This window comes from Puntigrus tetrazona, chromosome 18 (assembly GCF_018831695.1).
Source record: "Puntigrus tetrazona isolate hp1 chromosome 18, ASM1883169v1, whole genome shotgun sequence".
NCBI classification, from domain to species: Eukaryota; Metazoa; Chordata; class Actinopteri; order Cypriniformes; family Cyprinidae; genus Puntigrus; species Puntigrus tetrazona.
The window spans coordinates 7627950-7680449 of NC_056716.1; the positions used below are offsets into that span (position 1 = coordinate 7627950).

Here is a 52500-nt window from a genome sequence, read left to right on the forward strand (position 1 = left end):
TTAGTATCCCTAAATGTCAAAACAACAAATCGCAATTATAGACAAATCAAGTAAATTACATTTCAAAATAAATCAAATAAAACTAGAGCAAACCAGATAATCCATATGCCTGAATCCATTATGCGGAAAGCTCACAGCTCTTTCTCAGCAACAGACAGCCGACTTCTAATTTCACTTGAAGTTCTTCTTCTTTCAACAATTCCCAGTACAGGCTAGATGCATAAGTGGCACATTGCTGCCTCTAATCAGTTCACACAGTAGACTCTGCCTAATGAAATAAGGCCTATCGTTTTGAAATTGAATGAAATAAGTTGAAAAAAGAAGACTGCTCGTTTTTTCGATTAACTTAGAAACGAAAAATAACATTTTGGCGTCAATTTCTCATGTTTCGTTTGGGGTTTACAAATAGGGTGGCCTGATTCTGGAAGTTATAAAGACATTACATTTCTTGACATCTAAATTATAAAAAAATAAACAAATACTATGCATGCTTACACAGGTGGACATAATTGCTACAAATCCATTAAGTTATTTGAGAGTAATTACACATACTACCCAGACAGCACACAGAACAAGTTGTGGTTTGCAGAAGATCTGACAGCAGTTGATAAAGAAATCAGGGAGTCAAGCGTTGGCCAGGTGTTGAGCTTCTACGAAAAGAAGAATGGAGGGAATAAATTTTGGAACTGGAGTGTTTGTGGATGGGAAAGGAGATTTTTTTGTAGAAGTAGAGCAACGACTTTTGTTTTGACGTTTTGTTTTACAATTACCTACAGCATGGTAGGAGTAAAGAGATTAGTATCTGAAGTTCTGTGAGAATAGGTTATAAATTATAACATTCTCTCATATGTGTGAGAGGTAGGAGAGGGTGAACAAAAGAAAAGCAATCTTTTTACTATATGAAAATATTTTTGCTGATTTTTATTTCAACCAAGGAGACACATGCATCTGGATCAGACTTTTAGTTTTATAGAAAAAATCCAGTGGGGCAACGATATGTGGATGTGATATGGTAGTAATCATTCTGCAAGTGTAGCAATTTTAAAGAGTAAATTTAGAGGCAAAACTTATAGTGCTTAGTTCTTGGGCGGATAGAGTAATTTTTATTATTAGATTCAAACAGCATCATTTTGTATGTTAGGGAATATATATACAGCCAACAGTGTTATAAGAGATAGATATTTATTACTGGACTTTTAGAGAAAAAATTGAAATATATCTTGGAGGATTTCACTGATGCTAAAATAATTTTTTGTTGGATATTACAGTTCTGTTTGGGACAGTAATTTAGGCTATATATCCTCCTCATAGAATAACCTTAAATAATTTTGATAGATTACATAATTTGTATTTCAGGTTAAAAAACCCAACTATACAAGAATGTACACAGGATTTCTGGTGAGAGAAAGGGGAAACAATGGGAATAGACTTTTGACTTATTTCCAGTGTACTACAAAATCAAATCAAGCCAGGTTATCATAGAAAAATCAGCGTGTACAATTCCAATTGCAATATACTTAGTTATTTGTCTTCCAAGTAAAATACTATAGACCTTTAAGAAACACACTGGAAATTGAATGAAGACAATATTGGAAAACAATTTATTTAAAAAAGAAGTTAAAATATACTATTTTGATTTGTTTGAAGAGATGCAAAGAGAGTCAAATAAGTTTAGGACAAATTTAGAATGTATGAAGTATAAGACAAGCCATTATAAGAGGAAAACTAATAGTACAGGTTAAAAGGTCTAGAGGAAGTAATAAAAGGGGAGAGTTATTGATTTGGCAAGTAATAGTAGCAATGAATCAGGAGGACAAACTTAGACTCTTATTTGATTTTGCAGGTACACGTAGATTGAGTTACATATGAATGTGAAGCCAAATGAGCATTTGCATGAAGTCAGAGGCAGATAAGCTTGAAGAAGGGAGAAAGAACTCAGGTATTTTTTCCATTTAGAAATAAGACATAATAGACTGAATTCTATATGAAAATTTAGCGAAGCTAGAAGATGTATGGGAGATCTAAAATTTTAAAACATATCAGCATTCTATCAAGTTGTATAGTAAGTAAGAAGAGACTGAGCATCAATGTAACATTTTCTAGAGAGCTTTCAAAGCGGATGCTGGGCATATAGATCAGGACTGTATGATGCTGTGCTTGCAGTAAAGTTACTTCTGTGAAGAAGTTAAAGTCGGGATCAGGAAAACATTGTAGAAAGGGAACGGATGGGATAGGTCTGTTATAAAGTCTATAGATATGTGCAGGACCAAGGTCGCTGCAAGAATGGGCAGAGAGCAAGGAGACCAGAGAAGTAATTCCTTGGGAATCTTGGACTGCACATAGACTTGACATGGGACTTCACATAGGCTGTGATTTCCCATCGGCCTTCAGAGCCACCAGAAAGAGATTTTGTTGCTAATTGGATGATGCAAGTGATTCAGGGTGTCCAGCTCACGAGGATGCCATGGACCCACTGCATAACACCTTGAGTCGAAGGTTGGCAGGGATATGAGTGTTTGTTGGGGGGACAATCAGGCTGGAGCTAGTTTTGTTTCTGTTGGGCCTGTTGTATTTCCTCTATATAAGGTCCCAAGAGATGAGGGCCAAAATAATGATTCATCGATAAGAGTTCTTTGTTTCCCTACACTGCATAGTTTCATTCCTTCCTTATGAGATAACACAAGGGTGCAGTTTGCCTGTGGATTCACACCTGTAGGAAAGCACAGCCTTGATTCTGCAGTCAGATCATCTACTTCTTCTCTGAACAGTAAATCTGGATTCGTTGGTATTTGTTTCCAGAATAGAGGCAATGATGCAGTGAATTATTTTCCCTTTAAACTGGCAAAAAGCTTAGTTTGGCCTCCTCTGTCCATTTGAGTTGGCTGGCTTGCCTTTTTTAATAGCAGAAGTTGGAGGACTATGCTGTAGTTGCAGATAGATCAGCAGTTGAAGTGGCAAACCCTAAGAGTCTTTGCAGCTCTTTTTTTACCATTGTGCTGCGTTGTGTCGTAGTTCCTTTCTTTCCTCGCGGAATCAGACTCAGTCGAAGGGTTTTGATGCCAAAGATGAGCTTTGCTTACCAACAGAGATAAAGCAGAGTATCTCTCTGCCAGATAAAGACCTCAGGTGTTTTTCGGCTGTGTATCTTTTATGCAGGTTTTTTTAGTAGTGCTCCATACCTTTACCTACAATTGCCCTTATGTTTACAAAGAAATGGACCAGAAGATGCCCAGCCACGGGTTATATTAAGAAATCACATCTCACATGGACTATGTTGTATTGTTATTGTCTCATACCATATACTCTCTATGCCTACCTTCCCTTTGTATTAGTTGTGTAATTATCTTCCACTATCCTTATTGGTTGGTTTAGATTTATTACGTTTTGTATATTTAAGTCCTGTGTGTTTGTCTTGAGTTTGTCAATAAATGATGTCATTACGTAGTTTTTGCCCTGCTTGTTGCCCATGTGTTTTGCCCGTGGAAGATTAAATCTGTTTAAATTTATTTCTCCTATCAGCAGTGTATCACTTGCGTCAAACCACCTGGCAATGACAAGAAAGAAGCCGCTTTTACCTGCTCCCCATCCCAACATGCACACTTAGTAAAGTGTGCGTCCACATCAGGCTTTATATAGCCAACATGTGACAGGGCGCAATTTTAGCTTGGAGGAAGTCCCGCCGACATATACCTGACTCGTTTTCACATTGATTACACGCTGGTAAATCCATGTTTTGACTTAATAGAAATCTTCTACATTCCCCCTTCGAGACTTCAGTGTCACATTTATATCTCTGCCCAGAGTGCTACTTCACAATTTAGATCTCATCCAGTTAGCTACTACCCTAGTGACTAAATGCCTTATGCCGCAACACTCTGGAGCAGGGTAAACAACCTTTTTTATCAAAGAAACCACTTTGTATATAACCTTATAAAGTTTTAATCTTTTATTTGCGTTGTGACGGTTGCAATCACTGAATACAGCAACGACAAACCCACTTTAATATATAATATGTTTAATAGCTGCCAACCCATGCGTTCTCCGTCCTCTCCGGGTTTATTGGCAGTATTGAGTGATCAATGGACACACCTTAAAATCTAAAAAATAGTGATAGTAGAAAAAAAAAAGAAAAAATAAGCCCATTAAATTATATTTATTTCTTACCTGTTTTGCATTAGGATTCTGTATCTGCATTTCCCCTGCAGATCTTCCCTGCTCCGACCCTATCAAGATGTGACTTTTCATCTTCCACGCCAGGACTGTAGAGTCTCGCTAGTGAAGCGGGAGGCGGTGTTTGGACTTTATAATGTTGCATGCTTGGGAAAACTTGCTTTCGTACTAAGTAAGTTGGGCAAAGATGGATAGGACTCCAAGTACACACCTTTTCATGTTGATATATGTGTCAGGAATGGCATTCATTATTTTTAAAAATAAGTTTATCCCGGGTTAGCGTAGTTTTTCCATATCCACTCATTTTACCCAGTACTCTTCAGCGAGAGTAGCCCTCTGGCCAGGTGACTTCTTCAAGATCCAGCTGACAGGGATTTGAACTTGTTAACCCACAAAGACTTTATCCATAATATCGGCCCAGTTCAATTTCTAAGATCAGGCTTACTTGCTCCTGTGAATCTGCGGATGTATTCCAGCAGGGATGGGTCACTATTCTATTCAAGCGGTCAAACAGGGAAAGAAGTCTTGTTTCTCCCTTTCTGAACTCACTGGATCTTTCTCCAAATTACAGCTTGCATTTGCTGCTGTATTGTACAGTGGAAATAATCACAATTTATGTGATTGGCACCTTCTTTAGAACCTCTCTTAGGAAGAGGAAGTGAGAGAGCGTGCCATTTGTGTATCTCTGGCAGACACTGTCATCTTGCACTCAAATGCAAGATCCTCACTCCAGCATGTACAGTGCATTGCTTCCCCCTTTCCTTGGAGATTTTTATTCCAGCATGTTCAAGTAGCATCATGTATCCTGTAGAAGTAAAACTTGTCCAGCCAAGATAGGTCTTCAGTTCAGGATAGCCAGGCCTTTACTTCCCAAGAGAGTTTTATGTGCTCCAGACAGGCAAAAAGCGGAAGGCGTTTCAATAACTCCCCTGGACAGCCAGCGTACTCTGTTGTACAGCAGGAGATGTGAATCGTGATGTTTCGACTTCTTCTAACAGCGAACCAAGGCTGTAGGTGAAAGCAACCCATTCGCAATTGGCTTTGCAGTCACTATCTGATAGCAAAGGTTCCTCTTCAGGAACTCAGGCTGCGTCACAAACGCTTTGGAGCAGCCGGCGTGAGACGTTCTGAACCACGTGTGAAATCCTTGTCCCAATGGAGGGGCGCTGCGACCAGGAAGTATAAAATCACGCTCTGCGATGCGGCACCAGCTTCTGTAGTTAGTTCAGTAGCGCTCTTTGTAATGATTCTGTCTGTGATTTATTGTTGTCTATCTGCGGGCCAAATGATAAGCATGTCTGATAGTCAAGGGTAAAAAAAAAGAAGAAGCAAAAGCAAGCAACGCTCAGTGATCTGCCGCGTTTCAAGCCGGTGTGCTGATCCTGCCCTCCCGCTACATCCTGGGCGGGGATACACGCAGCTTGTGCGTGGCGATGCCTGGAGCCCGGGCGCGTCAGCCCTCGGGGACTGATTGCACGTGACAGCTGCCGCTGCGGCCTCCGCTCCCCAGAGGCTCTCTTTAAGGAGGGCCTTGCAGCATTCCAGAGTGCGGGACCGCTTCGCGGCGAACAGCGAGCGCTGCGTCTGGGGACCGCCGTCCCGATCTGGCGGAGAGATGGAGATGGGCCCGTCGCGCTCTCCGCCGGAATCCATAGTCGGCGCTCAATCCCGTGTCCGAAGCCGAACCGGCTTTGGCGGCCCGCGGGGCGATCCACGCCGCTCACTCTTCCTCCGAGGGAGGTTGATGTTGAGGTGGTGGGCGGCCCGCGCCACGTACGTACGCAGTAGCAGAGGAGCTCTTAGAGAGTGGCGCTGCGTGCGTGCCAAACTGAACGCTTCGATTGGCCAGCGGCTTTGTCACCTTTGAGCCTCAGAGTCTAAATTAGATGAAGATTTCAGGGCGACAGCCACCTGAAAGAGCCTTCCGTTCTTTGAACGCCTCCACAGTGAGCTGTGTGAGAGTCTAGGAGAAGAAACCGTCTCCGCTCGTGTTTTCTCCCACAGCTGCTAAGTTGTGCCCAGTGTGGCGGAAGTCGCGGAGTCACGGCTATGAGCGATAGGTAGAACAGTCTCACCTTTCCTCTCTCTGTCCCCGGTCGCGGCATCGTCTGCAGAAGGCTCGACCTTACCATCGAAGCCGCTGAGGCTGGTATCAGCTTTGATGGCTAAAGTGCGGCAGCAGGGTGGCTAGGTCTGCATGCACTATGCGTGAGTGTTGCAGGCGCCGCCAAGCCGACCTGCTGAAAGAGATCGATGAGGAGGGGTCAGGTCCGATGACGCGCCCGCAGAACTTCGTCGGACCAGGCCCTCTGCCTCGCGTCACTAAAGGGGGCCGCCCGTGCTGTGGGTAGTCCTATCATCCCTTGTAGCGCGGGGATCTCTGGCTGACCTATCCGATGAAAGAAGCGGGACAGAGGTCTCTGCCTAATGGGCGCCCCTGCAGCCTTCTGGCCTATTCGGCGACTCTGTGTGAGTCATCGATGAGTACCAGGAGGCGTAAATAATGGCGTTCAGAAGTTTCCCTCACACGTGTCGGTCCAGGGGCATCGGAATGAAGTGCCCCCACGGCGTCTCAGCTCCTCGTACGAGTGAGTGCAAAACAGGCGTCGCCTCGTTTCCCCCTTAAAAACAGCAGGGCGGCGTCTGGGCCCCGAGACTTCGGGCCCAAAGACCTGAGGAGCCTTTTGGACAGAAGTCCACGGCAAAGAAACCCCTGTTATGAGGTGGATTTCGGGGCTTCTGAGGGCTGCCCCTCTGGGGAGGATCAGATTTATGCCTGGTCAGGCCAACGTTCCTTCTCTCAGGGCCCTCCCGGGGGTAACTCCTGCTATCTCTGCCCTCGTGCCCAGGCGCGGGAGAGCTTCCAGCAATTTCTGGCCCGGATTCACCCGAAGTGCGTGTCACTGCTGGGGGTAGCGCCGCCCTGCCCGGGAGTCCCATTTACAGCTAGCCGATTGTCTGTACCGCGGTCGGCCCTTCAGGCCACCCGAGTTACCTGTATCTCACACGCCAGAGGTCAGCCTCGATGGGCTGATTCATGAAGTGATTATTTGAGCGTGGAAACTTCTGCCAAGTGTATCTCCAGTGGGTCATGCTGGCGATGAAGAGGCATCTCGAATTCAGTTCAGTTCCTCCTGCACCGACATTCGAAGTCCACACACGACGATGGTCGAGCCCCAGCAGAGCTCTGGTGATGGAACAGGAAGTAGAATCCCCTGCTCAGGAAGGGGAGGCCATCGAAAGGTGAAGTCCCTCCTCATGCTGTGGAATCCTGGATTTTACAGCGCTCGCCCATTTATTCGAAGGACAGAAGGTTGCATCCTATCATAGATCTGAGGGTCTTGAACCGCTCAGTCAGCAGACAGAAGTTCAAAGTAGCACCATCAAGAAGCATGCAGGTGCTCAAATCAGATCCGAGGACTGGTTTGTCGCACATAGATCAGAAGGCGCATACTTCGCATATATCCATCCCTTCCTCAACACAGGAAGTTTCTGAGGTTTTGCTTTGTGCGTAGCATACCAATACTCCAGTACTTACGTTTGGCCTAGCACTCTCACCCAGCACATTCACGAAGTGTATGGATGCAGCTCTGGCTCACTGAGACTCCAGGGCATCCGCATACTCAGATACTCTCGACGATTGGTTGATATTAGCTCAATCAGAGCAGATGGCAGTTCCAACATCGAGATGTTGTTCTATCTCACATGGGGAGCTGGGTTTGGTTCAGACATGCCAAGAAGAGTGTAAATCGTCACTCTCAGAGGACCACATACCTGGGCGTGGTGTGGGATTCGACCACAATGTAGGCACGTTGTCTCCTGCCCGTGTACAGTCCAATCCCCTCATGTCAGTCGAAGAAGTCAGGGAAACCCAGTCATTCACTGTCAAAGCGATATCAGAAGCTGCTGAGACCTGATGGCAGCTACGTCCAGCGTGATACCTGCTGTACTGCAGCCATGGGACCCCTACAGTGGTGGCTCAGGACCAAGGGGTTCTCCCCGAGAAACCACTCCATAGGAAGTAAAGGAGTGTCACGCCCGTGCCAGTTAGGGCCTTAGACATGGAGAGCCTTGGATTCCTGAATCAGGGGCCCAAGGTTGGGAGCTCTATGTATCCATACCTCCCTTACGACGGATGCATCCCTAACCGGTTGGGCGCAGTGTTGAGCAGCGCCCGGCCACGGTCTGTGGAGCTATCACCACCAGGGGTGGCATATCCAATCTGCTAGAGATGTTAGCGATGTTTCGTGCTTTGAAACTTTCTCCCAGACCTGAGAGAGGTCACCATGTGTTGGTGCACGACAGCACTTTAGTGGTGGTCTCTTACATCAACCACCAGGGGAGGGGACTGCGTTCGCGCCCCTTGAACAAGCTGGGCGCGCAGATCCCTTGTGTAGTCCCCAGGACCAAAATCTGCTCGTAGAGGTGACCTACATCCTGGGCATCTCAATGCAGGGGCCGACACCCTGTCGAGGGTCAGGGGAGTTGAGGCCAGGGGAATGGATGCTTCACCCCGGCGTGGTGAAGCAAGATCTGAATCGAGATTTTTACCAGGCAGAGTGGACCTCTTTTGCTTCTGGAGAATGCACAATGCTCCCCTCTGGTTCTCTCTGGTTAATTGAGCTCCTGGGGACTGGATGCCATGCTCCTGAGCGTGGCCGGGGCGTTGCCTGTGCGCATTTCCCAGGTTGCCCTGCTCCCCGGAGTTCTACAGCGAAGTCGCCAGGGGCGGAGTCAATTCTGCTGGTAGTCCCGTTCTGGCCGGGCGGAGTGGTTTGTGGACCTCGCCGGCCTAGTCAGGCGGTCCATCCCGTGGGAGATCCCCTGAGGCCGGATCTACTCTCTCAGGCGCGAGGAACAATGGTTCACCCTGCTTCACGGAGTTATTAAAGCCTTGAAATTGTAGCTGTGAAGGTGTTTTCAACTCCGCAGCCTCAGTGCTTTCAGCTGGGGTTGTTGAGACCATCCTCCAATCCAGAACTCCCTCTATGAGGAGGCGTGCTTATGCCAGGAGGTGGGAGTGTTCACTTCCTGGTGTGGGGCCGCCCACTTAAACCCAGTTAACTGCCCAGTAGGTTCAGTGCTGGAGTTCCCTTCAAGCGAGATTCTCCACCGGGTTATCCTCCACCCTAAAAGTCTACATTATCAAGCTATATCTTATCATCAGCCCAGTAAGTATGGCCACTCAAGTAGACAGACACCCCATTAATTCTACGATTCCTCCACCGGTGTGTGCTGAGGCTGAGACCTCCAGTGTGGACCAGAATTCCCCCCCTGGGTTTGAGTTTGTGGTGTTAGAGCTCTGTGTGAGGCACCCGCCAGGCCCCTCGAGAGGGGTTCCTTTGCCTGTCTTATCTTTTAAGAGCAGCATTTCTCTCGCCATCCTCTCTTGGAGGTGGGAGATCTGCAGGCCCTCTCCAGTGGCCCCTAACACCTGGACTTTGCCCCAGGCATGTCCAAGGCTTTTATGCCCACGGGTAGGTTATACACCTAAAGTCCCCCTGTTACACCGCGGCCGATCATACCACGCAGACCTTCTGTCCTCCCCCTTCCAGGATCCCGAACCAGCGGATCCCAGCTGCATGTGTCCAGTCACAGGCACTGGGCACTTATGTCTTAAGGACTGCGTCTCTGCTGGAGGTCGGACCAATTACTTAGCTATTTTTGGTCCGGCCAATACCAGATAAGCGCTGCTGCTAAACGGACTGTTAGCAAGTGGATGGTTGGGGCTATCCACCCCACAGCTCATGAGAACTCTGCACTCCCCCCATGCCTCTAGAGGTCAGAAGCGCACTCTACCAGGGGTATGGCGGCCTCACGCCTTTCTTAGCAGTGCTTCCCCTAGGGTTTATCTGCAACCTTCTTGAGGTGGTCCTCCACTTTTGCCTGGACCTACGGCAGGGCCATGAGGGCTGCTCCACCGTTCCCCAAAGCGTTTGTGACGCGCTCAGAGTTCCTGAGAGGGGGCGTCTCCAGATTCTGAATGCCAATATGGATTCCTCTAGGGAGCGAGGCGGCTGCGTCCTGGTACGCACCACTTTTGCGTGTTAGCTTGCACTTACTCCCGAGGCTGGTGCCGACGCCGCAGAGCGTGACTTTATACTTCCTGGTCAGCGACATCATCTCGAAGTCCATGGCGTACGCTCCCCTCCATTGGACCGTTTTGCACGTGGTTCCAGAAGCGAAACCACGCTTGGCGTTCCAGCGTTGTAGCGCGGCGTGCCGTTCCCTAAGAGGAACCATGGTTACGATGCGCCAGCCTGAGGCGTTCAATTCTTGCACACATTCGGGAAATGGGTATGCAAGAAATTGCTTTATTGGTAGACAATGCAGTGAAGCGTCATCAGATCTCGGCCCAGTGGCTTTTGAAGTGAATTCACAAAGCTTTGCCATACTCCCTCGCATATGGCGCCCGTCCAGTAGATACCGATACTGCGTGAGTGGTGTTTATCCCGCCTCTTTTAGACAACTCACAGCAGCACATCACAAATGCTCCTGCCCCGAGTTTGGCCGCAAAAAGCGTCACGAGTTCAGTAATCCAGTTCTTCCGGCCCTTCAGCATAGAAGCGTACCTGCGCCAACAGTGCTATCTGCTCAACATTCACGTTTACATCTTACTTGACTCATCACCAGGCAATTGAAAATGCTTGAAGCTGAATTAATCATCATCAATTTGCTTACTACTGATCTTTTGCTGCAATTTTAATGGCCCTGTCGCGCTTGGTCTTTGCAGAGAGACTCATGTCTTTAATTTTCTAGACAATTTCCCTTTTTGTTTTTAAAATCGGAGAATGGGTGCTCTGATATTTGAATAAATGTTTAATTTATGTATTCTCTGTCTGTGCAAATTGCTTACCCACTCTTTACACGATCTCCTGACTTTTAAAAAACTAGCAGCTGTAGTTGGCTGTGGAGAGCAGATCCATTTTTTGAAAGATAGTTTTTCTCTCTTCAGCTTATCATTTACCATTTCAGAGAGTACTCTCTAGCGTGTCATCTTGATTAGGTATTTTTCCGCAAAATACTAAATGCTTGCTTTGAAAATGTCTTTCAGCATTACTTTTTTTGTTGTTTGATCGTTTCTACTTACATATCAAGCACACAGGTAAACTCAGCGTCATTGGCGGTGAATGCAAAAGCGCAGATGTCCATGCAGCATGAAACTCTCTATTCTCTTCTGACATGCCTTTCTTTTTGGGGCTCTTTTCATGCTTACAGTGAGTAGCAGGTTTCCCATGCATGCGTCCCGCCAGCAGTTAAAAGCGCTGGCTGCTGGCGTTCGATGTGACATATATTTTTAAGTGACAAGAATTATAAAAAAAAAACGTATTTTAGATGGTATCAACTAAAACCCCAGAGGAACTGTGCAACAAAATGAACACAGGTTACTGCAGAAGCCCCTGCTCCTAGGAGAGACATAGGACCAACCAGAGCATCCCACACACATGCAGCTAGGGAAGAAGTAAAAGATCTGTCTCACCAGCCAGCAACTTACCCTAAAGCAATCTGTTATGAGCATGGGCGTGCACCAGATTAGTTCAAGCGCTTGCCTGTGGATTTGTCACAGTTGTGTATAAAAGACATATAAACTTACTTCAAAACATAGAACATGTAACTTCACACAAAATAATATACTTGATTGTTAGGAGGTGAATCAAAAGCCTGTATATGCATTAAGATCTGAGGAAGGGATATCCAAAGGAACAAAAGGACTTCAAGAAAGGAGTAAACACCCACCCTGTTCCTGTTTGCAGCACACCCTCTTCACCTCTGCTCTTCATACTTCCCCTCCTTCTACCCAAAAGACTTGGTTTTAAAGTTCATTAGAAATAAGGCATTATATGTCATGTGTCTTACCAGACTATTGTTCTTCACTCTCATGTTTGGTCTCATTTGAAGGTCTCAGTGCGAATTGAGTAAATTGGTCTCAATTTCACATTAATCACTTATATTATGGAAGATTAAGAACTTGATGGAGAACTGTGTTCTGTTGGGAAGGAGAGTGTGTCCTCCTTTTGGGTCTCTGAGGCGTGTTCGGCCAAGTGTGACCATGGAGCACGGGAACCTAAACACCAAGGTTTTATAGCTACATTTGGTGTCTCTTTGTCTTAGTCTGAGTATATAAGGAAAGTAACAAAAACACAACAAGCGCGATTCTGTAGCCAGATCAGCCCGTAGTGTAGTGTATGTTATCATACACTACACTATGAAAGTTTTAAAGACCAGATAATACTGACTCCTTTTAAAGATTTGTTTTATTTTTGTTTTGTGTTATTTTTGTTCTGCTTTGATCAGTTGCATGCAAATGTTTATCAATTATACCCAATTTGGGAAACTGTTCTTTTCTGGCAAAATAAATGTTAATCTTGAATTAACTTATAATATTGTCTGAAATAACTTTTATAGTAGGTTAGTGACTTCTGAGGGTTTTCCGCATTGTTGGCGTGCTAGGGTAGGTCAGATCAGCGATGCGATGGATGGAAACCGCCTTGAGATCTTGACTTCTGGCCACCAAACTGGCTTATGTACTATTATAGGGAACACATAAAAATTACTCTTTTTAAAGTCTATCGAGGAGATGGCTGCATTAGGGTAAGCGATCTACAGGGTAGCCTCTGACTAAGACCTGGACTAGCCCAGATATGTAGTGAGTCTGTTCTGGCTAAACAAGGTCTCTAAGCCACATGAACTCTACTAAATCGAAACTAGGAAATATTATAGTTAATTATTGATCCAAATTTAAATCACAACCAGAGGATCAGCAGTTACACTTAATAAATATAACTAAAATCACAAAGAGGATTGAGTCAGTACTATAATTATATATATATATTATATTTATATAATAAATATATATTCAAATCAGTTAAAGAGATTTTAGGCTGCATTACTTAGATTTGCTGGAACCGGGAACACTACTCTACCATGCGATGTACTTGTGACATACGTAAAAGAGAATAGCATCTACGCTAATAATAGTCTATGTTGCTTTCTCAATCTGTTTTCCACAGTTTGTATCCAGACTAGATAGTGGATCAGCACCCAGAGAGTTATGTTCATCAGAGACCCAGAAAACCTAAGTGCGCCCGATACGACAGATCACTACAGATCCTGATGCACACACACATTCCACACACACACTAAGTCATTTACACTACCTGACACAGCTGCGTTTAAAAATTGAACTGGAGGTTAAGTGCTGGGCGTCCGGTCAGAGGAGAACTAGCCCCTAACTGAGTCTGGTTTCTCCCAGGTTTTTTTCTCCATTCTGTATGGCATGGGGTTTTGTTTCCTGCCGCTGTCGCCTCATGGCTTGCTGCTTGGTTGGGGACACTTAACTTCTAGTGACTATCGTTGAATTGACTAGAGGAGCCGTCTCTGCATTTAATAAGAAATTGGTCCTCCTCTAAATCACTACTCATCCCTGTCATTATACTGTACAGTGCTTTGATGCAACCTGTGTTTATTAAAGCGCTATATAAATAAAATGATTGATTGATATAATTGGGAAACCCAAAAGATTAATAAATATTAGTGATTTTTAACAGAGGCATAAAGAAAGACCGAACACGCATTGACCCAGCCGACCAGGGCATCTGGATTCCATTCTGCAGGAAAGAGAGCCTTACATTGAATCTCCAAATCAATACATAAAAAAAAATAAAACTACATTTAAAAAAATATATTTTCAAACCAAAGGCGCACACATACAGCAGCAAACAATTACCTTACTATTAGTACTGACCTCCCATCAAACAGCAGCAGGCAATGGATATGCCGGGCATCCAAGAGCTTACTGAGTCAGACTAAATGTAATTGAGTTGGAGAAAGTTATATATATTGCCCTGCCCAATAATAATTGTTCTTTGCATTTTGTGAAACAAAACTCGGTGACCTGTGCACCTTCAAACTAGTTTATGGTGCATCATATACAGGTACATCACACTGTGTATCCATTTAGATGAACTTAAAAATAAAATTATAGGCCTAATAATATTAGCCTATAATAATTTATAGTGATGCCAGATATTATTATCAGTAATGGTAAGATTGTAACAGGGGAAACAGTAATTAGTTTGATTTACTAGTTACTGTGAAAAATAATGCAGTTAGTAACACAGTTTATTTATACATACATTATTTCTATCACTGTTCCAGACAGATCAATATTGTCAGAACCAGGACTTGAACATGGGTCTCTAGTGCCGTAATAAAATACTCTCCCACGAGAGTGTTGGACCCAAAATCACGAGACACAAAAAGTAAAAAAAAAAAAAAAAAGAATATCTTTTATTTCCACGGCAAAAAAATAACAGTCCAAACTGAAAAATACTCCAAAAGGCAAAATAACTTCTCTCAAGAGTAGACAAAAAAAATATCAGAAGCCCAGGGACAAAAATTTTGAAAAAGATGATTCAAGAGACCTTACACATAAAACCAAAAGGGCAGCAAGCAAGCAAAAATAACTAAGCACAAATGACAAAAGAAAGCCACTTAAATAGGAAAGCTAACTAGACAGGGCTGGGACTAATAAAGCTAATTAGCTGAGAGAAAGAAACACAGGAAAATTGGCACCATCAAGTGGCGAAAAATAAGGCATGGCAGATTACAGATCCTGACACATATAATTTAGTAATGCCTCTGGGCTTCATGGATTTGTCTCTTACCTGAGAACAGAATATGACCAGAGAACAAGTATGTACTTGGCATTAATGGCGGCTAGATCCAGGATAGTTTCCTCGTCGACAGCATTCCATTACCCACCTTAGAGGGAGAATTGGTAGAGTGCGTGACTCTATAACAGTGTTAACCTGGTTGCAGTCAGAGTCATGCTGCTTTAAAAATATTTGTGTGTACTCTTGTGGCCGAGATCTAAGAGTTTACAGGAGGAAGTACCTGAGCGCTACTACAATGAGCTCTGCACGGAATCTGATGATGTGACCATAGGAAAGATGTTGGCATAGTTGGCTGAACCAAACTGTTGGATCAAGGACCTTCCTTCCTCTTCAAAGGACCTGCTGAATGCTCATTATTACGTGGAGAGGTGATGGAACTGGATGTCACATCGTTACAAGAATCAGTTTTTGTGTGGAGTGGTTTCAGAGCAGATTAACAGGAGATGCATTTCAGCCAGCGATACCTTTGGTTGAGGCCATAGTACAGGAGGGAGCAGCAAGCAGCAAGACCAGATAATGCCCTGACTGCAGTAGACTATCTGAATGCTTCCCAGAGGAGTTACAGCACCTTAAGGCAGGAAAGCAGTACTCGGAAGTAGTTGTCTCTTTACCCTATCTCCTGAATTGGACCTAATGAGGGAACCATATGAGGTTGAAAACTTTTAGAGCCACAGAGGTGTTATACACCATGTTCAAGTAACCTATTATTTTGCTGAGATCCCTTTCATCAAGTCACAAAACTCCTCATCAAGGATGTTCATCTCATCTCTGTCACCTAGAGGGTGTTTGCAGAGATGGAGTCGGGCCTTCTAGATTCTTAGGAAAGAGAAGTCATTCTGAGAGTGCAAGCGTAAAGAATGTCGAAAATGGAAATCTGAGCCATCATTCCCGAAGATAGTTGACTAACCTATAACCTGTCTGGCGCTTATATAAATCAATGTTTTATTCAACACTGTTGAGTTTGCTTGATTTGTGCTTATTCTTTTTGCCACTACTTATCTATATTTGTTCAACCTAATGCCTTTACAGTGTTTTTATAGATAAACTATATTGCCAAAATTATTCTATCACCCATCCAAATAATTGGAATGGTGTTCCAATCACAAGTCCATAGCCTGGAGTGTATAAAATCAAGCAACTAGGCATGCAAACTTTTTCAAACATTTATGAAAGAATGGGTGGCTCTCAGGAGCTCATTGAATTCAGTGTGATACAGTGATTGAATGCCTTGTGCAACAAATTCAGTCTTGAAATTTCCTTGCTCCTAAGTATTCCACAGTCACCTGTCAGCTGTATTATAAGAGCGTGAAGCGTTTGGGAACAACAGCAACACAGCCATGAGGGGCACATAAACCCGTGGAGGCGGGTCAGTGGATGCTGATGTGCATAGTGTGAATAGGTTGCCAACTTTCTTCAGAGTCAATCGCTACAGACCTCTAAACTTGTGTGGTCTTGAGATTAGCTCAAGAACAGTGCGCAGAGAGCTTCATGGAATAGATTTATGGTGGGTATGGTGTGGGGTTGTTGTTGGGAGCTAGGCTTGGTCCCTTAGTTCCAGTGAAAGGAACTCTTAATGTTTAATTTTGGACAATTTCATGCCATCAACTTTGTAGGAGGAGCTGGCCCCTTCCTCTTCAAAATTACTAAGTCTGGTGTGGATGAACTTGATAGAACACCTTTGGGATGAATTAGAGCGGAGACTGAGAACCAGGCCTACTCTTCTAACATCAGCGTGTGAACTCACAAAAGTGAAGCCAAAAATTCCTATAATCGCACTCCTAAACCTTGTGGACAGCGATTTCCCAGAAGAGTTGAAGCTGTTATAGTTGCAAAGGGTGGACCGACGTCATATTGAATCCTATGGATGAGTTATCACTTAAGTTCATATTCAAGTCAAGGCAGGTAAGCAAATACTGTATACAATATAGTGTATGTTCAGAATGCTATATACCATGTTGACAAATAATGCCAGTAAAATGTTAAAGATGTTATTGTTAGTGAAATAATGTATGTCAGTTTGTGATTACATTATGTTTTTTACACATTGTTATGTCTTTATGTGAGGAGGAGTCAATAGTTTGTGTCTTAATGCTGTGATTACTTATAGTAGAGTGCTGCTGCTTTTCTGCTGCAGGCAAACCACACCAAATACCTGTACAGTTCAAATGTTTTACACTCCCATCTGATCAAGACATGGCACAAATAATCTAAAGTCAGAACATTACCCAGTATCAATCACATACATGTGCCTTTTATACTTCTCTACCAGTCACTGTTTATTTGCTCACCACCACTCCTAAAGGCTTAAACTGACTGTTCCTGTCCTGGACGAAATTAATTCTTCTGCATTAATTCTCTGTAGAGCCAGTTGATTCACTGCTGATGCTTTCACTGTAGGTGGAGGGTGTTTTGCATACTAGCAGGCATTGTTTAAGGTGTAAGCTAATAATTAAACCAGTTCAGGTTAATCACTTCCCTCTCTGTCATGTTCTGACTGACACACCTGGTACACTGCTATTTCCCAACCCAGCCTTTCTTATTATTCAAGGTGGCCTTTGCTACAGTGACTGTTACCTAATAAGTTGGAAATGAGCCCCAGTCTAATCAACTGTGCTGTAGCACACTGAAAGCTTTACTAGTACATTTTAAGTGTCACAGTGAAATATTACCTAAAATCTGCAGATGTTGCAGGGATGAGTGTCTTCTCTCTGTTTGCTAAGAGATATATGACTTGGTCCGGGCAAACAGATAAGCACGGCATTGGCCACTGAAAGCACTGACCAAGTTATATCAGCCTACGCCTGGCTGACACTTATTAGATCTTTTAGATAATGAGGCCGACGCTTTAGCTACTAGGCTGATATCGGCCCATACAAACAGTAAAATTGAATTTAGTTACTTCAAAAATACATCCTTGCTTTTAAAAACCATTTACCAAACACAACCACAGCATTATTTTGCATCTCTGAGCAACACTTTAATTATTTGTGTTCAATTGTAATGACTAGCTTATTTACAGCAAGTGGTTCTAACCACGTTCCTGAGGCCCCCAACGCTGCATGTTTTCTGTTTCCTAAATCAAATACATCTGATTCAGATATTCAACTCATAAGTAGAGACTCCAAGACCTGAAATGGGTGCGTTAGACAAAGGAGAAATGCAAAATGTACAGTGTTGGGGGAACTCCAAGAAAGTGTTTGGGAACCACTGATTTACAGTGATTTACTGCCACCTACTGGTGGTTTTAATTTTACATTCATAGTATATGTTATTATTTAAACAATTTAAATGACATTCAAAAATCAGTATTCAAAAAACAATGGACACTTTGAGAAAAAATGCTTTATGAAGGTTAAAATACATAAAAAACTTAAAAATGATTTGTTTTAATTATTGGAAAATATTCATCTCTATCAGTGAACTGACCACCACACAGAATGATAAGATATAAGATATTAGCACAATAACATCAAAATATTGTCTGATGACTGTAATCGATAAAATCCCACAAAATATTTAAATATTATATTTTGTCAATATCGCATATATGAAAATTGCATTACTGCAGCTGTAAGTTGGGTGTCAGTTGTACACTTACCCTGAGAAACATTCACTGAATAAAAAGTGTGACAGCTTTGCTTATGTGTGGTCCCTGAGATCATGTAAACATGCATGGAAATCTTCGAGTTCAGCTCATGGTCATGGCTTGAGATGAGTGTGTTTGCTCGTGCAGGGGTCAACATTGTGTTCACTTGAGGGTCGCTGTAAGATTAACCGATGCACTGCCAATACTGATTTGTTTTAACTGCTTGTTTTCTTATTTTAGACTGTTATAGCTAAAAAAAATAAAAACTTGAATTATATATTTATAGTATATAAACATTGCCTAATGGAGAAAGAGAGGGGTGGGGGTATCTTTTCCAGATACTTCTGATAAGAAAACGGTTCTTTGCTAAAGACTCATTTGTATCGCCGCTTTGGATAAAGCGTCTGTAAATGACTAAATGTAAATGTAAATGTAGACGTCACTAGGAGTTATCCTTATATTATTATTATTAGTATAATCCAAACAGTTCCATTATGGTTTTTATATTGATGATGTAGCAATATTTAGCTATATACAAGATTAGGCTACTGAAATATTACTTTACTTTAATTTACCTTACTTTGCTTTATTGTCTGTACAGAAGTTCTGGACAGAAATTCATATTTGACAAACGGCATAAAACATACAATAAACAATATACATGCACTTACATATCTCTAAAACACAAGAAACCCACATAAAACACATTGCCCTAGTGAAATATTATAGCAAAATGTCCATACAGTAAATTTAATAATAATAATAATAATAATAATAATAATAATAATAATAATTATAAAAATGTCTAAATTGTATGTTTTAATAATAGTAATAAAAGATTGTTTGTTACAAAGTGAGTGAAAGTAAAGCTTAAAGGCACATCTCAAAATATGAAAAGAGTGGTGTCATTACTATTATTCAAAATATCTTCTTTTGTCTTCAACAAATTAAAGAATCTTATACAGATTTAGAAGACATGATTGTGAGTAAATAATTACAAAATTGTGATTTTTACGGTCCTTTAACTCTAAATTTATTACACTGGATTTGAGATCATGTTTCTTGGGAATCTATCTATCTATCTATCTATCTATCTATCTATCTATCTATCTATCTATCTATCTATTTCCTGTAAGATGGAAATGCTACTTTATAGAATATTTTCAGCCTTTTCAGTTTCACCAAAAACAACATTTGTTAGTAAATCCACATCTTTGCTTCTTGCATTAGACAACTGTATTAAATAGGATTTATTGAAAAAATAATTTGTACAATATTCTATTTTATGATATATTAATAAATTATAAAATAGCTGGTTTTGAAAGTGTATTTTAACTTAAATTGGTAAAAAAAAAAAAACACCAAGGGTATTATTGTGTTTTTTGTAGTTTGCCCTATTTTTATTATGCAATATAAACTCTGAATTATGGCCTATATGTCTTTAAACTCTACAGTCAAAAAAATGTAATTGCTGGTTTAATGAATAATGCAGAGATCCAGTCCACAAATCTAGGATTCAATGTACAAATCAAATCCACAAAACTAGCATTTGAACAAGTATAGCAATCTTCAATACGTTTTTCCTTTAATTTTCAGCAGAACGGAAATATTGCGTCAACTAATGTTTAAATTAAATGAAACGAAAGAAAACAAAAAAAAAGAAAGAAAAGAAATGTTTTCTATACAATGTACAGTTTATACAGTGCTTAAGAAATAAGACGTGTCCGTATAGATAGCCTACGTACAAAAAAAAAAAAAAAACAACTAACAGTGCCTATATTTAACCTTAATGTTACATTGGGCAAATATTGCCAATAAAGCGGTGTCAATACTGTGGCTACGACTGTAGCCAAACATTAAACATATGGAATGAATAAATAGGTTGCGCTTTAGGTTTAAAAGTGCCTTCATTTCACTTTCTTACGATTTCACCTTTTAAAGCGAATGAACATTATTATGGAAAACATTCAAACTTTTCAAATTAAAGTTTAATAACAATGCATCAACATCAGAGATTTTCACTCCTCTTTGGCTCTCAAATGTGGCAGTCATCGGAAACGAGATTCATTTGATTTTGTTTTTTCCCGACCTTCGCAGAGATCTGAAGCTGCATTTGTTTTCCATTTTGAAATATCTAAAGATAGTGAATCGACCTTTCTTAAGTGCTTCTCTATTGAGTTTGTAGTTTTCTAACAATGCTATTCCGTTGCCAAGTTCTGATTAGTAATAAACGGCAATTCTTAATTCCGTATTCCACGATGCTTTACAAAGAGGAGCCATTCACGGACCACTCCATGTCTATTTGCGCTCTTTCTCGTCGTAGTATAGAATATTTGACTGTAGAAATGCTGTCACATCACACAGGGTTTTATGTCCTGATAGGAGACCTGCTGATGGTGGTAGTACGAGCTACTCCCTGGTGAGTGCAGTGATGAAGAGGTCATGGAGTTAAAAGAAAAGACAAACTCTTTCCTGTCACACATGCTGGGCGATTGGGAATGATAGCGCGGTATACCTGCGGGGACAGAAAATTAAATACTGCGTTATTACAAAACTACAGGAAATTCACACTTAGTTTAACATCGCTATGGTTTAGTTTAGTTCGTCATTTAAGTTCTTTATTAATAACTTTAAGGTTCTGCTTGCCTGTCTGTTTGGGGTGGCCTGCTAAACATTATTGGCTAATGCTATTTTGGTGTTTATTATTATTATTATTATTATTATTATAGTAGTAGTAGTAGTAGTAGTAGTAGTATTTATAAAGAAATAGTCACATAGATGAACGTTCGACTGTTCTTAAGTCGTGAATTCCACGGGAAAATATTTCTGCATCGCATTAAATCTTGAACCCTGAAATGTCAAACCAGTCTACAATTTTGTAAGCGTATTCAGCTATTGTTGAATTAAAGAAAAATACCAAATGTTTCCAAATATTGTATTATCCTAACAAACCATACATGGATAAATCTCAGTAAAAAAATACCCGTAATGACTGGTATTGTGGTCTAGTGTTATTTTTTCTGAAATATAAATTGTATAAATTGTATGAATTGTTTTTATTAAATGTGGTGATTCTATGTGCATTTCTCTAAAAATAGCAAAGTGTACTAACTGACGGGGAAGATATAATTGCATATATGTGTCGTCATGCTCTATACTTTAGCTGGCCAATTGTTAGCTGCAGATGTTAAAAATATATATTATAAAATAACTAGATCAACTATTTGTCAAACACGTCAGTCGAGTCATATTATCTTTAAAACATTCACCTTGAAGGTCAGTGGTTCCGTGGCCATTCTGGTGAATGTAGGACTGTTCCAGAGAGTGTGTGGGTAAGCTGGGCTGCAGTTGATTGGCTCCAGGGTTGCACGGAGAGAGCGGCTGTTTGATGTAAGACGCCCCGTTGTTTAGAGAGGCGGGGACGCTGGAGGCCAGACCGAGGCTGTGCTAGAATACACGGCATGCGGTTCCATCACTCCCCGCTGGCAAGAAGCGGCGATGCAGAGTTGTCGTGGTGGGGGTATTCACTTCCCGATGATCCCGTGCAACTGCCCATATAGGAATGTCCACTATTAGTTGATAGATGGGACATGGAGTGTCCTGTTAAGCCCATTCCTTCCATATTGCTAACCAAATGTCCATTCATCGTCCCAATCCCACTCTCCAAAGGTAAACTGTTTGGAGGACAAGACAGGCCCCCGCCGCCCCTGAAAGTTATAGGACTCTGGTATGTGATTGAATCCCAGTCCGTTCATCATGCTGTACATGGAAGGTTTTAGCGCCTGACATTTGCGCCTGAATCCCCGCGGCCTCCCTACGGAAAGATCCTCCTCAAACATGAACTCGCTGGCAGGGTCGATAGTCCAGTAGTGACCCTTCCCGGGTCTGCCCAGACCCTTGGGCAGCTTAATAAAGCACTCGTTCAGAGACAGATTGTGACGTACCGAGTTTTTCCAGCCTTGATATGAGCCTCTAAAAAAAGGAAAGCGGCTCTGGAGAAACTGGTAAATTTCGCTCAGAGTCAGTCGTTTGGTTGGAGAGCTCTGGATAGCCATGACAATAAGAGCGATGTAAGAATAAGGGGGCTTTTCCGGACGACGGATTCCAGCGTTCGTCTTTTTTGTTTTGGTGCTGGAGGAGGAAGAGGAGGTCTCCATCACAGGCGTCTGTCCGTGCGGTTTCTCCGACATTGGGCTACTGTGAGCAGGGGGCTGCACGGAGGGCTGCTGGACTTCAGCAGTCATTCTTTACGGGCAAGTCAAAATCCACAAACAAAAATACTTTGTTTTTACGCTGCGTATATACTAATAACCACTTGTACTGCAGATTTGATCCCTCTTTCTCTTTGGCTATGCCTAATTGCGCACTACTCCTGTGAAAATACTACGCACCATAAAACTGAATACTGCAGGGAAAAGAAATTATTCAGATCCCTCAGATCCTGTCCTCTTGTTCTTCCTTTAGGAGTTGAGCTTTTACTTATCTGTTTCTATCAGCTCCTCTCAGGCTCTTGAGCATGAGCTCGCCAGAGTCACTCAGGGGCCGCCCAGTGTCCCTCCCACTGTCAGCTCTGCTGAGGTGGGCTTCACCGACATATACCCAACTATATCACTATTAAGTAACGCTCGTTTATAGTCTTATTTTTATTATTATTATTATTATTATTATTATTATTATTATTATTATTATTATTATAGTCGATTACTATAATAGTCTTGTTTAAAATAGCATATTTAGAGCACGTTAGCATGGATAACTTTTTCGCACAATACAAAACGATTTTAACATTACTGGATGATACAGCGTATTTAATATAATATGTAAATACTTAATATAATTTCCACATTAATAAACAAACAGCTGGTTTTATGGAAATTCAGATGCTGTTCAGAATCGCGTTATGCATTTATAAGTTGTTTTTTTTTTTTTTTTTTTAAAGAAATAACACCACTTTAAAAGCCCTCACTCGGTAGATCACTGTTCTTTTGAGATAGATATGATCATAGACTATATGTTTATACTGCAGAACGTAGTCTCTCTGAGCTTTTCAAATAAAATATCAAGACAAATTCCTCTATAGTGCAGCTAATTCACATAGGACGCCGCATTCGCATTGCGAGTTTTATATAGCCTGTACATTTAAAGAGTCATGGGTTGTGAAAGAATGGAAATTTTCGGTAACATCGCGTTGATGGAAAGTCGTCCGAAGACTGCAAAATTCTGCTGTTCGCTTCATGAAGGCAAGTTCACAGGAACCTTCCCAGTTAACATACTGCACCTCTCAATTTTTATTTATTTATTTTGCTTTATGACTTACACCGATTTTTCCTAATTGTGAACATTATGGACAAGATAGTACAAAATGTGTCAAGGGGTGTCAGATGTCTATCAGTATGCTGCACATGTTATCCTTATTTATTTTTTTTTTGCTCTAGCTAAATTGAAGCTTCAGTTTAATTTAGTTACTGGGAATGTATTACCCAATGTTTTATTTATTTATATATGTATTTATTATCTATGTGCAACACTCATGCTTTGAGGGTACAGTTTTGATATATATATATATATATATATATATATATATATATATATATATATAGATATATATTACATAGGTCTACAATAATATATTCTGCTGAGAAGTGTGCAGCTAACATAGTAGTTTCAAATGTTACTAATTTAAAAAAAAAAATAAGAAATCTTTATTGGCTTTTCTACGACAATGACACCGTTCAGGAGTATATTTCTGTTATCAGTACCCTTAAATGTTTGGATGCACATTGAAAGAGGTATTGTTTTTAATGCTTGAAAAGAGCCCCATACTTTTATCAGCGATATGGACCACCCAGAATGTGCGCTCTGCCTTTAATTAAGGTTGATGAGTTCATTCGTTAAGATATTTAGGTTTAACACTACAGTGCCCTGTTCACTCGCACGTTATTCAAATCTAAATTTCATTTGAATTTTATTTCGTTTTAAGCCATGGCGTTATCAAAAAATGTTTTAATTGGGATTTTAAATGATGTCTACAAAAAAAGATAGTGAGACGTGTGTGTTTTGTTTTTTTTATTTTTATTTTTAGTTAGCAGTAGAGATAATTCTGAATTCGTGGTAAACTGTGAAGGTACACTTAAAGTCTGTACGTGAATTGTTTAAAGGTAAGCGTGGCAGACGGATCAGTCAAGGGCTGACTGCTTTGTAAGTCGAGAGAGAAAGAGAGAGAGATCCCCCAAAACAAAACAAACAAACAAAAAAAAACAATATATGTCGGTTGATTATGTTGTGCTATTGTTATTATTATTATTATCCATTGTAATCATTTTTGCTTACAGGCTATATATATGAGTCATGCGTGGCTTCAGTCATACAGATTGCCCTGTAATTAAAACAGTCTAGATTTCATTCCGTATTACTTTCACTCTCTGTAGGTGGGCGCGTATATTTTTGTTGCAGTGCTGTTTATGTGTATAGAACGCACAACTTCGATTGCGTTCATTGATTTAAGGCACAGATTTGAGGCTTTAATCAACACCGTAATTGCGGATGGCTTTTTAATTTGTTTGGCAAAAACATGTCAGCGGCTGTTAATGTCTGTTTTATTTGGTTTGCTGGAATAATTGAACAATAATGGAGACAATTTGATATGTAAAAAAAATCCAAATAACTGAAGAAGGGCAAACTGCTGTCTGCTGTCATGTGGTCCGCTTGTATCAGGCCCAATTGTATCAGGCTTTTTTTTACGGTAAATGGGACTTTGATCAGTCAAATGTTTAAAAGATCGGGAAACTGAGAAGCAGTATTCTTCAAATATTACTCTTGTCTAAATGTTGTTTGTATGAATATAACATTTTTATATTATAATTATATAATATAATTGTTATATATAACAATTATATTATATTATAATTGTTAAATTAAATACAAAATGTATTTTAAATGTGCAGTTAAAATGTTGTACATGTGTACATCAGGAAATAATAATGATACTAATAATCAGGAGATAATAATAATAATAATAATAATAATAATAATAATAATAATAATAATAATAATAATAATAATAACAAATGATCCAGAATGCTGCTGTAAGATTAGCTTGCACAAGAGTTCGACTGTGTATGTCAATTTGCACTGGCTACCAACAGCTGTTCCCATAAAATTCAAGGCATTGATATTTCCTTATAAAACATTCACTGGCTCTGCACTCCTTTACTGAATTAAATGTAAATTCACTACTTCAAAATTATGAACCTCCAGAAGCTTGATTTCCGCAAGTGAACAACGCATTATAGTGATCACTTTGACAGAGTTTTACCTTACTGTTCTCTCCTGGATAACATTCCAAACTCAATCCGAGCAGATGAATCTTTAGCCATCTTCAAGAAACATCTAAAATCTTTTCCATTTATACTCAATGTTCTAAGCTTTACTGTTCTTTTCTATTCTATACTTGTTTTCTTTTTATTATTAAAATGACCCTCTAACATTAGCATTCTTTATTTTTTTCTTTCATTATATAAAATGTACCTGTTATGTATGATATAAAAAAATTGTCATTGTACATTCAGTAGCCTATATAGGCCCTATTACAGTTCTTTTTGAAACTTAGGCTCAATTTCTCATACAAACCCACAAAACACACACGCACAACATCCAAAACGTTACACAGATTGCAAAAGCAAACTATTTTGAAAACTATTTTACCTCTTCTAAAAATTTTAATTTTGCATAGCTTAACTCTCTCTCACACACACACAGCTATTAGTGGTGCGGTGGTGTTTTAAAATGAGGAAAGCAACATGGACAAACACACATATACTGATGGGCTATGTACCAAACAATTTTTTTCATGTTTATTGGCAGTAATTATAATTGAATAAATAATCTGAGGGGCTAGTTTGGCAATAAAATTTGAAGTGATTTTAGAGAGTTTAATGAGAGCATATGGATAAACCATTAATAATAATAGGGTGGCCTGTTCTGTCTCCCTTTGTGTCTGTTGATGGTCATTTTCTTGTGTTAGTTAGAAAAATAGAATAGAATTTTTTTTTACTTTGTGTGCTAGTGGTACATTTGGCATCTCATAAAGTAATAGTCAAGTAGACTCCACACCACAGTAGACTTATTTTTAACTTCAGGGACATCACCATTATCTGTGAGAACTGGGGTTCAGAATGAAGTGTTGTGGAATTACTTCAGAAGAGTAACACAATCCTGCTCAACAATCCAGCTTAATGCTCAACAGTGGAAAAAATAACTTATAACATTTCCTGCTTCAAGGGGGTCCAAGCAATGCATCCTTGAAAATAGGTGCCATGTGTATAATTGCTTGTCAAGAGTAGGACATCGAGGACAAGATCTGGAACATGTTTGATTGGCCTGGTTAATGCAATTCGCAAGCTCTATGTAAGCTGCTTTGGACTTTAAGAGTCTGCCAAATTTAAACCAAATTTTTAACTACCATTGCCTCCAAAATAGATGATTTTTTTTTCGGGCACAGTCTTGGTGTATGTCTGGGAAATGTCTTCAACTGTCTTTTTTTTTCTTCTTCAGCAATTGTGTATGTCTGTGTGTACATGTACACGTCCTGAGGTTTACATTGTGACAAGGGCAAGAAAAAAGACTTATTATGTGTCAAATCAAGCAAAATAATTTTCCTGGCTCAAATATTTTTTTCTTATACTTTTTTCTGAAAAAACATGTATATTGATGACAGCCCAAATATTGCAATACAAAAAATGCTGAAGTCAACATATTTTACTAACAATTCTGTGATGCTGCCATCTTTTAAAGTAATTTTTAACATTTGTTATTGTTAGTAAAATATGTTGACATTAAAAAAATGGGGAAACCGCATATTTAAAGTTTTTTATTAGAACTAAGATATCTTAATGCCCTTCTAGGTTTTGTTTTTTATCTTCTATCTCAGAGTAATATCTGAAGAAAAATAATGTTGAATATACAGATGTATCTGGTTTTCTGTCACGATAACCACACTGAACATACCTGTCTAAGTACCATAAATATAAATATATATATATATATATATATATATATATATATATATATATATATATATATATATATATATTTTTTTTTTTTTTTTTTTTTTTTTTTTTTTTTAAGCATATAAAGGTACTTGGCAGATGGAACAGGTCTGTATATTGAGGGCAGATAGTTAGAGATAGTTAAGAGAGTGTGCTTAAGTAGTGCAAGTGCTGATTGGCTGATTAAGTGCAGGTGTGACTGATTAGTACTCTGAAGAACTGGATCGATGTGACTGGGTGGTGACAGAAGCTGGCAGATCTGTGACATTACCTCTCCCCAGAATCTCATGTGTTACAGGGCCCAATTTCGATTTACTTTATAGGGTCCTTGCCACTTGGCTAGCAACTTGCAAGTGCCAGAAGGTAACAGTACCAGTACTGTTTGTCGTACCATACCTTCTGTTTCCTTTGGGTCATTTGCAGGTTTTCTTGAGCCTCATTCTCCATCTTGTCCCTCATCTGTAATATGTAGGAAGCGACACTGCACTGGGCTGTCTACTCTGCTGTCAACCCCTGCTTGAGCATGTCCAGGGGCCCTCGAACTTGCCTGCTATACAACTCAAAAGGAGAGAATCTAATTGAACATTGAGGAACTTCTCTGTATGCAAACAAAAGAAAAGGGATCCATTTATCCCAGTCTCCACCCGTTTCATCCACAACCATTTTTAGCATGTTTGTAGAGTACAATTAAACCATTCTGCTAAGTCATCAGTTTGGGGGTGAAATGGTATTGTCCTAATATCCTTTATCCACAGTTTTTTGTATAGTACCGTCATCACTTTGGCCATAAAATTGGTTCCCTAATCTGTGATAATTTCTGAAGGTAGTCCTACCCTTGAAATTAAATCAACCAAGCAATTCACTATATTTTAACCCTGTATATATCGCAAAGGGTACACTTCAGTGTAGCGACTTGCATAATCACAGATTAACAGAGCAAATCGGCCCTTAGTAAAGCTACTCCAATGATGTCCATGCCTATGCGATCAAAAGGAGTACCTATGATAGGTAAAGGCTGAAGGTAACTTTTGTCTGTTTTGCGTACAAAGCACATCTGGCATACATCTGACATTCAGAGCAGGTCTTACAATACTCTTTTAGATAAATAGAAACGCTGGATAATCCGCTCATAGGTTAGTGTGACCCAAATGTAAGATAATCTCACAGAGTCTGGTGGGAACAACCAATCTGGGGTTTTCTGTGTTTGCCATATACAAAAGCTTGTCTTGTAGAATATATCAATCCCACATTATTTTAGTACTCCCACAACTTTCCATCAATCTCACACATTTTTTTGAAACAGAGGTTGTAAAGTGACGTCTGATTTTTGCCAATGAAGTTCAACTACATTGTATTTAGGTCCAGGGAAATCTGGAATGTGATCCAGGCCCTTACCTTTACCCCAATGTTTTTCCTCTTACTCTTTTTAACCCTTCCCCTAGAATTGAACATCTGCATGTGCCTCAGGGAGAGGCTGCAAACCCTTGCTCTGTGATCGAGTAATTACTGCACAAATTTTAGAAGTTGCATTGACAAGTTCAAGTAAAAGTGGAAAGTCTTCACCTAGCACCACATCATAGGATAGTTTGTCAACCACTCCCACCCTCAGTAAATATGCTTGATCATCCAAAGGTATTGTTGAATTAACAGTTGGGTAAAAGAAAGGAGGCTTTATGACCAGGTTTTTGGAAAGAGAAACAGATTAGGGACCCCGCAGCAACAGGAGGCTTCCTACCCCCTAGGTCTGCAGTTTTATCAATTTTACCCCTACCCACAGTACTTTTATTAGTCCTGGGTTGTGGTTCACGATGTGCTGCAATGTACCTCTCTGCCAATCTTGCTGCTTCTTCAACAGTCTGAGGTTGATTTTCTTTGACCCAACCTCTTACATCTGGGTGAAGGATCTGCAGGTATTGTTCCAGAATAATGGTCTCTCCAATTTGGTCTTTGGTCTTTGTCTCAGGGGGCATTCATCTCTTGTACAGGTGTTTCATTCGAGTGTAGGTCTCTCTCACCAATTTTCCAGTACTGTGAGGTCCCTGATACCGCCGCCTTGCCTGTCAACAAGATAACCACTCGAGCGGCCCACTCATGCATTGGCCACTCCCAAGTTTTTACTATGCATTCAAAATGACAAAAAAACTCTGATGATGATATCACGAAAAGGGGGAATTCAGTACTTGAATCATTGCTTGTTGACTCGCCATGTGGTGCAGATGATGCAGGTGATGATGGGTCTGTTGACTTGTCTGGTTCTCAAATCCTCATTATCCCCGGGACTTTAAGAGAATCGTAGTCTTTAAATTATGCAATCAAACAATTGTTTGTTTTTGCTACATAAATTGTCTTATTTCATTAAAAAAATATTGTTAAATCACCAGGAGTTTGGGGGTACTGAAGGTTCACTATTTTGGATCGTACTTACAGACTCAGTGTCCACTTCTTGAACAATCAGACCCTTAGAAGACATGCCTAATTCAACTTCCTCATTTCAACTATTTCCATTTCCCCAGCATTTACAGCCTCCACCGTATCCTCCCCCTTCAAGAACAGTACCAGGTGAGCTCTTGTAACTCGCTGAGGCACAGCAGGTGCTTTAGTAGCCATCTTGATGCTTCCAGTTAAAGTTGTCTACCGCCCACTGTTAGCCAACAGAGACGTCCCATCCTACTTCTGACACCAGTTGTGATGCAGTCGTTCTCGGCAGTGGCAAGGTGCATTAAAACAATCACAAAATACTCTGAAGCCTCAAAAAATAGATTTAATAATCAATTCAAAACTGCATCCAGCAATTTAACAAATTTCATCCAATGGATTTCCAAACAACAAAAACAAAGTACAAATATAAATTTGGATCATTAATTAACTATAATACTTCCTAGTTTCCATTTATCATTCGTTAGGAGTCCTTAGAGACCTGTTTGGCCAGAACAGACTCACGACAGCTAGTCCATGTCTTAGTCAGCGGCTACCCCGTAGATCACTTACCTTAATGCAGCCATTTCCTCAATAGACTCAAAAAGAGTAATTTTATGAAATCCCTAAGTAATAGCATGCTAAGCCAGTTTGGTGGCAAGAAATCAAGATCTCAAAAACGTGCTCCCAGCTCCATCCATCAATCGTTGATCTGACTCACCCTAGCACGTCGACAACGCAGAAAACCACAGAAGTCACTAACCTAATAGAATAATGATTTCAGACAATATTAACCAAGACAAATCTAACCAAGATTAACATTTATTTTGCCAGGCAAGAATATGTTTCAAATTGGTTTAATTCATAAACATTTGCACAACTGATCAGCAGTACATAAACAAAACAAAGATAAAACAAAAAAATAAAAATAAAAAAATAAAACAAACATAAAAGGTCATTATACCTGGGGGTATTCCAGAAAGCTTGGTTAACTTACCATTTGATAAATCATAACCTCTGGGTTGATTTACTCAAACAGGCATACCATGAGTATGTCGGTTCCAAAACACCTGAGAAGAGTTAGCTTAATCAACCTCCAACTGGTTACCCAGAGTTAGTGCGCGTGCACGGTGCATGTAGAAAGACATTTTCAATGGATCGCCGATTTCACGAGTCACCATGGAAACTCAAAGCGAAAAAAAGAGAGCGGCGTATTTCACAGAGGCGGAGTTGGAGGTTTTAATGCACGCTTATGAGGAGTTAAAGCCAATAATATTAAAAAGAAGTAATACAGCTGCATCAGCGAAAGCAAGAGAGTTGGCTTGGCAAAAATAACCGACAGAGTGAATGCGTGAGTATATTAAATTACAAATGTGGTATTGCGTCCCGTTTTATTATAATGACGTATGATTTATACATCCTTTTGAATGTTATATCACTATGAAAGCATTTACTTTTGCTGCCATTTATGTGTTTAGTTTAAAATAATAATGTATGTTTCTTATTAAATAAGGTGTAATCCTTCTGGAGCCGCAAGAAGTTTAAGCCAAGTCAAAATGAAACACAAAACATTCTGCAAAAAGGTAATATTTGATTACACAATTACTGAACTATTATTATAACAGGATTTAGTATATTCATTCTGTCATGTAGCTAATAGAAAGAAGACTGAAGCCCGTCTAACTGGTGGGGGCCCACCACCACCTCCCCTCACCCCATCTGAGGAGCTGGCTCTGTCCCTTAATAAGGGCGACCAGTGGTCGCTGGCATTCCAGGGGCAGTTCATCACACACAGCATGCACCACAAGTGATGGTGAAAAAAATGGTGCAATGTGAGTTTACCTCTATGATTTGTTTTATTTTTTTGTCCTAATAAATGACTCTCAATGGCTTTAATAGCTTTTTGAACAAGATAAATGTTTTATGTAGGCTTATTTTATTTAACTGCATATGATGTATAGGCTACTGTGATTTTAGACTGACATGTTGCTCTTCATGTACTATTTTCTTTGATAATATTGAGAATTTTATGGGTTTATTCTTATAGACACTGATGGTTGGATTGTATTATTGGACTCTCCAGAAAGAACACAGTCTGTCACAGTTGTAAGTGATTTGTTGTCAGGTACCTTTAGTTGCTTTTAGGTTTTGTTTTTTTTTTGTCAGATAATGTATACTTGAATATTTTTCCTGTTGGATGAAGATGACGATGAAGAGACCACATCTGCTGTGACAGAAGTGGACAATGCTGGTAGATCCACTGAGGTATGATGCATACCATTATAATGTATTGCCCTTTTTGCATTAAAGTAACAAACTGTCATTGTCTTTTCACAGTACATACCTAGGGGTTTGCCCACAGATGAGGGTCCTTCAACCTCAGCACACAATCTAAGCAGGGTAACAATTTGTGTCCAGGTGTCCATATTTTAATTATATTGTCTGACCAAACAATCTCATTTATTAATTTTTTCCACCTTCCTAGTTGCCAGCAAAGGAGCTGTATAAGGTCCATCTTCAAAAACAAATAAGGAAAAGTGACATGGAGATGGACCTTATACAGCTTGAAATGGAAGAGAAAAGGCTCTCGTTAAAAAGCAGCACTTGAAATTGAATTACTGGAGCATCGCCTTAAGATGAGAACTTGTCTGAATATTCTGTCACAACAATCTGTTGCATGATAAAAGTGTTGGGTGTATGTATATCTGTGTATGTATAAAGCAACATAAAAAAAAAAACCTTTGTATTGAATTTTACTTTATTTTTTTTTCCAGAAAATAAAGAAATGAAGTGCCTGGCAGACCAGTGCAAAAAAACTAATAAAAGTAATTTTGACAGATCCTGTCTCTCAAAAGTCTCCCGTCTCTGTTGGCCTGTAGAGTCTGTAGGTGTTCCTCTGGGCCATCTTCCTCAATACAAGGAGGGTGGCTCTCTCCTCTTATAGTGGCAATATTGTGAAGCACAACACAAGCCACTATAATGTCACATGCCCTCTCTGGACTAACCCGGAGCCCACGCAGACACTGAAACCGAGATTTGAGGATCCCTATAGTCATCTCCACCTTGGCCCGTGTTCGGCTGTGAGCCAGGTTAAAGCGTGTCTGTGGTCCAGGCTCAGGTTCAGGGTAGGGTGTCATTAAATAGGGCAGACAAGGGTATCCTCTGTCCCCCAACAAGTAACCGTTGTACTGTCCTGTAATGATTGAAAGTGTACAACACAAATATAGTAAAAAGGAAAAAAATTGTATAAAGTAAAACATACCCTGCTGAAATGCCTGGCATAATGATGACTCGCGGAAAATTCTGGCATCATGCACAGATCCTGGCCATTTTGCCTCGACATTGGTAATTATTTGGGTAGCCTCACATATTACCTATGTAGTGGAAAAAGTAATGACTTTAATGATTTTAAGAAGGGAAAAAAGTTAAGTTGTTACCTGCACATTGATACTATGAACAGATTTCCTATTAACATAGTCTCCCTCATTTATTGATGGAGCTTTAATAGGAATGTGAGTGCCATCAATGCACCCAATTACATTTGGAAACCCTGAAACAGAAAGTTATGGAAGTATGAAGTGTGTGTGCATAATGAATACATGTATAGATATCAATAATATGATTAAATATGCATCATAGATTTTACTACAAAGGACAAACCTGCCACTCTGTGGAATTCTGTCTTTAATAATAAACAGAGGTTTATGGCCAGGAACTGTACAAACGTGGGTAAGAACTGTTTAAGTGCCAGACATACTGAACGAACGGCTCTACACACAGTTGCCTTTCCCACATGCTCCGAATCGCCCACACTGTACAAAAATGGCCAGACGCAAAAAACCGAAGTGCTATGCACAAAATGTTTTCTGTGCTAAGCGCAGAACCGCGGTTTGTCACATTTGCGACATGCGGTTTTAAAAGACGTGTTAAATAAACTAAGGAATCTTTTGAAAAACGATAACGCTCTTTTTAAATATTCATTGGGGTATGCAAACACGCCAATACGTGGTCGTATAACCCTCTCCCACGAAAAACCTTGTATAAGTTGGGCTTCTACGTCCACAGGATCTTCCTCAAAAAGGGCACGCCATGCTCACCAACCTTCTGAAACTAAGTTACTCTGAAACATAACCTGCTCCTGAGCAGGTTATCTTCAGAGAGTCAGTTGTTATGGTTACATACATACCCAGAAAGTTACCTCCGTTTTTGGAACTGAAAGTTGAGGTTATCCACGAACTTACCCTTAAACATACCCAGGTATGTCACATAACCTGCTTTCTGGAATACCCCTGGTCTTTAGAAGATACATAGTGTGTATGGAGATACACACTACACTATGGGCCGATCTGGCTACAGAATCGAGCCTTGTTATTGTTATGTCACTTTTCTTATATACTCTGACCAGACAAAGAGATCCCAAATTCAGTTGTGAAAACCTTTTAGTGTTTAGGTTTCAGTGCTCCAGGGTCACACCTGGCTGGAACACTTGAAGTCCTTTTGTTTTGCTTTGGCGATAGGTGTAAACCGAGCACTTTATATCCTGCTAGGCCTTTGAGAAAATGAAAGCTCAGATGGCCCAATCTGGAATCTTTTCCTTTTGTTTACTGAACTTTTTCTGATAAGAAGTGTGCAAACTCAAGCATTTTTGACAATGATTTCTGTCTAATCTGCTAATTTTATCATTTCACAATTTGATCATATTTCTAATTTGAGGCTGTATTACGTTTATTCTGGCACCCAGCATCACAACTCCTTATTTAGCTGAATCTGCATTGTTTTGAAAGAGCTGCCTGAGTCATCCCTTTGTTTTGCATCCAGCTAGCACTGACATAATTGTGAAGCCATTACATTTGAATGGCCTAGTCATGCATCACAGGCCAATCAGAAAAGAGGCTCATGAATAGTAATTAGGCCAAAATCAACCTGTTTTTGAGGGAGCTCCTGAGAAAGAAGATGAGCCCTGTGGACAGATCACGGGAACCAGACACACATACACACACACACACACACACACACACACACACACACATTAAATCATTTACACAATCTGACATAGTTGCATTTAAAATTGAACTGGAAATTAAGTGCTAGTCATCTGGCTACAGAACTGGTCCCCAACTGAACCTGGTTTCTCCCAAGGAGTTTTTTTTCAGACCATTCTGTCACGAATGGGGTTTTGGTTCCTTGCCGCTGTCACCTTTGGCCTACTTATTGACAATAATAGCTAGAAATGAAGCATTAAGAAACTGTGATTAAACAGACTGTCTATGCATTTATTAAAGTTTAAGTGTTTAATCTTGTCATTATACATGACTATTACTCTATTCTTCCATTTGATACTCTTCAGTGCTTTGACACAATCTGTGTTGTTAAAAGCGCTATATAAATAAGTGAATGATTGATTGATAACTGCTATTCAGAATTACATAACACAAAATATATCTGGACTGTGTTCCAGTAATTTGTAATTATAAAAGAAGTGCATGGTAAAACATATCTTATACAAGAATGCATGCAAAATACAAAAAAACCAAAGTGGCACATTTTAATTTTTATATTTATTCAGACCTGAGGGTGTGTGGAGATGGGTCAGTACTCAGGTGAAGGTTCCTCTGTTGGTGTGGCGTTACAGTATCCCTGTGTTTTTGTTTTTTTTTTGTGAATGATTGTAATTCAACTCAAATTATGAAACTCATGTATTAAATTCAATATTTTTGTACATTATGCGCTGCTCTCAAGGCAGTCATATTTTACTCAGTATTACTCAGAGCAATTGTATGTACATCACTGTATACTTCATACAGTATTCCCTCCACACATTCAAATTTCCTGACCCTCCTCTGCTTTAATTTCATTGGTTTACAGATTGAACCAATCATTTTCCTTTCTGCCATCAGAACATATCTGAATAAGTAAAACTCCCATCTGCTGTTCTTAACCACATAATGCATATTTTAGGTTTCAGACATTTAAATGCACATAAATACTAGTAAAAATACATTTAGAGCTTACACACAAATGTCTATGGAAGCAACAATAACAATCCATTCAAATTTAATTATCAGATGTGTTTTATTCATATCAGATACACATGTAAGTAACTATAAAGTTCACTCTATTCTTCACCCAGTTCACCAGGTACTTACATGTGTTTTGGGAGAAATTAATGAATTTATGTGCAGAACTGACAGGACGCTCTGAACTGCAGTGTCCATCTCATGTTTAAGATCATGATCATTTATAAAGGTGATTAAATGACAAATCCATTAGGAATAAGGCATTATAGATCATGTGTCTTATGAACTTATTGTTCTTCACTGTCATGTTTGGTCTCATTTGAAACATCTCAGTGCGTTTGGTAAATTGGTCTCAATTTCACCGTAATCACTTATATTATGGAGAAGATTAAGAACTTGGTATAACTGTGTTCTGCTGAGAAGGAGGTGTGTCTTCCTTTTGGGTCTCTGAACGTGTTCCAGCCAGTTGTGACCGTCGAGCACAGGAACCTAAACACCAAAAGGTTTATACAACTACATTTGGCATCTCTTTGTCTGGTCTGAGTATATAAGGAAAGTGACAAAACACAACAAGGATTGATTCTGTAGCCAGATCGGCCCGTAGTATGGTGTATGTCCTCATACACTACACTATGTAATTTTTAAAAACCAGGTATAATGACCTTTTAAGTTTGTTTTATTTTGTTTTGCGTTATTTTTGTACTGCTGGGGGGTATTCCAGAAAGCTTGGTTAACTTACCATTTGATAAATCATAACCTCTGGGTTGATTTACCCCAAACAGGCATACCATGAGTATGTCGGTTCCAAAACACCTGAGAAGAGTTAGTTTAATCAACCTCCAACTGGTTACCCAGAGTTAATGCGTGCAGCACGTGTGCATATATAAAGACATTTTCAATGGATCGCCGATTTCACGAGTCACCATGGAAACTCAAAGCTAAAAAAAGAGCGCGTATTTCACACAGAGGCGGAGTTGGAGGTTTTAATGCATGCTTATGAGGAGTTTAAGCAAATAATATTAAAAGAAGCAATACAGCTGCATCAGCTAAAGCAAGAGAGTTGGCTTGGCAAAAATAACTGACAGAGTAAATGCGTGAGTATATTAAATTACAAATTTGGTATTGGCTCCGCTTTATTATAATGCAAAATAATGAAGTATGATTTATACATCCTTTTGAATGTTATATCACTATGAAAGCATTTACTTTTGCTGCCATTTATTTGTTTAGTTTAAAATAATAATGTATGTTTCTTATTTAATAAGGTGTAATCCTTCTGGAGCCGCAAGAAGTTTAAGCCAAGTCAAAATGAAACACAAAAACATTCTGCAAAAAGCTAATATTTGATTACATAATTACTGAACTATTATTATAACAGGATTTAGTATATTCATTCTGTCATGTAGTTAATAGAAAGAAGACTGAAGCCCGTCTAACTGGCGGGGGCCCACCACCACCTCCCCTCACCCCATCTGAGGAGCTGGCTCTGTCCCTTAATAAAGGGCCACCAGTGGTTGCTGGCATTCCAGGGGGCAGTTCATCACACACACCATGCACCACAAGTGATGGTGAAAAAATGGTGCAATGTGAGTTTACCTCTATGATTTGTTTTAATTTTTTGTCCTAATAAATGACTATCTCTGTCACTTCAAGGCTTTTTGAACAAGATAAATGTTTTATGTAGGCTTATTTTATTTAACTGCATATGATGTATAGGCTACTGTGATTTTAGACTGACATGTTGCTCTTTTCATGTATTATTTTCTTTGATAATATTGAGAATTTTATAGGTTGTGTGTTCTTATAGACACTGATGGTCGGATTGTATTATTGGACTCTCCAGAAAGAACACAGTCTGTCACAGTTGTAAGTGATTTGTTGTCAGGTACCTTTAGTTGCTTTTAGGTTTTGTTTTTTTTGCCAGATAATGTATAATTGAATATTTTTCCTGTAGGATGAAGATGACGATGAAGAGACCACATCTGCTGTGACAGAAGTGGACAATGCTGGTAGATCCACTGAGGTATGATGCATACCATTATAATGTATTGCCCCTTTTTGCATTAAAGTAACAAACTGTCATTGTCTTTTCACAGTACATACCTAGGGGTTTGCCCACAGATGAGGGTCCTTCAACCTCAGCACACAATCTAAGCAGGGTAACAATTTGTGTCCAGGTGTCCATATTTTAATTGTATTGTCTGACCAAACAATCTCATTTATTACATTTCTTCCACCTTCCTAGTTGCCAGCAAAGGAGCTGTATAAGGTCCATCTTCAAAAACAAATAAGGAAAAGTGACATGGAGATGGACCTTATACAGCTTCAAATGGAAGAGAAAAGGCTCCTCGTTAAAAAAGCAGCACTTGAAATTGAATTACTAGACCATCGCCCTAAGGAGAGAACTTGTCTGAATATTCTGTCAGAACAATCTGTTGCATGATAAAAGTGTTGGGTGTATGTATATATGTATATATCTGTGTGTATGTATAAAGCAACATAAAAAAAAAAAAAATCATTTTATTGAATTTTACTTCTTTTTTTTTTCAGGAAATAAAGAAATGAAGTGCCTGGCTGACCAGTGCAAAAAAAAGTTGGCCTGTAAAATGTGTAGATGTTCCTCTGGGCCATCTTCCGCAATACAAGGAGGGTGGCTCTCTCCTCTTATAGTGGCAATATTGTGAAGCACAACACAAGCCACTATAATGTCGCATGCCCTCTCTGGACTAACCTGAGCCCACGCAGACACTGAAACCGAGATTTGAGGATCCCTATAGTCATCTCCAGCTTGGCCCGTGTTCGGCTGTGAGCCAGGTTAAAGCGTGTCTGTGGTCCAGGCTCAGGTTCAGGGTAGGGTGTCATTAAATAGGGCAGACAAGGGTATCCTCTGTCCCCCAGCAAGTAACCATTGTACTGTCCTGTAATGATTGAAGTGTACAACACAAATATAGTAAAAAGGAAAAAAATAAATGTATAAAGTAAAACATACCCTGCTGAAATGCCTGGCATAATGATGACTCACGGAAAATTCTGGCATCATGCACAGATCCTGGTCATTTTGCCTCGACATTGGTAAATATTTGGGTTGCCTCACATATTACCTATGTAGTGGAAAAAGTAATGACTTTAATGATTTTAAGAAGGGAAAAAAGTTAAGTTGTTACCTGCACATTGATACTGCTCCCGAGCAGGTTATCTTCAGAGAGTCAGTTATTATGGTTACATACCCAGAAATTTACCTCGGTTTTTGGAACTGAAAGTTGAGGTTATCCACGAACTTACCCTTAAACATACCCAGGTATGTCACATAACCTGCTTTCTGGAATACCCCCCAGATCAGTTGTGCAAATGTTTATCAATTATACCAATTTGGAAACTGTTCTTGCCTGGCAAAATAAATGTTAATCCTGGTTAATTTATAATATTGTCTGTATGTATGTACATGCAAAGCTGGTATGTGCTGAAAGCCTAAACAGTGAAATCAGTAATGATGATAACCCAGAGAGGCTACACTGGACCTACAGAAGTGGCAGTGAATGTCAATGTTTTCGGACAAAACATGGATGGTACACAGTATTTGAGGGAAGATGAGCTAATGAAGGATTGCCTGTGCAATAAAGTCGATGATATAAGCAATACAATAATTACAATAATTACTCCCGTTTAGGTCACTCATTTCTGACATAATCTTGGACAGGGTCCAGATATAAAAAGACCACAGTGTGAGTCACAATGGCTACAGACTATTTTAGACAACAGCCACAGCCTCAGAAGTCATGTTTACAGACAAGCCACAGTCCAGTTTACTGTCTGATGCATGCTGCAAAAAAAATTGTTTTAAGAAACATAGTACATACAAAGTATATATATGAAATGGGAAATTACATTGTATTACATTGTAGTTTTATTTATTTTAAAAAAACCTACTCTTCTTCACAAAGAGAGCTAGAAATTGCTTGAAAATATTAACAAATTAAGTTAAGTTAATAAATACATTTTATTATTAACTTAATAAAGTAAAAACTGCCATGACTAATATGGCACTGAAAGAATCAACTTCTTATGGAGGCGAAAGAATAGGGCCACACCGGTGGAGGGTTTAAAGGGTCTTCGCCTTTTTCTCATTGCTAAGTAGGCACCAATTCCTTTCCCTGAGGGAGAAGCCTGTTTTAATATGGTAAGTCCTCGACCAGCAATCAGAGAGTAAACCAAGCTAGTTTACCCTCCTTCCTACTACTCACCCACAAGTTGTGGGTTATTGTGTTTATTATTCCTATATTACACAACGCTAAATAGTTAAAATCAAGACACTTTTACATTTCTGAGCCCTTTTTATGGTTTCACGTTATCGACCACTAATTCTGAATTTTCAGAGCCTTCCTCACCACATGATTTGATTATTGACATAAGGATACTTCAAACACAATGAAGTCATTGTACTAAATGATGGATAAAAAAATGTGTGTGTGAGTATGTGTTTTATGCAATTATTATGCTAATTTTAAAATATGTCAAATATGTCTGTTGAATTATGTTATAATAATTACATGACATAATAACCGAATATATCAGTATTACTAACAAAAGATCGTTAAAAGACATTGCTCATTAATCATTAAAAGACATTTGATCATAATAATATGATATATAAAAAATATAAATAAATGACCTTATGCTAGTATTATGCTTGAGATTTCCTGTCTGTGTACAACATATTACAGGCAGATTCCTCTAGTTTCTTCAACCACTTGAAATTTGCACATCACAATAAGAGAAGATTGTGACTTCTAACCTGAGAAACCTGATGAAAGTGCTTTAGTAATTGGCGAGTCTATTGTGAAAATAGAGACAACAGCCACTAGAGTGCAATGTTTATTTAATATTTTTAAATATTAAATAATAATTTAATAATGCTAAATGTAAATTAAAAGCAACAATTTAACTCATGTTCAACAAATAAAAGCATATATAATATATAAATAATATAAATATATAAATAAAAGCATATATAAATAAAGCATATGTAAGCATATATAAATAAAAGCACCAAATAAAAGCAAATAAAAGTAGTTTATTATACAAAGAAGCAAATAAAACTTGGCTGACCAGATATGAGATCCCTTTCTGTAAAAGCTGTTATATAATCTGATCCATGATCAGAACCTCGAGTTGTTTCTTTTGACAGACAAAACTAAATGAATACATTACTTTAAATGAGGCTACGAAGTTATGTTGTGATGGCAAACTGGGGTCTTGCTCAGAGCCCTGATTCGCTCTGATTAAGAGAAAACAGCAATGAAATTTGGCAAGTGTTTAACGCACAACGAACCACTCCCCGATAGAGCGGTATAATAGGTGACAGGTGCAAACACTTGTCAGATTTTTTCTTTGGATTGGAGTGTTTGCATGATTACTTTCACTAGGCACTTTTGTGGATACAAAGAGAAAAAATAGCAGATTTGATTGCATCATTGGAGCATGGGAGATCGTCTAAAAATGAAGTTTTGATGGGGCCACCCCCTGCTGGAGGTTATGGCTACTGTCAATTCAGACTCAAAGTTGATGGCAGTGCTTTCCTGGGCCGATGCGAGTATCGGGCTAAAGCTGTGCATACCCCCCAGTCCTGAGCCTCACAGTGAGATGTTTAATTCCTTGGTATGGGCATAGCCCATGACCACACCCTGCTCTGGTTCTTTTCTATTCCCAAAGGGGCATATAGGAGCTGATGACTTTGCGGATGGCCCTTTTTCGGTGGAAGCTACTTGTCTGCCTCCCACATTCTCAATACCCTCAGTGGCGGGGTGTCTGAGCAGTTTTCTTGTCCTCTGGACCACGGTGCTTGTGGCGTGATAGTGAGGGGTTCACAACTCTCTTGCTGCTGCCCAAAGCCACTGGTGCAGGGCAAGCATGCGTTCCATGTGTTGCAGCTCTGGAGTCAGCAGCAAGTCAAGCAGCTTCTTAGCGATGTTCTTTGCAGTGGCGGTGCAGAGAGGAACCGCTTCTGCATTGTAGGACCTCGGTGAACAAACACACAAGCTACAAAAAGGACCACTTCTCAGAGTCTCCATCCCTCGTGTCTCCTCCTAGAAGTGTTCCCAAGACCCCCAAAAAACTGGTCAAGCACCCATCAGGGCACCTTGCTGTCTGGTAAGCATCTCTATGGCTGTGATGATGATCCAATTAGGAGAGGAAAACTCAACAGCTACGTCGGAAGAAATGCCTGATGGTCTTCTGATGCGCACCCCTGCTCGCACTCCAAACACAACATGATTTACATAGACTTCCCTCATTTGGATAAACACAGGGCTGGAAAGTGCAATAACACAACTCAGTCAAATGATCTTGGATCAGCAATAATCAGAGATGCCAAGGTTATAACAAGGAGACTTGTAAAGTTGCTAAGGACTTCTAAAGGGGATGACCAGAATTCCAGTTACTATTAGAAGCAAAGAGGTGCAGAGTTGCAAATAATCCACAATCCTCCTGTATGTTTGATGTGTCCATGAAAACTGCCACTTTAATCTATGCATAATCATGTGATTGATCGCAGTTGAAATGAGCACTAGATATGTCATGTTTGGTGTCGATTGAAAGCTTTTGACATTTGCCACAACATGGTACGATTTGAGCTTGTTTGTTATTTTGTTGTGACATGGGATGTAGGAAACGTTGTATAAAGTATAGGACAGGGTTCCTCAAATCTTACCCTGGAGCCAACCCTGATAAAACTCACCTACCTGTGATTTTCTAATGATCCTGAAGACACTTATTAGCATGTGTGTTTGATTAGGTTAAAGCTTCACTTTGCAGGAAAATGTATCTCAAGGTCCAAATTTGAGGATCTCTGGTATAGGATGTTGCAGGGTTGCTATCTCCAGATAGGATGGAAAACTCTGTGTTAATGCACAGTAATTTATGCATGGAAGAAGAGCCGAACTGGGTGTGAACACGGCCTGTAGTGAGAAATATGCTCGTTTCAGGAGCCTGGTGAAGGGCGGCGAATAAAGGACGGGGTGATGATGACAATAAAGGGGAGGGGCAGCCGACTCGTCACAATATATATATATACAGACGTGGACAAAATTGTTGGTACCCTTTGGTCAATGAAAGAAAAACTCACAATGGTCACAGAAATAACTTTAATCTGACAAAAGTAATAATAAATAAAATTCTATAAATGTTAACCAATGAAAGTCAGACATTGTTTTTCAACCATGCTTCAACAGAATTATTAAAAAAATAAACTCATGAAACAGACCTGGACAAAAATGATGGTACCCTAACTTAATATTTTGTTGCGCAACCTTTTGAGGCAATCACTGCAATCAAACGCTTCCTGTAACTGTCAATGAGACTTCTGCACCTCTCAGCAGGTATTTTGGCCCACTCCTCATGAGCAAACTGCTCCAGTTGTGTCCGGTTTGAAGGGTGCCTTTTCCAGACTGCATGTTTCAGCTCCTTCCAAAGAGGCTCAATAGGATTGAGGTCAGGGCTCATAGAAGGCCACTTTACAATAGTCCAATTTTTCCTCTTAGCCATTCTTGGGTGTTTTTAGCGGTGTGTTTTGGGTCATTGTCCTGTTGCAAGACCCATGACCTGCGACTGAGACCAAGCTTTCTGACACTGGCTAGTACATTTCTCTCTAGAATTCCTTGATAGTCTTGAGATTTCATTGTACCCTGCACAGATTCAAGACACCCTGTGCCAGACGCAGCAAAGCAGCCCCAGAACATAACAGAGCCTCCTCCATGTTTCACAGTAGGGACAGTGTTCTTTTCTTGATATGCTTCATTTTTTTTCGTCTGTGAACATACAGCTGATGTGCCTTGGCAAAAACTTAGATTTTTGTCTCATCTGTCCACAGGACATTCTCCCAGAAGCTTTGTGGCTTGTCAACATGTAGTTTGGCATATTCCAGTCTTGCTTTTTATGATTCGTTTTTAACAATGGTGTCCTCCTTGGTCGTCTCCCATGTAGTCCACTTTGGCTCAAACAACGACGGATGGTGCGATCTGACACTGATGTTCCTTGAGCATGAAGTTCACCTTGAATCTCTTTAGAAGTCTTTCTAGGCTCTTTTGTTACCATTCGGATTATTCGTCTCTTAGATTTGTCATCAATTTTCCTCCTGCGGCCACGTCCAGGAGGTTGGCTACAGTCCCATGGATCTTAAACTTCTGAATAATATGTGCAACTGTAGTCACAGGAACATCTAGTTGCTTGGAGATGGTCTTATAGCCTTTACCTTTAACATGCTTGTCTATAATTTTCTTTCTGATCTCTTGAGACAACTCTTTCCTTTGCTTCCTCTGGTCCATGTCGAGTGTGGTACACACCATATCACCAAACAACACAGTGATTACCTGGAGCCATATATATAGGCCCAATGGCTGATTACAAGGTTGTAGACACCTGTGATGCTAATTAGTGGACACACCTTGAATTAACATGTCCCTTTGGTCACATTATTTTCAGTGTTTTCTAGGGGTACCATCATTTTTGTCCATGCCTGTTTCAGTGAGTTTATTTTTTTAAATAATTCTGTTGAAGCATGGTTGAAAAACAATGTCTGACTTTCATTAGTTAACATTTATAGAATTTTTATTTATTATTACTTTTGTCAGATAACAGTTATTTCTGTGACCATTGTGACTTTTCTTTCATTGACCAAAGGGTACCAACAATAATTTGTCCACGTCTGTATATATATATATATATATATATATATATATATATATATATATATATATATATATATATATATATATATATATATATAATATATTAGCCTAATATATAAAAATAATATATGAGACCATGAGTTCTCCATGGACTAACTAGCGACTTCTTTTGAGGACATGCCCACAACGTTTTTGGGACATTAGCCAAGATTCTAAAAAATGGAACTTTGCCACAACGTCCTCATAACTTTGCCATAAAAACACACTTTGTTAATTGTCTCATTATGTTCAGGTGTGTCTATTTAATTAGTGTCAATTTCCTTGTCTTTAAAAGCCCTGTCATTCTTTATTCACATAAAGTGCAAAGTGTGCAGACTAGTGCAAACAGCAAGGAAGTAGAGTGCAAAACCCAGTCTGCAAACTAGTGCAAACAGTGCAAAGACAAAATCAGTGCAGAATACAAAATACAAACAACAATAAATATGAAGTGCAAGAATGCCTATGGAACAGGAAGACCATCCAGGTGTGATTATTGAGGAGTCTGATGGCTTGTGGGAAGAAACTGTTCAGCAGTCTAGTTGTGAGGCCCTGAATGCTCCGGTATCTCTTTCCAGATGGCAGGAGGGTGAATAATGTGTGTGAAGGAAGTGTGGAGTCTATATTGTGGGCTTTGCAGATGCAGTGTGTGGTGTAAATGTCTGTGATAGAGGGCAGAGAGACCCCAATGATCTTTTCAGCTGTCCGCACTATCCTCTGGAGGGTCTTGCGTGCTGGAGATGCTGTTCCCGATATGGACTGACTGAGGTCTGCCTGTCAGATAGTCCAAGATCCAGTTACAGAGAGAGGTGTTCAGGCCCAGCAGGCTCAGCTTCTCTATACGTTGCTGAGGGATGATGGTGTTGAATGCTGAGCTGAAGTCAATGAACAGCATTCGGACATAGTTTTTCTTTTGAGTCCAGATGTGAGAGGGCGAGATGGAGGGTTGTGGTGATAGCATTGTCCGCAGAGCAGTTTGGACGATACGCTAACTGTAGTGGGTCAAAGGAAGGTGTTAGCTGTGGCTTGATGTGCCTCATGACAAGCCTCTCAAAGCATTTCATCACAACTGGTGTGAGTGCGACGGTACGATAGTCATTGAGACAGGAAACCATGTAAACTACAATATGGAATGTAAACTACACGAATGTAAACTACAATAGTGTAGACGGTAGTGAATTCCCGAGATAAATAAAAGGGTCTGCATTTTAACAATAACGATCTCCACTAGTGATTAACAATAGATAGATATAAGCACAGAGTCCTTACACCATTCCATGCCACACACACGCCACCACCACGAGTCTTACCGCACAGTGCAGCATTTCTGTCAGCACGAAATACGGTTAGCCCTGTTAGCTGAATGGCTGGAACTCTATTGCTGAGCCACGTTTCCGAAAAGACAAAGACACAGCAATCCCTATACTCATGCCGTGTAGTTCTGTGAAGTCGAATATAGTCCATCTTATTATCAAGTGAACAGACGTTGGACAGAAAGATGGTGGGGAATGCAGGCCGGCTAGGGTTAGCGTTTAACCTAGCATGGACACCTGCCTATTTACCTCCCATTTACCTGGGAGACGACAGAGGTATTAATGAATCAAGTCTTCCACTTCTACAGTCTGCTGGAGGACATTGTATCCTAACCTCAGGTTATCATCCCCAATCCAATGGACAAGCTCTGCGGCTCAACTAGGAACTTACCCGCTTCCTCTGCTCCTATTGTCATGCCAATCAGTAGGGCAGAGTATGCCTCTAAACTCCCTTCGTAAATAATCCACTGGACTGACTCCATTTTCAACGCGTACCAACCACCATTGCTCTCCTGGTCAGGTGAACCTTCTGATCTTCCGGCTGTCAACACCTGGCTACAAAGAAGTGAGGAGACATGGAACCCAGCTCACGTTCACCTGCAGTGTGTTGTCAGAACTGTGAGAGAACAAGTCGATCGTCATCATAGAGAGTCTCCAGCCAACACACCTGGACAATGGGTCTGGCTATCTTCCCGGGATCTAGCTTCCTCTGACTTTTCTGCAGGACACTAAGCCCTACGTATGTGAGTCCCTTCAAAGTCATCAAACAAATCACCCCAGTATGATATTGTTTAGCATTACCATCTAATTATTGTATTTCTCTTATATTCCTCATTGCTCAAACCTGCCGGTGGCCCGAGAGGAGAGAGAGACCAGAACGAGATGGCAGAGAGTGAAACCCCTCCCTTGATCATCGATGGTGAGAGAAGCCTACTGAGTAAGGGAGATTCACAATGCAGAGGACGGATCTTACAGTATTTTATAGACTGGGAAGGATACAGGCCAGAGGAGTGATCCTGGGTCAATGCCCAGGACATCCTGGACCCCACACTGACCACTGACTTCCAAAGCCATCTCCCGACCATGGGAAATTGTGGGCGTAGAGTTGTTCCTCAATTCAGGAGCCGCTTGCAGGGACTGGCTCTCTCTGACAGCCACCAAAGGGGAAACCTCTCCTGAGAACTAACCATCCAGAACTACAGTTCCCATCATGCTACATACCTAGGACTGATTACTGCCCAGGTGTATATCATTAGACTGGCTATATAAGCTGTACTCTGATGGTCAGATAAATACAATTTGAACAATGCCTAAGAATAAAGTCTATTCAAGAGAATATTGTGGTCAATTCAAAAGCATTAATAACAAGTTACAACCATGACCATATGATAGAAGCAGGTAATTAAAACTCTAATGAGAGCAGTCTCAGTACTATTGTACAGTCTAAATCCTGATTGGAAATCCTCACAGAAGAATATTGTTGTGAAGATGCTATTTTACCTAGTATCTTTGACAGAATAGGGAGATTCAAGATTGGTTTATAATTAAGTCTTTGGGGTCAAGATATGTTTTTTTTTTTTTTTTTTTTTTTTTTTTTATGAGAGACTTAACAACAGCCAATTTGAAGATTTCAGACATATCCTAAAGACAATGATGAATTAATAATAGTCAAAATAGGATCTATGACTTCTAAAAGAAGCTCTTTCAATAGTTTAGATGGAATAGGGTCTAGCATACATGTTGTTGGTTTAGATGATTTAACAAGTTTGTAAAATGTTTCCTCTCCTATAATATAGAATAAGTGGAATTTTTCCTCAGAAGATCTATAGTGCACTGATGTGATACTTGTGATGAAGTGTCAAAGACATTCGGATCCATTTGCAAACTCTTTATTGAATATTCTAACAGGCAGAAAGTCATCAACAGCATCAGTAATATCAGAGACAGAGGCAGAATCATAAACAGTTCCAGGTTTGAGTCGAGGCAGGCAGCAAACAATCAGAGAAATTAAAAACAGTCCAAGATCGACATGGCAAATCAACAGTAGAATAAGACACTCAGAATTACCAGTCAGTACTCAGGGGAGGGTTCCCTCCACAGAGTCACGGTATATGACAATACTGTAGCTGACAGCTGCATGGTTACAATTTTATGTCTGATAGTAGCGATCTTGGAAGTATAGTAGTTCATAAAGTTACAGTAGTTCATAAAGTTATTACCGCTGTAATCTTGGAGAATATCAGCACCTATTGATGCTTTATTTTTTGTTAATTTAGTAAATGTATTGAATAAATACTAGGAGTTATTTTTGTTTTCTTTTAAAAGAGACAAAAGATAATCAGATCTAGCAGTTTTCTGTACGATAGAGTCCATTCCCCCAGGCAGACAACTGTTGAGTCAACATCCAGAGGTCATGTCTGAGACCTCATTGATGTTTGTGACGTCTCCTGGCCGAGGTTATAAGAGCCAAACTGTGGCGTGTTTGACACACATGCTTCAACAACCGGTTGAACAAAAGACGTTCTCATTAGCACTATTGAGTGCACCATCTCGTTGAGTGCACCCCAGACGTTCCCAACCATAGTCACAAATTAAGAACAAGCATGTTCTCAATACAACCATGAGCTTTAGACTAGCTTGTTCCCAATATGACTAGACAAATCAATGGTGTCTGATACCAGAACAGAAACAAGGCAGAAATATAGTTTTTATTTAAACAGGAAAGCTGCCTTGAAAGACACATACAAAGAAGGAAGACACGTCATATGCGATGTTAGCCTTACAACCTGCCTCCTGAGAAAATCTATACAGTACATAAGTGAACCAGGCAGATAACCCACTGCAAAAACTTTTCATATATGCAATTCATAGAGGCATACAAAGAGTCTAAGTTAGCCTACAGCAAGAAAAAAAATTTAGAATTATAACATAATATTTATTTTGAGATGCAGCCTATGTTATATTCCTCTGACCAGTCTAAGATTGCCTATTATTTCACTGTTATCAGGTGCAATTTTACTATGGGCAGAAATAATCTGGGCTCAAGCCTCCTTGACTCGGGTCATCAGCTAGTTCAATCTGTAAACCACTGTCACCAATATCATCTACCAAGTCCAATCCAAACTGCAAAACCACTAAGCAGAGGGAATATTTGATGGTTCTAGAGGGTTTCCACCACGAATGTCATTCTAGGGCACCCATGGATGGTAGAGCATAATCCCATCCTCTCTCAGAAGACAAGGGAAGTCTAAAGTGGGGCCAACGTTGTTTGCCTGAATGTTTCCTAAAACTCTCTTTGGCAATTGTCCAAATTCTACAAATCAACTCTACCTCTGCTGAAAGTCTCCTGGAGAAACAGTCCATTACAGTACTTTCTTGTTATGCCCCCTTTAGTGACGTGTACTGCACCAAGAGAGTGGCTCAGTTACCACCACATCACCCATGGGACTGCACCATCAACCTGATGCCGGATGAGACAGTGCCCTGTGGGGAAATATACTCACTCTTGCTTTCGGAATGTAAGGCCATGGAGGATTATGTGAAGGACACCCTCTAGCAAGGCTACATCCACTTTACCTTTTTACCTTTACGTCATGTTTATTTTTGTGACCAAGAAAGTCAGAGGCTTGTGGCCTTGCATGGATTACCAGATTAAGTTCTACTATCCACTTCCCCTTGTTCCCACCTATGCTTGATTTCTCTCAGGACTACTATCATCAAAGATGATTGACAATTAGCATACAGTTTGGATTGACAGTATGCAGCTTAGCATGGATGAGAGAAGGGAAAGCAGCAATAACCTACCAAAACAAACCATATACTGATATTCTTCAACATAAACATAAAATATACCCTTATCAATGGTTGAGAATTACACTTAAATCCTAAACATATTGCATTAAACAATGAAAAGGATTAATACTGTAAGGGTCCCCTTTTCCTGCAGAACGGAATCCAGAGGCCCTGGTCGAAGGTCAATGCGTGTTCGGTCTTTTCTTTGCATCTCGTTAAAAATCACTAATATTTATTAATCTTTTGGGTTTCCAATTATAGTACTGACCTTATACATAATTTTATCTGACTCTAATCTTTCGTGATTTTATTTATATTTATTAAAATGTAACTGCTGATCCCTCTAGTTGTGATTTAAATTTGGATCATTAATTAACTATAATATTTCCTAGTTTCGATTTATAGTTTGTTAGGAGTCTGGGTCCCTTAGAGACCTTGTTTGGCCAGAACAGACTCACCACATATCTGGGCTAGTCCAGGTCTTAGTCAGAGGCTACCCCATAGATCGCTTACCTTAATGCAGCCATCTCCTCAATAGACTCAAAAAGAGTAATTTTTTATGCGTTCTCTAAGTAATAGCATGCTAAGCCAGTTTGGTGGCCAGAAGTCAAGATCTCAAAAATGCCCCCGGCTCCATCCATTGATCGTTGATCTGACTCACCCTAGCACGCCAACAATGCGGAAAACCTCAGAAGTCACTAACCTACTAGAAAAGTTATTTCAGACAGTATTATAAGTTAACCAAGATTAACATTTATTTTGCCAGGCAAGAACAGTTTCCAAATTGGTATAATTCATAAACATTTGCACAACTGATCAGCAGTAAAAAAATAACACAAAACAAAATAAAACAAACTTAAAAGGTCAGTATACCTGGTCTTTAAAAAGTACATAGTGTAGTGTATGAGGACATACACCATACTACGGGCCGATCTGGCTACAGAATCGCGCCTTGTTGTGTTTTGTCACTTTCCTTATATACTCAGACCAGACAAAGAGATACCAAATGTAGTTGTATAAACCTTTTGGTGTTTATGTTCCCATGCTCCAGTGTCACACCTGGCTGGAGCACGTTCAGAGACCCAAAAGGAGGACACACCTCCTTCCCAACAGAACACAGTTTTACCAAGTTCTAATCTTTTCCATAATATAAGTGATTACTGTGAAATTGAGACCAATTTACCAATCACACTGAGACCTTTCAAATGAGACCAAACATGAAAGTGAAGAACAATAGGTTGACAAGACACATGACATGCCTTATTCCTAATGAACTTTAAACCAACTCTTTTTGGGCAGAAGGAGGGGAAGCAGGAAGAGCAGAGGTGATGAGGGTGTCATAAAGGCAACAGGTGGGGGTGGTGTTGTTTACTCTCCTTTTGTAGTCCTTTTGTTCCTTTGAATATCCCTTCTCAGATTAGTCTCATTGCATTTACAGGTTTTGGTTCACCTCCTTACAATACTAACCCAGCCATGCGGGTGCTGTTCATTGTTAGTAAATAGTGTTTTAAATTGGTTACAATAGCCCAGGTCTTGTAACTACTCAAAAATACATGGACCTAGGTGTTGTATTCCTATAGGTAGATGGGAGTCAGCTGAGAGTCAGCTGACACAGGTTTGACTAATGCAATCTATCAGAAGTGATGCTACGGTAGTATATCCTCCTAATGCAACAAGATAACAAAGAAAATCTCAGATATGTACCCTATTCGTAATATATATGTCATTTCATGACAGGCAAAATAACTATGACATTGCATGCTCGTAATTACATTACAATCCTATGACACACTATAAGTCTTTTTACACAATCTGACATAGTTGCACTTAAAATTTAACTGAAAATGATGTGCTGTCTATCTGGCCAGAGGAGAACTGGGCCTAGTTTCTTTTTTCTCCATTCTGTCATGGATGGGGTTTTAGTTCCTTGCCGCTGTTGCCTCTGGCTCACTTAGTTGGGACATTTAATTTCTAGCAATTATCATTGATTTAATTACAGTCTCTGCATCTAATAAAAAATGTTTAATCTTGTCATTATACATTACTATCACTCTATTCTCCTATTTGATACTGTTTAGTGCTTTGACACAATCCGTATTTTTAAAAGCGCTATATAGGTAAAAATGATTGATTGATTACCAACACACAGTGTTATGGGTACATCCTCCTAACTTAACAAGAGAAACAAGAATGTCTCAGATAAGTTACTCTATTGATAGTATATTAGTTATTTATATTATTGACTTAGCAACGTAACCATGACGTAATTCATAATTCTATTACCATCATTTACATGTTTTTCATATGCTGTCTGATCACAAAAATAATACATATAAAAGTGTAATTTAACTTCAGACACAAGACTGAACATTTTTTAAAGTATTGACAACCAGGGATTTTATGAAGTTATGAAGCTTGTATTTAGTAATGAGTTACGGAAGTGAAAAATTACTTGGCTACACCATCTCATCTTCGGCAGATATTGCATCAGGACAGTGCATTTGTTTGAGGTACTTTTACTTCAAATGTCTGACAGAAGAGTTTTGAATCTTACAATTTATAAAAAATAAATAGGTTGATCAAATGTATAAAACAAAGCTTTTTAACTCTGTAAAAACACTAAAACCATGAGTTACCATTGCAACCAGGAAAATTGCTGATTGCTGAAGAGAAGAGGACACACCTGACATCTCTCTGTTTTTTGTCAGGTATACCAAAAAAGGTTCAACAATTGCCTCAGTGTAATGAAGGCACGTAGGCTGAGTTT

General features: G+C 39.8%; 1 protein-coding gene and 1 pseudogene across 1 annotated transcript; both read right to left on the reverse strand.

Annotated features, from left to right (window-relative positions):
• Nucleotides 1–20762: 20762 nt before the first annotated feature.
• LOC122362580 lies at nucleotides 20763–22942 on the reverse strand (annotated as a pseudogene).
• A 6496-nt stretch (nucleotides 22943–29438) lies between these two features.
• LOC122362725 (putative nuclease HARBI1) lies at nucleotides 29439–39291 on the reverse strand. The gene is made up of 4 exons (XM_043264296.1): nucleotides 38934–39291; nucleotides 33157–33169; nucleotides 32731–33087; nucleotides 29439–29536 (listed from the first exon to the last, which is right to left on the reverse strand). The coding sequence occupies exons 1-4, from the start codon at nucleotides 38979–38981 to the stop codon at nucleotides 29439–29441; spliced, it is 516 nt and encodes a 171-aa protein (XP_043120231.1). The 5' UTR covers nucleotides 38982–39291.
• Nucleotides 39292–52500: the final 13209 nt, after the last annotated feature.

Coding starts and splice junctions, on each gene's coding strand:
- LOC122362725 (XM_043264296.1), bottom strand. CDS start 38,981: ATGTCGAGGCAAAATGACCAGGATCTGTGCATGATGCCAGAATTTTCC. Junction 29,537..32,730: donor ACTTTTGAGAGACAGGATCT/GTCAAAATTACT, acceptor TCTTGTTGACAG/GCAAGGCGGCGGTATCAGGG.